Here is a 72,089-nt window from a genome sequence, read left to right on the forward strand (position 1 = left end):
GACCAGTTAGGTAAGCTGTGGAGTCCTCACACAATGAAAACCACACAATTAAAATGGCGACCACGATGATGCCAAAAAAAAAAAAAGAATAAGGAACTTTGTATGTATTGAATGATAGCCAAGACATACTAAAAGGAAAAAAAAAAAAAAAAAAAAAAAAAGCCATGTCCAAATCAGTACACTATCTTCTATGTAAGGTAAGTGTATGAAAAATTTATTTTTAAAAGGATATATACTTCTATTTGCTTTTTGTGTTTTGTCTAAAGGAACTCTTAGAAAAGTAAATAAGAAACTGATATAAGCATTACCTGTAAAAGCCAGGCAGGTGGAGGAGTGGTTAGTTAGGGCATGGGTAGGATCAATCTTTTGGTCTGTTTTTAAATTCAGAATCGTGCATTACCTATTACAAGTTAACATATTCAAAAAATAAATAGAACTTAGAAAAAAATAGCGGTGAGCTTCCTTTCCACCTGTTCCGACTAACCCACTTGAACAGATACAGCAGCTATGCATTGAGAAATAACACTCCCCAGTTGTGGCCCCACGTCCGGGTCTTAGATTACTGATCCTTCCACAGGAGAAATTAAATAAATTCTTATCACCTCTGTAAATGGTGCTTTCATAAATGAGCTAACAGTCTGACAAACAGCAATGAATTTTTCCCCACAAAATAATACATAACGAATTTTTTTAAGTTATCAGATTAACCCATTAAGTAACAGTAGAAATGATAGATTCTCACCAGTAAGGGCACTGGCACACATATTATCCCAGCTGCTCAGAAGGCTGAAGCAAGGTGATTTCAAGTTTGAATTCTGGGTAAGTTACAGATACCCTGCTTTAAAGTTAAAAAAAAAAAAAAGGGCTGGGGATGTAACTCAAGACATAGAACATCTGGCCTACCATATGCCAAGTCCAGGGTTCAAGCCCCAATACCAAAGAAATGTCAAATTCTCTTAAAACAAAATAGCACTTTCCCTGGTATGGACGGTACAACACTGAGAAAAAGCTAAAGAAAAAGCTGGGTGGAAGCCAGGTGTGGTGGCACACAACTGTAATCCCAGACACCCCAGAGGCTGGGGCAAGAGGATCCAAAGTTCAAGGCCAGCCTTAGCAACTTTAGTGAGACCCTGTCTCAAAAAATAAAAAGGGCTGGGAAGGTGGGGGATGTGGCTCAGTGCTTAAGTACCCCTAGGTTCAATCCCTGGTACCAAAAAAAAAAAAAAAATGGTGAAGGAGATATTCTAGATAACAACTAGTTAAAATTCTGTCCATGTTCACAGGGGAACACAGTGGTTTTGTTGGTTCCCTTCCCCTTTTTTACTTTGAAAGCAAGAATGTTCTAACTGTTCCAGTTTTCTTCAAAGCTCTAAGTAAATTCTAGCAGAACCTAGCAACAGAGCAGTCAAAAAGTAGTAAGCATTAGCTCCAAACCATTTACCCCCAAATTGGTGGTATTTTTCCAGTGTATAACAGTTAATGTATAACAGTTAACATTTTTCTGTGGGCTCAGGAAAAAAATTTTAAAATATGTAAATGCCTTTCAAAACATAAGCCTGCAAGTTTACAGCATTTCCTTCAAATGAAATCTAAATTGTTGTTATTCCATACAATGTCTGTGATGCCCAGCTCCTATGTTAAATTGAAAGTTTGTTTTTTTTTTTTTAAGGGTTTTGTATTTTTGGATTATTTTCAAGAAGGAACATGAAATAACACATTCAGCAGGACAAATGGGCATTTTCTCTCCCTTCTCTGCTTTGTTTAACCACCATGCAGATCTCTAGGCTGTTTCAATCATAGACTGTCAGGGGGAGAAACTGTTATAGAAATCCTCTCATTTTACAGATCTGAAAGCTAAGGTGCCACCAGGGTTTCAGCATCTCACTGTCACACCATCGGTTAATGGCAAAGAAAAGAACCCATTCCACCAAGTGCCAACCCAGCACTCCACAGGACCACTCTACATTAGCATTTTAAATGACTCTAACACAGCCCTTCTTTTTATGAATGCAAGACCTGCAATCCCCAGTGAAAGGAGGCTAAGGTATCTTTCCCCACTCCTGATCCCCGCTGGGAAATCTGCACATCTAAATGCCAGTTGTCTTGGGATTTTAAAACGGAATTATCTGAGAGGGCCTGTTAATGAAATGGAATAATGAATGACTACTGCAGTTGCTTAAATTAAGAAACTATCCATTGCAGTCCATATAGTATGCCAGGGACCTGCATCTGTTTCCCTAAGAACGTCCAAGAGGTAATAATGACAAAAGTACCCATTGTTATTAATAGCTAAATTCTAAGCAGAAATTGTGAGGAAGATATTTACCAACCAACAGGAAACACCTGCAGTGGGCTGCAAACTTGTAAAACAGCAAACATACAGGAAATAAGGTCACTGTCTGAGAGTCTTCCTTTTCAAGTCTCTTTACTATCAAATGCATTGTGAAGGCATGACCTTAAAAGTTGGTAATAAAACGGAAATGTTTTAAACACCACACGAGAGATTCCCCATACTGGCACATCTCCAGAGTAAAGCATTTGCCCAGATGGATGTTAAAGTATGGGGTCTGCTAAGCTGCATTTAAGTTTCCAATTCAGCTCTCAAAGAGCCATACCCTAGAGAGGTTGGAATTACCAAATCCACCAATTCCAGAAAAAAAAAAAGGGTACGGGTAAGGTAACCATAGTCCAAAACACCCAATGTACTTGACAGAATCCAAGGAACTAACTTCAGATATTTTTAGGTCTGTTTTTGAAAGCAATTACAACTTAGAATGATGCTAAATACCGATCTTAGATAAGCCCCTCCCCACTCTGTTTGACTAAAGGGATCTACCAATTCAGACTCCTAGGGATGGAAATGCTAAATCACACGTCCAGTTAGCCCACAAGGGTTGGTTTTACAAAAGCAAGCATAAAAACAGAGAAAACCATAGGAACTTAGTATAAAACTAAGATAGGAATTTGGGAATAAAGGGAGAAGTACCGAGTATCAAAGGAAGTACCCATAAACCACTGAAATGCAGAGAACACCTGCAACTCCTTGAGCAGCAAGCCCTTGGCCCATGCTCTTGTAACTGAGGGCAATGCGCAACTGCAGGGAAACTGGTGTGAAACTGCGCAGCTCCACTCTGGCTCTAAGTCTGGCCCAAGCCTAGCAAGCATCCCTCTGCAGACATCACCCTGCGCCAACAGGTTGCTGGCTTTCCCTCAGGAGATGGCCCGTCTACGTTCTGCATATTCCTTGCTTTACCCCAGGCATTTCTTGAGATTGCCACCATTATCCCTTGAATATGTATCTTCTTTCCTAAATAAACCTAAGTCTTTGGCTGGAGCTGAAATTCTTTTCCTCAACGTAGGCCAAGAAGTGTGCTGGCCCTGAGTTAGGTTCCCTCTTCCGAGAACTCCCTGGACCCCTGGGGACATCTCTTGTGACAAAACCATTTCTCATGTAACTGTCATGAGAGCAGTATTGATTTATTTTGTTTTATAGTGTAGACAATAATATATTGGCACAGGGGACAAATGCTTTACCCTGAAAAGGTGCCTTTGTGGGAAAATTGGGTTTGGTATTTAAAATATTTTCAATCTCAACAGAATTTGGTAAATAGGCATGTCTTCACATTTTAGTTTACAAGTATTTTAGTTTGATTTTTAAAACTGTTAGAAAATGCTTTTCTAGCTTCTGCCATTTAAAAGTCCTAAATCTTTTCTATCGTGACAGTTTGCAAGATATAGCAAACCTCCCCCCAACAGAAAGGAATCACAAAAACCAACTCTGTGAATATTTTAAAAGTTTATTTCTATTTTAACTAGCCCACAGACCCAACTCTTTGAGGGCTGAGTTGATTTCTTTCTAGCACATGGTCCATGGACCCTCTTGATGGTCATTTTCTTTCCACCTCCTTCCAAAGATGTCTGCATCTTTCATCAAGATGCACATTTTACACTGAAATTGCCAATACAACCCTCAAAATGCAAGTTTATTGAATAAAGCTGAGAAGAGCAGTAAACCGACAAAAAATGCATCCACCTAAATTAAAAAAAAAAATCTGTATTTACAAAGTTCCATAACTGTTAAGTTTTCACATGCAGAGGTTATGCACAGGAAAATGTTGGTAGTAGTCTTGTGATGTCTTGAAATGCTTAAAGCAATGAACAGACACACAAACACATTAAGGTTTAGCTATAGGTTCATTAACAAACCTATGCAGATCCCACATAGTCGCACATTCTAGTTCCAATTTCTTTTAGGCACAAGCAAGTTGTCACATTGTTTGAAATGGTTCACAGTGACCATTAATGATGTCGAACTACAGTAGCAAATTTGTCCCTTCCTTTACAGAACCACCCATCCCATCTCGGAAGTATGCAACATGCCTTAAAGAATAAGAAAAGAACTTTAAAAGCCTAAATTCTCTTTTAAAATGTGAATGTAGAAAAACAAATAGCATGTGTGCAACACAGTGCAGTATTTTGTACAGAATTTTCTTAAGGCCATGGCAGTCTACAAATTAAAACTGGTATTCATGGAAAGAACTGACTGTTGACTACACTCTCGTGCTCAACACATCCAGAAAGCACTGTCTATGTAAGTGCTGCTTAACAGAAGAAACAAAGTCACACACAGTGTGAGGCAACACAGAGGCAAGAGCACAGAGCTTTATCCACTACAGCAATCTCAATAAGTAACAGTTTACAAGTGAACCAGTATTAATATGTCCCTTTATGTATATGGAGATCACTAAACTACAAAACATGTTCGTTTTCAGTTTTTATACATTTCTGTATCATAGAAGCGAACAATAGACAGCCTCAGTTCCTCAGTTCTGTGTGATTATTAAACAATCTGTAGACATTGCGTGTTGATTACATTAGATAAAGCAGGCAGGTCTAGAGTTGTCACAATAACCAAGATGTCTAATGGCACCAGACAAAAGAGTGCCAAACCTTACACTGATAAGAGAAAAATAAGAATTTATTTGTTTATAAGCATCTTTTGTGCTGAAAGTCAGCGTTATGACTGGATATAAAAAGTCAATAGTTACAGTGTCATGCAGCAGCACTGATTCAATGACTAGAGATAGAAAGAACAAACAGGTGTTTGAACAAGTCTGACATTCTTAACAGATTTTATTATATTGGTTGGAATGCTCTAAATTCATGAAAGCTTTTGAGAAAATCTTCAATTCCCAACCCCTTAAAAAAGTGTGTTAAAAGGAAAAAAAATAGTAATGATCTGGACAGATACAAAACAGCATGCTCATCTCTTCCCACATCCCCACTGCCATCTGCTGATAAAAGATTCTCAGAAAGCAGAATGTTCTTAAAATTCATCAGGTAGGATGTCTCCAATATAAAGAACCAACATTGATCTGGTGCCTCTGCTTATTCTTTGCAGACCATTTTTAAATTTCTAAGGTGTAGTTATACATTTCACATGCATTTGTGAGACACATAAACATTATGTTTATATCTCACATAAGTCAGGCTTAAAGTTTTTCTAAATACTGTGTGTGGCACTAGAAATTTCATGCTGTATCAAGTCCATATCAGTATTAAGCTACTGGACTCTATAATGAAATATTATAGATATTTACTGAAAACCAATATAAAACACTGGCCCAGAAAGACCAGTCTGGAAATATGCAATTTTCTTGATTTTAAGATGGCCGTGTGTGTGTGTGTGTGTGTGTGTGTGTGTGTGTGTGTGTGTGTGTGTGTTTAAAAAGCTCTACACACTGTTTAAGACAATTATGTGTGAGAAGCCTTTTCATGTATGCCGACTTTATCATGACAACTCTAGCTGATTCTTTATGAAGGATTAGGGATACACATCTTCAGCAGTGCACATGAGAAATAAACTCTGAAAAAGGCAATTTCTTGGGTTTAGGAAGGACCGTATTCTGGGAAGTACTTCAGAGGAACGGACAATAATTCTAGGATTATAGCCAAGAAGGACTGGAAGACTTCGGGAGATTTTTCAGCTTCTTCTAGATTTTGAATGTTGAATAAGCCACTGAAGTGTGATATCTAGAGACAGGAGGAAAAGTAAAAGTGTTAAGATACCAAAATTAAAAAACTAAATGTCAAACAGAGACAATACTTAACATGCAGCCAGTTAAAGATACATACTGGTCTCTTCTGCTTTTCTGTAGCTGTACTCTATTACCTGAGCTTCATGAGGATAATACGAGAAATTAACAGAGACTGAAGAGTCTGCTCATTCAAAAATTAAATTGTGTACAGGACAGCTGGAGCCATCTTTTACTCACTGCCTATAAGATCAGGAATTGCATGAAAATTGACAGGAATGCAAAGATGTGAGCAAGTCCTCTGTAGCCCCAAACACTTAAGTATGATAGATGAGAGCAAACATTTGGGTTTGGAGGTACCTTGTAGAATGTCAGCAAAGAGACTGCACAAGTCAAAGAGGGCAACTAGGATGGGCTCTGAGTGACAATGTGGCTAAAGCACAGGTCTGGGGAGGGCGGTCACTACAGCACAGGCCAGAGCAGGGGTGCCTCAGCCTTACCCTTTTGATACTTTAAGCTGCATAATTCTTTCCTGTGTTGCAGGGTGAGCCTTTCCTGTGCTCTGTAGAATGTTTTGCAGCATCCATGGACTTAACCACTACAATTTCATTATCACCCATCCCCCACCATGATATCCAAAAACATCTCCAGGCATTGCCAAATGTATTCTGGGGAGCAAATTCATCCTGTGTTGAAATCTACTAGACTAGAGAGGGACAGATAACTTTGTATGCCATTCTTAGATACTAACAAAGATTCTATTCTTAGGTCAATAGGAAGTCACTGGAGAATTATCAGCAGAGAAGGTCTATCAGTTTATTTTATTTAGTAGGCTAGCAATGTCAACAGAAGGACAATGTGGAGGTTTGCCAAGATGGAGGCTGAGTATTCCAACTGGAACAGGAAAGATATAAAGGCCTGAAGGAGGCCAAGCACTGTATGGATGGGGTAGAATAAATTGAAGAACAGATTGAGGTAGAGAATTGAGAGACCTGGTAAATGACTACAGGTATTAAGTGAGAAAGAATCTTCTGAACTGAATGAATATGTCAGTCATGTCCCTGCTAAATAAGGCAGTTGCTCAAAAACAGCTACGACACAAAAGAATAAAGAATGCAGTTATAGGCACATCAAGTCTGATGGGGGGGGCGGGAGTACCACATGTCAAGGTGTCCAACAGGTGCAGTAGCTCTGAAGATGTGAGAAGACATGGAGACTAGCAAGGTCTCATCATATAGGTGGCAGATAAACCTACAGCAGCTGACATCAGTGAGGACAAGAACACTGACTGAGGAGAAAAGGCAACCAAGTCAGGATGAATTATTGTTCTGTGTTCTTTAAAATATGTTCTCCAAGACTGAAGCAATAAGATTAAAAGTTCAAGGCGAGCCTGAGTAACTTAGCAAGACCCTGCCTCAAAGTAAAACAATAAAGGGGTAGGGGCCTGGGTATGATACAGCTCAGTAATAAAGCACTTTCCTGGAAAGTGCAAAGCTCTGGGTTCAATCCCCAGCACCACAAAAATAAATAAATAAAAAATAAAGGGGGGGGTGTCACCCACCTAAAGGATATGAGAATCTATCAGAAGCACATAGATTCTCTTAGGCCCCCAGTCTAGGAGAGAAGTTGTTTAAATCCAATCTTCCTGTTTCCCAACTAATGCATTAGAGAAAACTTAAGTGGGACACTATACAGAACAGCCTAAAGCTGAGATCTGCACAAACATGACCTGCTCACAGGAACAGGATTTAACACAACTGTTGAAACAGGTCCTTTACATCCCTGTCACAGCAGTGTGTAATAAGAGGGAAAAGTAACTCTGAAGTGAACAAGTATAAATGTTTAAGAAATTCACTAAAAACCTAACACTGGACAGACAGTAATGCCCTAAAGATAAAAGGCAGAAAAGAAGTGTTCTATGTAGGTGGAGATTCATCTTGGGGGTGAGGGGGTGAGTCACAGTATAAAGGGTCCTTGCAAAGATCATCTTCCCAGAGGTAATCGGTCCCCATGAGATCTGAGGACATTGCAAATGAAACTGAGGTACTTCATATGCGACATGAGATGTTGCAAATGTACAACCATGTACACTGAAATAACTTGTGGAGCAATGCAGGTAATTCAAAACCCTTTGAACCAGAAATGCCATAAAAGCTGAAATCAAAAGGAATATTCTGCCTGATAACCCAAAAAATCTAATGTGGCTGTTAGTTCTATTTCTTCTTCAAAAAAAAGAAAGAAAAGAAAAAAGCATTCTGATTTACAAACTACTCACTTTGATTCTAATTTCCTTAGACTTGGTAACACTTTAAGTGAATCAAGAGTTCTGAAATTACAAATCTGGTGACTACTGACCCATCTAACAAACTATGAAGACTGGCCTCAAACAGCAGAAGTTCTCACAGCTCTGCTATATCTCTTGCTTTGAGTTCAAGAGATCCCTCCCACTCCCCAGGTAAGTATTTGGCTAATTTGGACATTGGTAAAAATAAAAGATCATTTTCCTCCCTTCAAAAGTTTTTTTTTTTTTTTTTTCTATTTTAGGAAATATTTGAGAAAATAAAAGCGAATAATGGCTTTACAGTATAGCAATGATGTACTAAAAATTAGTTAATATAGAGCAAGGTTTCTTACCCTTGCAACTACTGATGTTATAGGCTGGTTAATTCTCTGCTCTGGGGACTGGATCAAGTTAGCAAATCTTTGATCTCTACTCACTAGCCAGAATCACTTCCCTATACATGACAACCAATTAAAAAAAAAAAAAAACCCAGACATGGTCACATGTCTCCTGAGAGGAAAATTCCCCATTAACAAACAAGGCGCAGAACAAACACAAACGTTCCCAAGGGAGCATACCTTAAAATTTAACAAGAGTTTTCTTCACTCACACAAACCACATAATATTTTTAAACATAAACAGTAACTTTGTTTTCAATTAGCAATCATCAAGCCTGGGATAAACCTCATTGGCTACTATACTGCCACTGCAAAGCTAGTCTAAGTACTTGCAAAGGCTTTGTAGTGTCTGTTCTCAAATTGAATGTTCTGATATAACAAGTCACTCATTCTATCCAATTAATAAAGGAAAATTTGTGTCCATCAGTAGAATTACCAGGGATTACACTGCTTTTAGGTAATCTTTAAAGGAAATGGCCAGAACAGCTATCAATACGGAACTCATTAGAACATGTCTGGAAGTGGGATGAGGGGGTCGGGTAGGGGAGTAGAGGACAGACTGGAATTAACCTGAAAAAATGCTGTGATGAGAACCAAGACATATTGAATTACAGTTTAAGAAAACAATTAGAATTATTTTTAAATGTACTGCTTATATACTATTTATTACATTTATTTGAATACATATTTGTTTAAATAATAATCCCTCATCAAATTAGTTAAGAGACTGAAGTTGAGCCATAAGTATATATGTATGCATGTACGTAAGCAGGTAGGTACATGACCCAAGGCCTTGAGGACACAGCACTAAACTGAAGAGTGCCCTCCTAAAAGTTCATGTCTACCTACAATCTCAGAATGTGACTTTATTTGGAAATAGGGTCTCTGCAGAAATAGTTAGTTAAGATGAGATCACACTGGGTTAGGTGGGTCCTAATCCAACAACTTGTCATCACACATTATGGAAAAAGCCATGTAAAGCATGACCATGAGGCAGAGACAGGAGCAATACATCTATAAGCTGAGGGTTGGCGAGCACTGTAAGCATCCGACACAAGCTAGTGAAAGGCAAGGCTGGATCCTCCCTGAGCCTTCAGGTAGTGCATGAACCTGCCAACAACTGTGATTTTGAACTTCTGGTCCTCTGAGCATGAGAAAGCAACTTTGTGTTGTTAGAAATCATCAACTGTGTAGTACTTTGTTGTGATAGTTCTAAGAAATTACTATAGATATTATGTAGATAAAGAATATTGTTGGCTTATGCTTCCAGTAGAGTGCTACCATGTTACAGTAATATACTGGCTCAATAACTGAAAAATTGTTACAATGCCTATAGAACAATTTTTGTAAAGTCTTATTTCAGAACTGTCGTTTTGTTGTAAAGCACTGCTGGATACTAGCTCTATGAAAATTAATATAATTAATTTGGTATCATATAATGTTTAACCTCCTGACTTCATTACATTTATTTAAATAGCACAGAGAAGATTTAGGATATTATATCTGTTGTCAAAACATATAATGTCTAGGCTCTTTTCGAGGCAAGAAAAAGTCAAGCAAATAGAGAAAATGAACAGCAATAAGCATTATATATTCGTCCCAGTGATACCCATTTCTTCCAAAAACACTAGTCATTTCTTACCTATATTATCCTTTTCTTTGCAAGAAATTGAATAGCAGCAAATTTCTCTATCCTGAATAGCAGACAGATTCCTATAAGAAACAGAAATCAGATAATAAATGTGTACTTAGGACAGCTGTCATACTGACCACTCTGCTAAATTTTACTTGTTATTTTCATTAGTACACTAAAGAAATTATTTTACTACTACTAAAATTTTAGGGATTCACTTCCCTGGTGTGCCAAGTTTATTTACCTAAAAACCAGGACTACAATAATTCCTGAATATGCTAAACAATACAGTGGGCAAAATATATAATTTAGAACCAAATTTTTTTAAAAATATTACTCATTCTTAAGACTTACATTTTTTCAATTAGCTGTTTCTCATCCAAGGCATTTGGAAGATCTCTCTTGTTTCCAAGTACTAGTACCTTTAAAATGAAAAGATATTAAGGATAAACTTTTATTTATGAAAAATTACAGAAGCATATTATTTTGATATCTGAAGATGTAAAAGTTAATGTTAACACATGCCTCAATATTAAAGCATATTTGCGCTTTCTGCCCGTGGACGCCGCCGAGAAAGCATCGTTGAAGTCTCTGTTCCTGCTGCCGTCATGTCTAAATCAGAGTCCCCTAAAGAGCCCGAACAGCTGCGAAAGCTATTCATCGGAGGGCTGAGCTTTGAAACAACTGATGAGAGTCTGAGAAGCCATTTTGAGCAATGGGGAACACTCACGGACTGTGTGGTAATGAGAGACCCAAACACCAAGCGCTCCAGGGGCTTTGGGTTTGTCACTTATGCCACTGTGGAGGAAGTGGATGCAGCCATGAATGCAAGACCTCACAAGGTGGATGGAAGAGTTGTGGAACCAAAGAGAGCTGTCTCAAGAGAAGATTCTCAGAGACCAGGGGCCCACTTAACTGTGAAGAAGATCTTTGTTGGTGGCATTAAAGAAGACACTGAAGAACATCATCTACGAGATTATTTTGAACAGTATGGGAAAATTGAAGTTATTGAAATCATGACTGACAGAGGCAGCGGAAAGAAGAGGGGCTTTGCTTTCGTAACTTTTGACGACCATGACTCTGTGGATAAGATTGTCATTCAGAAATACCATACTGTGAATGGCCACAACTGTGAAGTGAGGAAAGCCCTGTCAAAGCAAGAGATGGCTAGTGCTTCATCTAGTCAAAGAGGTCGAAGTGGTTCTGGAAACTTTGGTGGTGGTCGTGGAGGTGGTTTTGGTGGAAATGACAATTTTGGTCGTGGAGGAAACTTCAGTGGTCGTGGTGGCTTTGGTGGCAGCCGTGGTGGTGGTGGATATGGTGGCAGCGGGGATGGCTACAATGGATTTGGTAATGATGGAAGCAATTTTGGAGGTGGTGGAAGCTACAATGATTTTGGCAATTACAACAATCAGTCATCAAATTTTGGACCCATGAAGGGTGGAAACTTTGGAGGCAGAAGCTCTGGACCTTACGGTGGTGGAGGCCAATACTTTGCCAAACCACGAAACCAAGGTGGCTATGGCGGTTCCAGCAGCAGCAGTAGCTATGGCAGTGGCAGAAGGTTTTAATATTGCCAGGAAACAAAGCTTAGCAGGAGAGGAGAGCCAGAGAAGTGACAGGGAAGCTACAGGTTACAACAGATTTGTGAACTCAGCCAAGCACAGTGGTGGCAGGGCCTAGCTGCTACAAAGAAGACATGGTTTAGACAATACTCATGTGTATGGGCAAAAAAAACTCGAGGACTGTATTTGTGACTAATTGTATAACAGGTTATTTTAGTTTCTGTTCTGTGGAAAGTGTAAAGCATTCCAACAAAGGGTTTTAATGTAGACTTTTTTTTTTTCTTTTTTTTTTTTTTTTTTTTTTTTTTTTTGCACCCATGCTGTTGATTGCTAAATGTAATAGTCTGATCATGACGCTGAATAAATGTGTCTTTTTAAAAAAAAAAAAAAAAAAGCATATTTGCATGACTGGTGGCCTATCTCATTCAATAATTCATATTTGGTATTCACTTAATACCTACCACATAGATGCCTTTTAATTCAGTATGCAACTGCCAAGTTCTAGTTAAAATATTCTAAGTCTTGGGCTGGGAGTGTAGCTCAGTGTTAGAGCTCACACATGTGTACAAAGCCCTAAAAGAAACTTCTAAGTTTATGTTGTACATTGTTGATTCTTAATAAACCATAACAAAAATGAGAATATGATCTTACAACCAAAAGTAGAAAGCCTTTTTTTAAAAATCTGTCAATCATTCTTCATGTAAACATGTAAACAGGATTTTAATAATTCAGGATCCTGGAGCTGGAGGTTTAACTCAATGGTAGAGTACATGCTTAACATGTACAAGGTCCTAGGTTCAATCTGTAGCACCTACATAAATAATAAAATAAAATTTCAGGGTCCACTCTATAGAATATACTTATAGTGTATACTTATACACTTAAAAATACTCTAAAACAATGGATAAGGAATAAATACAGTAGTTATATACTCCATTATAATGACTGTTAAATAAATATGCTTTCAAAGACAGGAGAGACAACGTTCTCAATTACCATTCTATCTTTCCCCAATACCCTTAAATCATTCAGTCCTTCCCTCCCTCCCTTTCTTCATCCCTTTGTGGTACTGGGGACTGAATGTGGGGCCTCACACATGCAAAGCACATGTAGCTCTACCACAGTTACATCCCCAGAAGCCCCCAAACACACCTCATTTTTGAGTCAGGGTATCACTAAGTAGCCCAGGCTGTCCTTGAACTTGCAACCTTCGTTCCTGGGCCTCCTGAGTCACTGGGATTACAGGTGTGCGTGGCCATCACACCCAACCTTAAATCAGTTTTCTATTGCTTGAAACTAAGAACACTTAGTTCTTAGATGACCAAAATAAAAATGACTTTTTATTTGTCATATACATAATCAGTCTTTAATAAAGAAGAAAAAGAATAAGATCTGAAGTCAGAAACAGATTCAAACCTGGCCTTGTGATCTCAAACATCCAACAACTGCTATGCAGAAGGAATAATAACACTAACCTCAATGTTTCGAGGATTAACCGATTCATTTGTAACTACAATCAGAGTGATGTAATCAAACCCTAAACCTGATTCTCGCAAACACTTCAATGGTTTCCCACAGTCCTGCCCAGTGCGGCCTCTAGTGTCCCAGCTGCAGCATGGCAGGCTGTACATAATACCCTGCCCTCCCGACTCTGCTGAGGTCTAGAGCCTACTTCCTACCACCAAAAGGCCTTCCTTGGCCTGCAATTCTCTTCCCCTCCAGCTGTCACACCCCGCACACTCCTACATATCCTTCAGATCTCAATTCCCACATGACTTCCTCAGACTCCTTCCTCTGACCCTAAAGCTAGATAAACTCTCCCTTCTAAATTTCATCACAATAATTATCAGAGCTGCATTATTTAGCTGTTTCCAGATCATGTACCTTTCCCACTAAGCCACAAGCTCCATGACAGCATGCAGTATGTTTTTGCTGACTTCTGTGCACCACCATATCCCCCGAGCACTACTCCTGCTACACAGGAGTTTAGCAGACACCTGATTAAGATGTTCATAAATAGGGCTGGGGAGATAGCTCAGTGGATAGAGTACTTACCTTGTAAGCACAAGGCCCTGGGTTCAATCCCCAGCACCACAAAAAAAAAAAAAAAAAGGAAAAAAAAAAGATGTTCATAATAACAATGCCTAGGATATGGCTGATACTCAGGAAATGTAAGCCTTTCAGACCTTTAGAAAGAACACATTTTACTAATTTCAGTCATAAGACACAGTCAGGCCTCCATATCCACAGGTTTGACATCCACAGATTCAAACAAATGGGGATCGAAACTTTTTTTTTTTTAAATCAATCTCAAAAAACAAAAGGCCGAATGTTTTCTTTGATATGCAGATGCAAATTCACAATGCTAATTAGAAAAGATTAAAAAATGATTTAAAAAAAGTGAAACTACTGAACATGTACAGACTGTTTTCTAGTCATCAACACTAAACATTGTTAACTATTTATATAGCATTTATAATGTATTAGGTATTATAAGTTATCTGGAGTAGACTTAAATAACATGGGAAGACATGTGTAGAGTACATGCAAAATAATAGGTCCTTTTACAGAAGGACTTGCTGGAAATGGTGGCACACACCTGTAATCCCAGCAACTTCGGAGGCTGAAACAGCCTCAGCAATTCAGCAAGGCCCTAACCAACTAGCAAGACTCTGTCTCTAAATAAAATATAAAAAAGGGCTGGGGATGTGACTAGTGGTTAAGCACCCCTGGGTTCAATCCCTGGTACCAAAATATTACTACTACTAATAATAATAATAGGCCATTTTATGTAAGGACTTGAGACTCCTCCAAGTCTGTATCCATGGAAGGCCTTGGAAACGATCTCTGTGGATCCTTAGTGACAATTATTATCCAAAACTTACAAATGTAAAGTTACACATACTCCATACTTACTGGAATTCCTTGTAACTGTGGTTTATCTAGAAGATTATGTAGTTCATTTCGAGAGGCTTCTATCTTATCACGATCTGCAGCATCTATCATGTAACTATTAAAAAAAAGGAAATGATCCCAATATGCCTTTTCCATGTGCATTGATGATGACTATGTTATAGATTTTTAATTTTCTCAAGATTTATGCTATTGAAACTGTTAAAGTCCTAGATAAAGAAAAGCTGAGCATTTATAAATACTTTCAGCAAGAGTGCTGGTAGAGGCTAATGCAGGCTAGCATTTATGTCCTGTACCTGTTAGCTGCACAAACAAACAAAAAGCTTTCATTCCACAGTTAATTTTTTTAACTCTCATTTTAATGAAATTACACTAAGAAATTAGACAATAAAAATTGCCTGACATAAAAGACCTAGACTTTGGAAGTATTAAACAGCCTTCTCCTCAGAAGCCTAAACTGACGTAAATTTTTAACGAGGCTTACACAATGGCGTTGACTCCTCTGCAATACCGTTCCCACATGCTCCGGAATCGGGGTTGTCCTCCTATGTCCCAGATCTTTAAATCAAGACAAAACAATTCTCAATAAAGGTATTTCAAATACTTCACTGAAGGAAGAATAGGAGAAGGATTAGGAAGATATATTTAATCTCACAGTGTGTCAAAGTGCTCCTAAAACTCGAGCTGAAACAAGCTCTTAATTTGGGAATTCTTGGGGCCACTTCTAACTTTGAAGTCCATATTTAATATACTAACATTAGATCTAAAACTCTGCTTGAGCAAAGACCTGGTTTATGTGCAATAATTTCTTTCTTTACCTGTTAACTAATACATTTCTAATACTGAAAATGTATCTAACAATTTCAAGATCTATAGAACCATGCATCAGCCAGATTTCAAAGCCAAAACAGAAAACAACAGTTTAGAATCTATTATAAAGTTCAACTGTCTGACTTCTTACATTAATGCCCAATTTTTTAAAAATACCCTGTGAACAATACAGCCAGCATTCCTACCGAGGTGTTTTTCAGAGAACTATTAAGCCTACTCTGTATGGCACCATGCTGGTCACTGAACTACATCAAACTCTTAGTACTTACTTTCAAGAGGTTTCCAACTTAGCCAGATACTGGTAAAATGTGTAAAGAGTAAATTAGGACTAAATTAGGAGCTTCATCAGAAAAGCCACAGAATTTAATGAACAGATTCTGCAAACCACAAGAATTAGGCAAAACAGTCATTATGGTTCAGGTCATTTTTAGAAATAAACGTCCATGAAAGACTGAATCAAAGCATCAAAAGTAACCCCAACAAAAATACAAAAATATCATCTCTAATAATGGTCCAGGATTTAAGCCTATCAAATTCATTCTAAAAAGATAATCATGTTAAAGAACTTTTTCCTATTTTATAGTTTCAATTTTAGGCTTAGTAGTAAAGGAAGAAAAACTGAGTTATGGTATCTGCTGCCACAGATATACCAAATTATCAATATTATAAATAATTAATTTCCTTTTGATATCAAATATTATCTTTATTTCTTAGGAGTATCTAGATCCCAAATATCACTTCTTCTAACCCACATGCTAAGTTTTTATGGGCACTTAACATTTCAACTCTTATACATTCTCTATGAAGAAACAAAAATTATTACATGCCCATTCATTATGTAGTAACTGCAAAATACTCAAGTAAAACTGGAGAAACAGAAAATTCTTAGCTGTGCATGCTAACCATGGAGTATGGAAAGAAACAACGTACCTTTATTGTGACGTTACCTTTAGTCACTTTCCTCATGTTGAAGCCCACTGTGGGTATCATATCTTCACTGAATTGACCTGACTAAACAAACAAAACATTTGAAGTTAGATGAATCAGTATTTATAAAAACCCACAACACTGCAGTCTTGTAGCATCAACACTGCATTTGTACCCATTTTAGTAAACAACTCATCATTTTGTGGAGCTAACAAACTACTTTGAGAAAATGTTCCTCATAGCCCCCATTCTTAAAGAAGTATATTACTTTGCTCATATAAAATCATATTCTTCCATTAAAAAGACACTTTGGAAACAAGGCATTTTACAAAAACATACAAAAATTATAAATTCTCCCACGTATATTTTCCACAAAGAAAAACTTGTTTTTTATTTTCATTATTTAAATTATTTTGACAATAAGTGTTAACATTCACTGAGTAGTTTTTGAGTTTGTCTATAATAACAAGGCTTATAAAATATTGTCATATAGCAGTTCTTCCTTTTATATAATCAACTGTTCTTTTTTGGCTTATATTCTAAATGTCATAAGACTAAAACTAAATATATATGTGTTTAAAACTAAATATATGTGTTTAAAACTAAATACACACACACATATATATATATGTATACACACATATATATTTTTTCCTTTTTTCTTTCTTTTTTTTTGGGGGGGTGGTGCTAGGGATTGAACGGAGGGCCTAATGCATGCTAGGTAAGCACTCTACCAACTAAGCTATATCCCTACCCAAAACTAAATATTTTATAATAGTATTCACATGATTTTTTTCATATTTAAAATATTCATCAATTTGGAACTTATTGTATACTTAAAGGAAGATTTTATTTCCAAAATGACTAACCTATAATCATCCCACCATTAATTTAAAAATCCATCCTTTCATTTTGTAATATAGAAACTGGGTGCTTCATGTAAAAACTTAAGGATAAACTATATTATCCAATTTTCCAATTTACTTCTTGAAGCTCTTGATATTTACCACTTCATTGTAAAATCACTATTGAACTTACTGATCTACTGATCAACTCTTCTAGTGTGTTTATAGATACTTTTCCTGGGTTCTTACAGGTTGATGTGAGTAATAGGTACCTATTTAGCACAAGTAAGAGCAAGTGATTTGTTCTGAAGCCATCCCTAGGTATTAAAACATAATATTTCATGTTTTCCATTTGGGTGAGGCATACATACCTACCTACCTTATTAAAAAAAAATGTACCTAAAGAAAAATGGACAATTTATGATAAACATTTTTACTAAATGTTTTGTTGAGGATAATACTACTTTGCCCAACTAGTTAAGAATGATATGCTAAATACCATACACAGAAAGGTGGCAATTTCAAGTTTCATCAGTCTGTTATTCCTGAGGAAACACTAAGTTTTAGCAGATCAATTTAGAGCATTTTCAAATTGTCTTGATGCATCTCCCACTTTCCAAGTAAACTTTAGAAATTAATGATTTTAACGTATCAGCTGGAATTCTAAATGTATTAATTTAAAAAGAACAGTCCTTTATCAACTTTTAATATCTAACCATTATCTGGTCTCAGGCATATGGTTTCTCTACTGAGACATTTCAATCTTACACCTTTCAGAAAAGTACCAAAATTTGCAAATTTCTTACACATTTCTTGCCATATTCTTTCACAGCTACTGTGAAAGACATCTTAATGACCCATAGTAAATACTGATTTATGTATATATATTCCAGCTGCTTTCACAAGTATTAATGAATTAACCTTTTTAGGTAAGTAGACTAAGATAAGAGTAATGAGTATCTCAACACCTGAATGGTAAAACAAGTAAGACTAGTTTCAAGGACTGGTAAAATAAATATGACAATCTTTATTTTCAATGCCCTAACACTAGCCAATTGTTTGTGTACCTTAAGCTAGCCACACATGAATGCCTTCCATGAATGCAGGTCCTGAGCAAACCAAATTCCAATTGTATAAAACTCCAAAAGTCTGTTCATTCTTTATTTCTTTCCTATTCAGAGGTGTTTTGGATGAGTTCAGAAAAAATGTTAACAAAACTAATCACTACTTTCACTTATATTAGACATTAATTCTCAGAATTTTCATATATGAGTTCTATATGAAAATCTAGTCATGATATCAAAAACTAGATATATCAAAACTAATCATAAGAGAAGATATACACATAGCCAAATAAGCACATGAAAACATGTTCAATGTCACTAATCATTTCAGAAAAACAAATTGAAACCACTTCCCACCCATTAAGATGGCTACTAAAAAAATAAATAAATAAAAGGGTGGGTGCAAGTGGCACATGCCTATAATCCCAGCATCTCAGGAGCCTGAGGCAGGAGGATCACAAGTTGTAAACCAGCCTCAGTAACTTACCAAGACCCTGTCTCAAAATCAAAAATAAAAAGGCCTGGGTATGCAGCTCAGTGGTAGAGCACTCTAGCATGCAGGCGGTCCTGCTTTAATCCCAGGAAACAAAATGTCACAAGAAGTAGCTGCCCAAAAAGTATAAAGCAGAGACTGGCCAGAGGCACAGACCTTCAAACTACATGACTCTGAACAATTACATTTTCTCAGGGTCGTAAGTACCTGAGAAACTAGGTAATCTCCAGACCAAGACAGTTGCTCACAACCCACATTCCAGAACTGGTCATCTCTCAAGACAAACCACCATGGCGCCAACCTGCCCGAGACTTGAGATGAGACACTTCCACAAAAGATTTGATATAAACCTTCTTGCTCCTGGCAAGGTAGGCAGAGGCAGAGCCTCCTAACTCCCAACATGTAGGCTTGTCGCTAATGAAATCTTCCTCTCAAGGTCTCTCAAGTTATTGGCTCTCTTGGGTGGCAGCAGAACCAAACCTTTCACATTTAAAGTTACCAGCCTCAGATATTTTATTACAGTAATAGAAGAGACGAAACCATAAGACCCAGCAATTCTGTTTCGGTATATATCCCAAAGAATTGAAAGCAGAGATTCAAAGATATTTTGTATACCCAAGTTTATAGCACCATTATTCACAATAGCCAAAAGAGGGTAGCAACCCAAATGTCTATGAGGAAAAATAAACAAAATGTGATATATACACTCCATAGAATATTATTTGGTCTTAAAAGGGAAAGAAATTCTGACACATGCTACAGCATGGATGACCCAAGTCTCTCTCTCTCTCAAATACACACACACACACACACACACACAAACACTATCTGATTTCACTTACACAAGGTGCCTACAAGGATCCAAATCCATAGAAACAGAAAGATTGGTGGGGGCTAGACATGTTCCTAGAACGCATCAAAACCTGAGTTCAATTCCAGCACCACAGAAAAAGAAACCACAATGAAGGTTCCCAAAAACTGGGGGAGAAGACACTGAGGAATTCCAATTTAGTGAGCATAGAGATTAAAAAACAAACTTCTAGAGATATACAGTGGTGATGGTTACACAACAATGTAAGTGTACTTAATGCTATGGAACCACACACCTAAAAATGGTTAAGGGGCCAGGTACCCCAGTACACGTCTGTAATCCCAGCAACTCAGGAGGCAAGAGGATGGCAAGTTCAAGGTTAGCTTGGGTAACTCAGCAAAACCTCTTCTCAAAATATAGTAAAAAGGGCCAGGAATGAAGGGCAGCGTTAGCAAAGTTGGTATTTTCCTTATTTTACCACAATTAAAAAAAAAAAAAAGTCATGACAAAGGAAGAGGCAAATCACCATTTTTAGAAAAAAGAAATAGATTTCCAAGTACCTTCGGGACAGTAACAATTTGTAACTGCAAACATCAATTACAATGCAGTATTCTGGGGTACTCATCTCTTTCTTCATTACTTCTCAAACAAATTCCTGGCAGGTGCTAACAATAACTTTCCTAAAATTTAGTTACTACTGATAATGTGCAACAACTAAAAATTAGGTAATCAAGAAACTGAGTTTTTATTCCAAAATATCTTATATTCAATAAGATGTCCATAAATATCTGTTGAACAAAGTAACAATTCTTAGGCGACACAGGAGGAAAACACTGGAACTCTTCCATCAATACAGTACTTAAAGGGCTGGGAATGTAGCTCACTGGTGCAGCACATGCCTCATGGGCACGAGGTTGGGCAAAATAAACTGGTAAAGAGACCATTCTCAAAGTAAGGGACTCAATAAGTCAAGTGACCCACTCTGAAATTCAGCTTCCATGTCACGAAGGATTTGGAACAGTATCTCCAAAGTCAGTTCAGTTCTGGACATTAATGGTTTTATGTTGTATCATAGGCCTTTCACTGAAAATACAGTTAAGCTACAGCAGTGGAAAAAGCAGTCAACTACACCATGCAGAACTTAGCTAAATTTACTAGAGATCTCAGAAGTGAGACAGATGTAAAAGTGTAAAAAAAACTTAAAAGGAAGAGAGAAACCAAGGTAAAGTCAACACCAGGAAAGCGTAAGACAAAAGGCAATGAACCTATATTAGTAAAAGAATTTCACCAAAGACACTCCAAAACCATCTGGATGGGGGAGGCACCTTTCTTTGTGTTTCAGCGTGGCAGAGATGTGCTGTGCTTTGACTGCATATAAACTGTGGTTTCTCACCCTGCTGAGAACAGAATGAAATCCCAGCACATTTCAGTCTTTTAAAGTAGAATCATTCTAAATGGATAGGTTAGATTTTGCAATTATTCTTTTAAATGACTAATTCAGAAAGTATGCTATTAACAACAACGTGGGAAAAGAAGTTTTCTCTTTGACCTGTCCATCTACAGTAGCAATCAAATATAATAAACTTAAAAAGACAGTGGAAAAATACTTTCTCTGATAAACATCTGATAGTTTTGTTCCTCCAAGAACTTGTTTAAGGTCTGGTTATCAAGCTGCTTTATAAAAACAGAATGAGATAAAGAGTAATTTCTATTAAATTTCTCCTTTTAGCCTAAAAAAAACTCCTTTTCATGTGCCAAGTACAGGGGCTGTATTTTTTTTGGGGGGGTGGGGGTTGTTTTGTTTTTTGGGTTTTTTAAATTTTTTTTTAGTTGTCAATGGACCTTTATTTATTTATGTGTGGTGCTGAGAATCAAGCCCAGTGCCTCACACATGCTATGCACTCAACCACTGAGCTACAATCCCAGCCCTTGCTGTTGTTGTTGTTTTTTAGTGAAAATATTAATGTTATAAAAGAAAAAGGTTATAGAAGATTTCACAGAGAAGGAAGCTAGAGAGACACAGCAACCAAATGAAGTATTTGACCCTAGACTGGATTCTATACCAGAGGGCAAAAAAATGCTATAAAATCATGGGGTTCACCAACAAAACATTAAGATAAAATCAGTGAGGTAGCAGGCAGGTATGGTATTGCACACCTGTAATCCCAGTGACTTGGGAGGCTGAAGCAAGAAGCCCAAAAGTTCAAGGCCAGCCTCAGCAATTTATTAAAACCCTCAGCAACTTAGCAAGACCCTGTCTCAAATTCAAAGAAAATTAAAAATTAAAAAACTGTGATGCATCATTTTTAAATTACTGAAGTTGGGAACTTAATATAGTCAAGTAAGAGAATATCCCAAATTTTACAAAATACACATTTAGGTATAAAGAGCCAAGGTACACATTTCTTATCCTCAAATATTTCACAAATATCAATGATTTCAGTTCATACAAAGACTACACTAACAGCGAAATGTTGATAGTAGTTTGATTCTGGTAAAAGGCGTATGGGTATTTCTCACAATGCTTTTATTCCCACAACTTTTCTATAAATTTGCAATAATTTTCTAATAAAACATTTTAAATAATTTTAAAAATAGGAATAATCAAACACCACCTTACTTTATATTATATCAAGTGCATATGGAATTAGAATACAGGGGGAAACCTTTTTTAAAGACTTGGTGTAAATGGTATGCCTTTACGCCATGTACAGAGAAGCAATATGTATCCCATTTGTTTACAATAAAATAAATAAATAAATAAATAAATAAAAATATTAATTAAAAAAAGACTTGGTGTAAAGAAAAGGTCTTGGCTTTAAAATCGCAATTATAATTTGTTTTCCTCTTAAAGATTATAAGCTCCTTTAATGTTTTAATATTTATAAACTAGAAAGTTAATTTTACATATTACATTTTTCCAAAGACTAAGCTCCCCTTAGTTTTGGGGAAATCTTTAACATATTTTAACACATTTTCTTCTTCTTTACATTAGTTAGTTACAAACACATACATCATATTCAAATGTGATACCCCCCCAAATGCACTTTTTCTTCTTTTTGCAGTACTGGGGATTGGACCCACCGGTGCTCTACCACTGAACACCACCAACGACTCCTTCTTTTTTTTTTTTTTAAGTTTGAGACAAGGTCCTGGTAAATTGCTCAGGCTGGTCTCAAACTTGTGACCCTTCCCCAGCCTTCCAAGACACTGGGATCACAGCAATGTGCTACCGCATCTGACTGTGCTTGTTGAGGAGCTAGAAAATATGTTCATGATCATTCAATAACATGATCATACTACAGAATTTCAAACATCATATTGCATTCATTTCTCTTAATTTCAGAACACAGTAGACAACTGTCCCGTAGATCCTTAAGACAATGACCTATTCTCAGTTTTCTGAATAAATCTGGATTTACTACCAAATGCAGACATAATCTTCCCCCATAGAACACAGTTTTTAAAAGCATGTTAAAAAATTCATTTGGTGGGCTGGGGCTTGTGGCTCAGTGGCAGAGGGCTTGCCTAGCACATGCAAGGCACTGGGTTCAATTCTCAGCACCGCATATAAATAAAGTTCCACTGACAACTTTAAAACATTTTTTTAAAATTTATTTTTATTGCAAACAAATGGGATACATGTTGTTTCTGTTTGTACATGGAGTAACCGCATACCATTTGCGAAATCATACATTTACATAGAGTAATGATGTTTGATTCATTCTGTTATTTTTTCTTCCCCCCCACCCCTCCCACCCCTCTATACAGTCCCTCCATCCTCCATTCTTGCCCCCCTCCCCATTATGTGTCATCATCCGCTTATCAGTGAGATCATTCGTCTTTTGGATTTTTGAGATTGGCTTATCTCACTTAGCATGATATTCTCCAATTTCATCCATTTGCCTGCAAATGCCATAATTTTATTATTCTTTATAGCTGAGTAATATTCCATTGTATATATATACCACAGTTTCTTTATCCACTCATCAATTGAAGGGCATCTGGGTTGGTTCCACAGTCTGGCTATTGTGAATTGAGCAGCTATGAACATTGATGTGGCTGTATCTCTGTAGTATGCTGATTTTAAGTCCTTTGGGTATAGGCCGAGGAGTGGGATAGCTAGGTCAAATGGTAGGTCCATTCCAAGTTTTCTAAGGAATCTCCACACTGCTTTCCAGAGTGGCTGCACTAATTTTCAGTCCCACCAGCAATGTATGAGTGTACCTTTTTCCCCACATCCTCTCCAACACCTGTTGTTGCTTGTGTTCTTGATAATCGCCATTCTAATTGGGGTGAGATGGAATCTTAGGGTAGTTTTGATTTGCATTTCTCTTATTACTAAAGATGTTGAACATTTTTTCATATATCTGTTGATTGCTTGTACATCTTCTTCTGTGACGTGTCTGTTCATTTCCTTAGCCCATTTGTTGATTGGGTTATTTGTATTCTTGGTGTAGAGTTTTTTGAGTTCTTTATAGATTCTGGAAATTAGTGCTCTATCTGAAGTATGAGAGGCAAAGATATTCTCCCACTCTGTAGGCTCTCTCTTCGCATTGCTGATAGTTTCCTTTGCTGAGAGAAAGCTATTTAGTTTGAATGTATCCTAGTTATTGATTCTTGCTTTTATTTCTTGTGCTATGGGAGTCCTGTTAAGGAAGTCTGATCCTAAGCCAACAAGGTGAAGATTTAGACCTACTTTTTCTTCTATAAGATGCAGGGTCTCTGGTCTGATTTCAAGGTCCTTGATCCATTGTGAGTTGATTTTTGTGCAGGGTGAGAGACAGGGGTTTAGTTTCATTCTGTTGCATATGGATTTCCAGTTTTCCCAGCACCATTTGTTGAAGAGGCTGTCTTTTCTCCATTGCATATTTTTGGCACCTTTGTCTAGTATTAGAAAATTGTATTTATTTGGTTTTGTGTCCATGTCCTCTATTCTGTACCATTGATCTACCTATTTTGGTGCCAATATTTTAAAAAATTTTAATAAAATAATACAATAAAAAAATTCATTTGGACAGTTAAATCTTATCACAAACTAAAGTGCCCCCAAATTGTAATGGGCTGTTGTTTAAAGGAAGAATTCTCCTCCGTATGTACTTTAAGTAGCATGCAAAACTTTTAGATAACTTCTCCTTCCGAAGGGTTATAAACCAATTAAAGTCTCTTTGTGTTTTATTGTTTTGTTTTGTTTGTGGTGGTGTTGTCTTGTTCTGGTACTGGGGATTGAACCCACGGACACTTTACCACCAAGTTATACCCCAGCCCTTTTACTTATTGAGACAGGGTTTCACTTAGTTGCAGAGACTAACCTTGAACTTGCTAACCTCCTGCCTCAGTCTCCAAAGAGGCTGGGATTACAGGCCTGGACCAGCAAGACCTCCTTACTTTGAATGGCTCAAATTCAAAGTAATGAGAATAAACCATTACTTCAGATAAATCTACTCAGAAATGTACTCTAAAGCAAACCAAAACTTTCTGCAACAATCATAACATTCCAAGATGATCTTTTAAAACTGGAATAATGTTAAATAATATGAATTCAAAAACAATCATCTAACTTCAAAAAACACCAGCCAGAAAAGTAGTGAAGGAGATTTTAAATTCCTGCCACAGACAGCCTCCCTATGCAGACTATGGTCTGGATGTCTACTTCTCATGTAGTATATAAACACAAACCAGTGGCAGTGGCTTCAAACGGGGCAAAATGAGTGATGGGTTCTCTCATCTGGGGGTTTCTGTACAAAGGAGAAGCAGCTGGGGCACTCATGCTAAACATCTATGAATTGTCACCTGGGTGATCTAAGGTAGTAGGCCAATTAAAGACTGCCAGAGATGATCAGCAACTAATCCACACCCCTACCTTTGTGTACCTGTGACAGCATACACAGATGTTGAATCTGTGCCATTCTTAAGTATAAATACCTACTACTCTTCATTCTATCCTCAGTGGCCTTATAAACCTATAAAGCTACTTTAATTCTCCCTTTATGCATTCACTTAGTCACTAACTCAGTTTTCAACAGGACAAGAGAAATTTAGAAACAAACAAAAACACTGTTCAATATGTGCTATGTAAAACAAGGCAATCAGGTGATAACTGGGTGTCTAGTAAATTGTCTGAAGTCACAACATTTAAGCCCTTAAAGATACTTTAAAATCGTATGGACTATATATAATGATAACGTACTATATATTTCAAAAATCTAGCAGAATCTGGGTGCAGTGGCACACCCTGTAATTCCAGTGGCTCAGGAGGTTGAGGCAGGAGGATCTTGATTGAGTTCAAAAGCCTCAGCAATTCAGCAAGACCCTAAGCAACTTAGCAAGATTCTGTCTCTAAATAAAATATAAAAATGGCTAGGGATGTGGCTCAGTGATTAAGTATGCCTGGGTTCCATCCCTTGTGCTCCCCCCCCCCCCAAAACAAAAAAAGCTACAAGAGTTTGAATGTTTTCACCATAGAGAAATGATAAATGAAGAGTCAGGTTTACCCTAATTTAAAAATTACAAAATGCATACATGTATTCAAACATGAAATATTATTTAAACATAAATACTTTTATGTAATTTTATTATACATAATACATATAATATTTATCAGTTTAAAATAATTTTAAAAAGAAAATTTTAAAATAGGACAAGACAATGCCAACAGAACACCTACCTGCCTATTGTGCTGCTTGAAAATGAGTCAGGGTATCTAAGTATCTGCTCAGCTATGTCACTAACAGAGAATTCTAACAAATCTTCTAAGAATGCAAGGGTGTTCTTTCTCCTCTTCCTCCTGGCTGCCTCTCTTAAGTTCCTACAAACAGCTAATCTTCAACACCTCAAATGTTTACTGTTCTCTTCCCTCAGCTTTTCTTCTCCTTCTTCTTATACTGAGGATTAAACCCGCAGACACTTTACCAAAGTCACATCCCTTTTATTTTGAGAAAAGGTCTTGCTACATAGGACTGGCCAAAAACTTGTGATGCTTCTGTCTCAGCAACCCATGCAGCTGGGATTACAGGAGTGCGCCACCATACCCACACCTCTGCTTTTCTTTTTTCCCAAGTCACCAGAGAAAGAAATCTCTGCTCCCGAACGTCTGGCCTTTAACACAACAGTGCATTCCTTTCATCTGTGAGACAAAATGACCCACTCAAAACTGTTGTAATATTTAACTCTCAACTGCTATGTTGTCCCACACAAACCACTTAAGCACTGCTTCTCTGCAAAATCAAAGGGAACTCTTGATACACTTCTGATCTGAGGGTTACTCCTAAAACCTAAGGATTCCAGAAGGCAAGTCTTTGTGTTTTAGCCTTAAAAATGTGGGGTGTTTTGTTGTTTTTTTACAGTACTAGGATTAAACCCAGGAGTGCACTACTACTGAGCTACATTCCCAGTCCCTTTTATATTATTTGAAGACAAAGTCTTGCTAAACTGCCCAAGCTGGCCTCAAACTTTGACCCTCCTGCCTCAGTCTTCCGAGTCTGGGATTACAGGCATGTACAAGGCTACTGTGCTTTTTTGATGTTATGTTTATGGTCATTTCACAAGTAATTAGGTTTGCATTGGAAAACAGGGGCTGGATGGTTTACTTTTCTAGTGCTAAGTTTTATTTATAATGTCAGGATATAGAACATTCCAAATAGCAGCAATGTGGATCTCAAATATTTCTTTTTTAGCAGGGCAATTAAAACTGAGTGAAAAATTCACTGTGTTTTCTTTAGCATTTGGCTATGAAAAATAAATACATCAACCAGGCATGGTGGTGCACACCTGTAATCCCAATGACTTGACACTGAGGCAGGAAGATCACAAACCGAAAGCCAAACTCACCAACTTAGTCAGACACCACACACGTACAACACACACACACACCAAAAAAAAAAAAAAAAAAAAAAAAAAAATCAAGTTTTTGAAAAATGAATATACCAGACAAGAATTCTCTAGATAGCAACATTTTTATGAAACATAAATGTAAGCCAGGCATGATGGTGCACAACTGTAATCCCAGCAACTCATGAAGTTAATGCAGGAGGATGACAGCCTCAGCAACTTAGTGAGGCCCTAAGCAACTTACTGAAAACCTGTCTTAAAAAATAAAAAAGGCTGGGGATGTGACTCAATGGTAAAGCACCTCTGGGTTCAACCCCAATTTCCAGGGGAAAAAGAAAAGGACAGTAGCTGTGGATGTAGCTCAGTGACAGAGCACTTGCCTAGCATGTGTGAGACCCTGGGTCTGATCCCTGGCACTGCAAAAATAAAACATAATGGAATAGTAACTCTCCAACTAATTAAATTCTTTACTGTCAATCAAGTTCTGACTCATTTGAAACAACTAATTAATACTAACTGCCTGCTAATATCAACGGAACTACTTTGCAGTAACCTCCTTTACAAAGGAAACTCTTGAGGATTAAAATGTTCTTCAAAACACAGTTTCAATTAGAAGTCTGAAGAATCTCATTCCTGCTACCTTCTACTCCTGAAGAACATTCATTTCAAAAGGTCTCAAACGACTATTTCCTATATTCACTATACCTTTCTTTAACAGCACCCTAATAATGATTCTACTAAATCCATACCACAAAACCTGAAGCAAATTTTAACTTGGTGGTCTGTGAACTAATTTACATGAGATTTTTTGTCTTAAAACAAAAAAATTCAGAAAAAAAAAAGGGCTGGCTGTGTAGGTTAGTGGTAAAGTGCCCTGGGTTCAATCCCCAATAAAGAAAAACAAAAACAAAACAAAACCAAAAAAAACCCTTAAAGTAAGAAATCTTAGTGCTAGAGAGTTCTAGCAAATACAGTACTGGTTACCCTGTCAATCACTGAAGTATACAGACTTATTTCCCATGCACATTAAAGGTTCACTATAATCTTTACTAAACATCTGTATCTTTACATGCTTAAAAAAATGCTGTTGAGATTTAGGCTGCAGCAGGTTCTAAAGTCAGAAGCACGGGTATCAGGGGAGTTAACAATTCAGGTTACATTTTAAGGTCTAAATTTTATTCTACTAGTTGGTCTCTAACATTTGCTGATTTTACTTTTCTTTCTAACAAATATTTCCAGTGGTACAGCACTTGCCTAGCATATGGTAGGCCCTGCATGCAACATCCAGCACCATTAAAAAAAAAAAAAAAACACAAAAACACTTTTAAAGTAACTTGATTTAAAAATGTCTTTCCCTCCTGAGGAGAACTGAGAATTTAGGGTAGTATTAAGTAGACTTATTTTCACTGTATGACTTTCTATATATGCATATGCTTCCTGTCCAAAAAATAAAATATTAAAAAAAAGAAAGTCTCAGCATGCTATTGGCACCAAAATAGACAGGTGGATCTATGGTACAGAATAGAGGACACGGACACAAAGCCAAATAAATACAATTTTCTAATACTAGACAAAGGTGCCAAAAATATGCAATGGAGAAAAGACAGCCTCTTCAACAAATGGTGCTGGGAAAACTGGAAATCCATATGCAACAGAATGAAACTAAACCCCTATCTCTCACCCTGCACAAAAATCAACTCACAATGGATCAAGGACCTTGAAATCAGACCAGAGACCCTGCATCTTATAGAAGAAAAAAGTAGGTCCAAATCTTCACCTTGTTGGCTTAGGATCAGACTTCCTTAACAGGACTCCCATAGCACAAGAAATAAAAGCAAGAATCAATAACTGGGATACATTCAAACTAAATAGCTTTCTCTCAGCAAAGGAAACTATCAGCAATGCGAAGAGAGAGCCTACAGAGTGGGAGAATATCTTTGCCTCTCATACTTCAGATAGAGCACTAATTTCCAGAATCTATAAAGAACTCAAAAAACTCTACACCAAGAATACAAATAACCCAATCAACAAATGGGCTAAGGAAATGAACAGACACGTCACAGAAGAAGATGTACAAGCAATCAACAGATATATGAAAAAATGTTCAACATCTTTAGTAGTAAGAGAAATGCAAATCAAAACTACCCTAAGATTCCATCTCACCCCAATTAGAATGGCGATTATCAAGAACACAAGCAACAACAGGTGTTGGAGAGGATGTGGGGAAAAAGGTACACTCATACATTGCTGGTGGGACTGAAAATTAGTGCAGCCACTCTGGAAAGCAGTGTGGAGATTCCTTAGAAAACTTGGAATGGACCTACCATTTGACCTAGCTTATCCCACTCCTCGGCCTATACCCAAAGGACTTAAAATCAGCATACTACAGAGATACAGCCACATCAATGTTCATAGCTGCTCAATTCACAATAGCCAGACTGTGGAACCAACCCAGATGCCCTTCAATTGATGAGTGGATAAAGAAACTGTGGTATATATATACAATGGAATATTACTCAGCTATAAAGAATAATAAAATTATGGCATTTGCAGGCAAATGGATGAAATTGGAGAATATCATGCTAAGTGAGATAAGCCAATCTCAAAAATCCAAGAGGAATGATCTCACTGATAAGCGGATGATGACACTTAATGGGGGGTGGAAGTGGGACAAGAATGGAGGAAGGAGGGACTGTATAGAGGGAAAAGAGAGGTGAGAGGGGTGCGGGGGAAGGAAAAAAATAATGGAATGAATCAAACATCATTACTCTATGTAAATTTATGAATATGCAAATGGTATGCTGTTACTCCATGTACAAACAGAAACAACATGTATCCCATTTGTTTACAATAAAAATTAATTTAAAAAAAAAAAGTCTCCTTTCAAATCCCTTCCTAGACTTCTATTAGTGAACTTAAAAAGAGGGATTCCTAGAATAACCCCAATGATCCAAATTAGTAAAATATGTAACATAATTCTCTTATCCTAAGAGAAACAAAGAACCCCCTATGGAAAGGCTTCAGCATGAACTACAAATTTTTAACCTACAAACAGTAAAGTGAATTTCATATTCATTAAAACAAAATTTTAAAAGTTTAGTCTTTATCAAGACCTATTAAAGTAAGGTAGAATCAGAATAATAAAACTTTGCCCATTCTAAAAATGTAAAATCAAATATATAACCATTTCGGCATACTATTCATTTATTTGTTTTTGATTCTGGGATTGAACCCACTTACCGACTGAGCCTTTTTATTTTTTGTTTTGAGATAGGGCCTCACTAAGTTGCTGAGGCTGGCCTCAAACTGCGACCCTCCTGTATCAGCTCCCCAAACTGCTGGGATTACAGGTGTGATCCACCATGCCCACACCACTTTAGTACACAGTCCTGGTAACCGTGGAATTACTCGGAGAGGTCTCATTCATCTCTCAGGTAAAAGATGTTAAGACAAAGCTGGACAGGAAGTGTCTACCTGTAATCCCAGCTACTCGGGAGGCTGAGGCAGGAGGATTTCAAGTTCAAAGAAAGCCAAACTGGACAACTCAGTGAATCTGTCTCAAAAAGAAAAAAAGAAGGGGCTAGAGATGTAGCTCAGTGGTACAGTGATTGCTTAGCATGTGCAAGGCCCTGGGTATACCCCGTTACTGCAGAAAGAAAAAGAGAAGTCAGGAAATGAGCAAAACAAATCTAAACCAAGCAGAAGGAAACAATAAATGTAGTAATTGGTAATACTGAAAACAGAAAAACAATGGAAGCAAATAAATGAAAACAAAAACTTTTTCTCTAAAGATAAATAAAATGGATGAACTGACAATGGAAAGCAGGAGATGAAAACCGTTAATACCAACAACCAAAAAAGGGCATTACTATAGACCCACAGACATTAAAGAGATAATAAGGAAACCCTATAAATGTTATGCTCATAAATTCAACAAGTTCAAAGAAACAGACCTATTTCTTTAAAGTCACAACCTTGCAAACCTGCCCAGAAAAGAAAACTTGAATAGCTCTCTTCTTATTAAAGAAATGAACTTATTAGCAATCTCAACTCTTCTTAAAAAGAAATCAGCCCAGGTGGTTTCTTTGGTGAATTCTACTGAATATATATAAATAAGAAATCACATGAATTCTACATAAACCTTTCCTCAAAATAGAAAGAGGCAGGAACATTTCCCAACTCATTTTATGAGTCCAGCATTATCCTGCTACCAAAAAGCAGTTCACATATTCAGACAAGATTGCACATGTTTAGGGTGGTATGGGCAGGTTCACAATATTCAGTAGAATGATCCATGGTCCTAAAACATATACAAAGATACAACCTAGTAAGAGCAGCAAGAGGAAAACATGAAGCTAGAGTATTCATGTCAACTCATGGTAAACTTCCATAAACAAATGGATTTTTGTGATAGGCCAACAGTCCCTGAATGAGAGTTATCTGGGCTGGTGATATAGCTCAGTAAAAGAACACTTGTCCAGCACAACTGAGGCCATGGGTATGTATGATCCCCAGAATTAGAAAGAGAGGGAGAAGAGGAGAGAAAGAAAACTCTCTACACTGTCATTGTCACAAAATGTTGGTGGGGCACTGGAATGCACTAACCTCCCACCAGGAGATTACTGGGGGTACAACATTAGCTCTCAGAACCATCATTCCAGCCTAGAATTTTCAGGATATGAGAAACCACAGCTCCACATATACAACTGCTTCCCTCAGAGTATCATTTCCCTTTTGACCATACTTCCAATTCCATTTTCTGTTGTTGTTTGGGCTTTTGTTTTTGTTGTTTGCGATACTCGTGAGAACCCAGGGCCTTACATATGCTAGGCAAGCAATCTACCACTAAGCTAATCTCTAGTCCTTTTTAAATTTTATTTTCAAATGGGATCTTGATAAATTGCTCAGTCTGGCTTGGAACAGAGCTCCTTCAGCCTCAGGCTTCTGAATAGCTCAGGTTACAGACACAAAAACTGGAAACCTGCTCCAACATTCACTAAATAAAGAATTAAGGACAATATTAATGCATTGGAATTTAGCCCTCCACCTTCCGGGAGTTCATTCTTTTTAAATTTTTTTTTAAGTTGTTCATGGGCCTTTATTTTATTTATTTATATGTGGTGCTTAGAATCAAACCCAGTGCCTCACAAGCTAGGCAAGTGCTCTACCACGGAGCTACAACTCCAGCCCTGCTCCCCAGAGGGAGTTCATTCTTGATGAACTAATAAGAAAGCACTACTTTTTAAAATGGCCACATAGGTGCTGAGAATCGAATTCAGTGCCTCCTGCATAGTAGGCGGGCATATTACCACTGAGCAACAATCCCAGTCCATCAATTCATTTTTGTTGTTTGTGTGTGTGGTACTGGCAATTGAACCCAGACTCTGGCCAATGCTAGGCACTCTGTCACTGACCTATATTCCCAGTCCCTTCTGTATTATTTTGAGACAGAAGCTCCTTTACTTGCCTACACTGGCCTTGAAATTTGTGATCCTCCTGCTTTAGCCTCCTGAGTAGCTGAGATTTCAGGCTTGTGTCATCATGCTTAGTTTGGTAACTTTATTTTTAATTTTTTGAGGAACCTCTATACTGTTCCATTGGTACAATGGTGGCTCCTATACCATTTTACATTCCCATCAACAGTGCACAAAGATTCAAAAATTTCCATATCCTTTCCATCTTACTTTTTAAAAAAATTCTATTCCTTTTTAAAATAATTTTTAAGATATAGATGGGCATAATACCTTTATTTTATTTATTTTTATGTGGTGCTGAGGATCGAACCCAGTGCCTCACAGGTGTGAGGCAAGCACTCTACCACTGAACTACAACCCCAGTTCATTACTTGTTTTTTAAAAACACTATTTTAAGTGCTGGCCATAGAGCTCATGTGGTAGAGTGCCTGACTCTCATGCTGGAGACCCAAGTTCGAGTCCCCAGTCCCCTGTGATTGTGCAAATACCAAACAAACAAGTGAACTAAAAACACTATTTTATTATTGAGACCGGGTCTCACTAAATGGTTGAGACTGGCCTTAAGTTTGCAATCCTTCTGCCTTAGCCTTCTCAGTTGCTGGGATTAGAGACATGTGTGACACCATGCCTGGTTTACTTTGTTTTTCTGATAGTAACTACCTTAAAGAGTGTGAGGTGGTACCTCGTGATTCTGATTTGCCTTCCTCTTAATAGATAAGGAAAATGAAAAAATCCCAAAGATAATGTGGCCTGGGAAAAAGGAGTGAAAAAGAAGGCCATGTCCTAACAGCCTTCATCTCCCAAGACAGATGTTTTCCAGGTGCTGGCTGCAGTTGGGGAGGAGCGGTTTTATCACCCCTAAAGTAACAGTCTCTAGGAGGTGCTTATCTCCTCCAAAGTAAATCCTCTCCAGACACTGCCCACAGACCCCTGACCCCCAAAACCCCCCAAAATTCAAATTCCAGAGTACCCAAGGAAACTGATATGTTCACTAGACCACCCTTCAAAATAACTTATATAAATCCAGTCCCTTTCTTTGTACAGTGGCCATTTCCACCAGGAAAATGGGTCCACTGGTGCCATTCCATTTCTGTATCTCCTGTTTTGGTGTGAAACTTTGATCCTGAATAAACAGCTGAGATGATTCATGAAAAAAAAAAAAAAAAAAAAGGCCACATAGTCCCCAAAGTGAGGAATACAAACCAACCATATCTCGCCTACAGAGAGGCTATACTAACCATCACTACCACTGAAAGAACATAACTAGAAAGACCACTGGGAGTCCTTCAAATCTTAAATCGCATAGTGCCCTAATTTCTTTGAGACAGGACAACTGCAGAACTGAATTGACTCATTCACAATTCCCAGGTCCAATATCATCCATTAACTACTTCTGCTTCCTGTTCAGCTCCATTTCTTATACAGGAGTTGTTCTGAGTGGCGAAGAAATTTAGCTGGTGACAAGCACTTTATAAATATTCTAAGTATGCCTCATTCTACTTGCAGGAAAATAAACTTCACTGCTTACTGAAACTGCAATATCCATTAGTGGCTACTTATGTCTGCAATTAAAGGAATGTCAGACACATTACTGAGAAGTTACCCAGAAACAGTCTCCTAGGTTACAATTTAACCCGTAATTCCTACTGACACTCAGAATCTTTAAAAATTAAAATAAGTTACTTGGAAGGCTGTAGCAAAAAGACTGAGTTCAAGGCCAACCTGGGCAACACATCAAGACCCTATTCCCCCCACCTCCAAAGTAGAGAGATCCGAAAAATATAAAGTTGAAGTTAAAGTAAGCATACTATAAACCAATATTATTAAAAAAAAAAAAAATCAGGCTGAGGTTGTAACTGAGTAGTAAGAGTAACTGATTACCTAACATACATGAGGACTCTGGGTTCAATCCAGTACCACATTTTAAAAAACAAAAAAGAATGAAAAATCCTCCAAATGTGACCAAGAATTACAGTATATCACGCCAGATAACAGGACTGCATGACCCCTTGTCAGTTCTCTTTTTTTCTACATGACAGATAAATGAAGTCACTAAGATCCTACTATCTCTATCTATATATATCTATAGATATAGACATTTATGTATATATCATAAAACAAGTAGGCAATCCCTTCCTTTAAGGACTAACACAGGCATTCCTTTTTTTTTTTTTTTTTCAATCTAGGGGTGCTTAACCACTAAGCCACATGTCCAGTTTTTTTTTGTTTTTGTTTTTTGTTGTTGCAACAGGATCTCACTAAATTTCTTAGGGTCTCACTAAGTTGCCCAGGCTGATTCTGAACTTGCGATCCTCCTGTCTCAGTCTCCTGAGATGCTGGAATTACAGGCGTGCACCACCACACCAGGCCAGCACACATATTCTTGACACCAGTAACAGAAACAAGAAAATGTTGATAAACATTATTTTGCCCGTCAGACTCTGGAGAAGCAAACCATGGCACTTTTACCAAGATACATTAAAACCTGGATTTGGTTGGACACAGTGGGGCACACCTGTTATCCCAGCCACTAGGGAGGCTGAGGCAAGCAGATTCCGAGTTCAGGGCCAGCCTTAGTCAACTTAGTGAGACCTTCAGCAACTTATTGAAACCCTGTCTCAAAACTGAAAAATAAAAAGGACTGGGGATGTAGTCCAGTGGTAAAGGACTCCCAGGGTTCAAGTCCCAGTAACAAAAACAAACAAACGAAAACAACAAGCCACCCAAGATTTTAACTGATTAATCCTTTATTGCCTACTTTTAAATTTTTTTTGGCCTTTTGAATTTATAATGGTATCTTCTCCACTAATAGTATCATATGAGTTAAGCACTATGTTTTCTCCCCACTGTAAAAATTATTAGTAACATCATTTATTTTTAAAATATCAGTTCCTAATTTGCCAAGAATATTCTCAACTAAAAAGCATCAAACTTTTGGCTCTCTCTTTGCTTATATTTCATTAAGACATCTCTGCATCCAGTTTCTCTGGCAGTATGTGACATGTCCACAGAAAAAGCCACGGACTGAATACATTCCCTTTCAACACTCTTTTTCACTGTCTAGCTCTCTCTGGTGTCCCTGAAGAAACGCTAAGCACTATAATACCACTCCATTAGCCCAGTCCATGTTATCAGCATTGTTTCACAATGAAACTCAGCTCTTAAATGAAATACTGAGTCATCGCACACTGCTCAGGTTGCAAACTGCAGTGTCTTCTAGATACTAACATCATTTATTCAGTAGCTGTCTATAATCCTACTTACTACCATTAGGGTGGGAGACAGGCAGGGAATTACAAATGCAGAAGGAAGGTGGGGTAACTGATGTTTTCCAGTTACACATGATTTCTGTATGAAGAATATATCACTGTTACTAGCTAGGACACCAATCACTAGCTAACTACAATAATAAATGTAATAGTGATGACAATAGCAGCACACTATTCACTTTCTAGCCTCATTTTACAGAAAAGGAAATTCGACATCAAGGTCAAAAACAAAGCTAAGTAGGGGCAAAATGGAATTTAACCCAAAGCTAAACTTAAAAGCCCTAAAGTTACTTTCTACTTAAGTACAATGCCTCAGGCATTTGAGGCTTATCTGCAGACAGATAAGCAAGAGTCTACTTGTACAGAAGTATGAAGTCAATGTTAGGTGAACAACAACAAAAAAAACTCAATGGTCAATGGAGAGATTGTAAATAGATAATTGCTAGTTTTCTACTTTGAATAGTAAAAAAAAATTCAATTTGGAGCAAGCAGAAACTCTTCTACCAAGTCCAAATTTATTAACAAGAAGACAAACCAGACTAATAAATTTTTCAGCTGGATATCCCTAATATCCTAGCACATCTATAGTGGGTTTTGGGAAAGGACTATTATTTTAGTTTCTCTTTTTCAGAATGACAGAAGACTTTCAAGAATCAGACATTGAACTGAGCCAGACATGGTGGCACAAATCTGTAATCTCAGCTATTCAGGAGGCTTAAGTAGGAGGATGGCAAGCTCAGAGGCCAGCTTTGGCAACTTAGTGAGACTGTCTCACAGTAATAAAAAGGATCAATCCAATCCAGTGGTAAAGCACCCCTGATTCAAACCCCATTAAAAAAAAAAAAAACAAAACTGAGCTATTAATTTAGAATACTAAGAATAATAAATGCTGATAAGGATATGAGGGAAAAGGAATACTCATACACTACTGGCTGGATTGTGAATTAGTACAACCAATCAGTACGGAGGTTCTTCAAAAGACTAGGAATGGAAACATATGATCCAGTTACACCACTCCTCAGTATTTATTGTATTTATCGTAAAGAATTGAAGTCAGTATACTACAGTGATAAATGCATATTATACTGATAAATGCATACCCTTACAGAAACATAATTCACAACAACCAAGTCTATGAAACCAACCTAGGTGTCCATAAATAGATAAATGGATAAATAAAGAAAATGTGGTATACACACAATGGTGTTTTACTCAGCCATAAAGAAAAATGAAATTATGGCATCTGCAGGAAAAAGGAGTTGTACAATATCATGCTAAATGAGATAAGTCAGACTTAGAAAAGTCAAGGGTCCTATGCAAAAGCTAGAGAGGGGGGGAAAAATGGAAATAAAAAGGACCTTATAAAAATAGAAGTGAGGGGGCTGGGGAGATAGCTCAGTCGGTAGAGTGCTTGCCTTGCAAGCAGAAGGCCCTGGGTTCGATCCCCAGCACCCAAAAAAAAAAAAAAAAAAAATACAAGTGAGACCAGTAGAGAAAGGTTGTGAGAGGAGGAGGGAAGAAGGGAAGGCACAGGGGCAAAGAAGAGACCAAATGATGCTGTGTGTATATGAATATATCACAATGAATCCCACTATTATGTATAATTAGAATGTGTCAATTAAAAATTAATAATTTTAAACAGCCAAACACACTGGTACACACCTGTAATCTCACCTATTCAGGAGGCTGAGGCAGGATGATGGTAAATTCCAAGCCAGCACGGGAAAGTTAGCAAGACTCTGTATCAAAATAAAATTACAAAGGCTAGGGATGTAACTCAGGGGTAGAGTGCCGGTCTAGGGTTCAGGAAGCTCTGGTTCAATTCCCAGTATCACATTTTTTAAAATATCCATTCCAAGAAATCAGAAATTGATCCTTTGTGCCCAGTATATCTCCATCCTGAACCCTCTAAACTGAGTCCCTAACTCAGAGCTCACCTGAGGAACAAGGAGTTCCATTTTATCTTCCATGGAAGTGGAGCACATGCCCCTACCTACCCGACAAATAACACATCCCATGATAATTGACAACTAAAAAGCATTCATCCTATACCAAGTACTGTGCTGATTGGGGAGCTCACCATGAGCCCACAGGTCAACAATTTTTATTCCCATATTACCAATGAGGAAGGTAAACTAGAGGGGCCACAGAACTCAGGTACTTAGCACAAAGAAATGCAATTGGGGGCTTGCACTATAAAAACAAAAGAAGAAGCAATTATCTTTGACTTAAAGAGTTGGAGCAGAGCTTCAAAGATCTGGGACCTGAACAGTAAGTAAGACTAAGCCATCTAATGGAAAAGGAACACCAGACCAAGAAGAGCAAAAGGGCCACTCTCCATCATTATCAGTCAAACATGTATTTCTAATGCCTACTTCCTCCATCCTCCCCACACCCATTTTGCTAATTTTCACTGGCAAATTTAATCCCTTCTTCCAAAAGCTTCCAAAATAAGTACTGAAAGTACAAGGGTTCCTGGAAGGATAATAGAGGCACGCACTAAAGAGCCAGGAAAGCAGACTTAACATGTGACATTTACCAACAAAAAGCCAAAGAAAGCAAAAAATGAATTTGGAACATTAAAGAGGTCATATCCAATTTCCAAACAAGTCTCAGTCTCAATACTTGGAAGAGTTGTACTTATCAAGTTGCAAAGCAAGATTCTCAGGGATTTCTAAGTATGGAGCTCAGATTCATCACCTATTAGGAGTTGGAGCTGATCTCCAGACTCGTTTGACAACTGTGTCACTTAACCAATCTTTACCTTACATAAGCCAATGAACATCTACTTAACAAGAAGAACAAAAAGGGAACACAATATATTATGTGAAAACATTTTATAAAATAGTCCACTGCTTCATTAACTAAATAAAAGAAGGAATTTTTATTGACTGCTCCCTGTGTTAAGCAAGAGTAGGATGTTTAGGAACAATCTGTGCTACCCCAAAGAATGACACAGCAAAGGTGATTTTCCTAACTTGTTTTATGGCAAGTTTACACATTCCAAAATGAACTGGTATCTCTGAGCCCTTCTAAGCGTTATAAATCCAGCTACTGGGGAGACTGAGGAAAGTGGATCTCACGTTTGAGGTCAGTCGAAGGAATCTCAAAATGAAAGCCTAAAAGTGATGGTATTGTAGGTCAGTTAGTGGAACACTTGGCTAGCATGCATGAAGCCCTGATTTAATCCACGGTCCTGCAAATTAGAAAAGTGGAAAAACAATAGCTATAATCCAGAGATTCACATATTAAGGCCTACAGTATTTATTTGATTTAATATTTTCAAAAAATGAATAGGGACTGGGAATAAAGCTCAGTAATACAGCGCTTCCTTGCAGGTGTGAGGTCCTGGGTATGTTCCTCAGAACCAGAAAAGAAATGGGCAGATGTTGAGCCCTTGGATTAGGGGAGGAAGGGATCAAGAGTTCCATTTTGTGCATAACTGAATCTGTTTGCCTATTAGCCATCAAAGAGAATAAATTAAGTAGACCATAAGATCACTTTCTATGTATACCAATAGTCTGTTACCAAGAAAACATATTTGCAAATATAAAAGCATACAAAAAACTCAAAGGATAAACAACTAAACAGTGATAAATATATCTTAATAAAAAAGATTTTTTGTGTATCTATACTATCTGTATTTAAAACAAAATTGAGGGCTGGGGAGATAGCTCAGTTGGTAGAGTGCTTGCCTTGCAAGCACAAGGCCCTGGGTTTGATCCCCAGCACCAAAAAAAAAAAAAAATTGATTTTTTTCTCCCTTCGGTACTGCAAGGTGAGGGGCATTCTATGACCAAGCTATAGCCCCAGCCCTTTATACTTTTTGAGATAGGGTCTTGCTAAATTGCCCAGGTTGACTTCAAACTCATGGTCCTCCTGCCGTGGCCTCACAAGTCACTGAAACTATAAGCATGCACCACCATGCCCGGCCTGATTGTTTTTAAAAACACAGATTTTTTTATTTCTTAATTCAGTCTCTGTACAAATAAATGAGATCAAAATAAGGAAGTCCCAAAAATAGTGGAATGAAACAGCTGAATTATGGAGGGAAAACATGAGTTTCCTTTGGGCTGGCGCTATACCTCTGGCAGAGTACTTGCCTAGCATGTCTTGAGGCATGGGTTCAGTCTTTAGCACTACTAAAGAAAAAAGGGCGTTGCCTACTTTTCCTATTTTTTCCTCTAATTAGAACTATTTAGAAATGATGAAGTCCATATACTGGCATTAAAAAATCTACAGACAAAATGAGCTTTCAAGAAGACAGTAAAGAAATGGAGCTGGGGATATAGCTCAGTTGGCAGAGTGCTTGCCCTCAAGCACAAGACCCTGGGTTCAATCCCCAGAACTGCAAAAAGAAAAAAGAAAGCATTAGCTGGGTGTGGTGACACATGACTGTAATCCCTGCTACTTGGGAGAGTGAGGCAGCCTGGGTAACAAAGTGAGACTCCCTCAAACAGAAGGAAAGAGAGAGAAGAGAAAGCATAGTCATCAGACACTAAACCCCTTTCAACTCTTGGAGGCAAGTCTACATGCAGATTCCACAGAAGCCACTTGTCACCTAGAAGAGAACGAGTTAACCCAAACACAGCAGAGTACCTGCTGGGAGTTACAAACTTGCAGCCATCAACAAAAAGCCCACTCTAATCTTCAATCCTGGTTAAAATTTAAAATTACACTCTAAGCACACACTTGCACAGAGCACTAGAGGGCATATACTATTGCCAAGGGCTGTTCTTCCTGTTGGGGTCAATCTATCATTCCACATCCCTGCCATAAAGCTGCAAGACAGTTTTTTTTTTTCTTCTTCCATGAGACTGAAATTTCATCAACCAGCATCTAATGCTGGAGACTTTACACTTTTATTTAACTCTCTGATCTATACCTAAGAGTTCTAGGTGTAAGAAAACACCTCACTGTCAAGAAACAAGAATCAAGTTCTCCGAATGATTATTCACTCCTCATAAACATCAAAACTGAAGAACAGAAATTGAGTTGTCTGTGATTCTGACATTACTCAATGGTCAGGCAAAAAATATTATAAGTCATACTTCCAAATCCCTGTTTAGAATTGTTTCTATAAAAAAAAACTACAATTTTATTCTAATCAAGAAATAGATCAGATCCAATTTCACCTCTTAAAAGGTAAAACTACGTAACTAGGTTCATCAAAAATCACTAGCCTAGGCAGCTTCGCCCTATGTGACCTATGGCAACAGCAGCACTGATGCCCGAGGTGCAGGTTGTAGGCACTGACTAGAACATGAGGAAGATCCTCAGGAGCAAGACACTTCAACAGAAAGAGTACGAACTTCTAAGGAAGATTCATCCTCCCAGAAGGCACGCCAGTGTAGAATGTTTAGTCAGGTCTCACAAGCCATGTTATAGCTGAGTGAGAACCAAGAACAAATCCTGCAAACAAAACAATGTACATGTGCTTTTTGGTTCATGACAGCCGGGTACAGTGGTGCACACCTGCAATCCTAGCAACCTGGGAAGCTGAGGCAGGAGGATCTCAAGTGGGAGACTAGCCTTAGCAACTTACCAATACCCTCAGCAATTTAGTGAGACCCTGTCTCAAAATTTAAAAATTAAGGATTAGGATGTAGCTTAGTGGTAAAGAGCCCCTGAGTTCAATCCCCAGTACCAAAAACAAATAAAAACAAAAAATACTACTCCAGGATTATGAACAAAATTAAGATGCCCACTCTCCACACCTGTATTCAATATTGTACTGATGTTCCTGTCTAGGCAATAAAGCAAGAAAATGAAAATTTACTAGCCTATCTAGAAGATAAAAACAGTTCCTCTGTTACCAAATTCAGCAAGATAAATTACGACGTTCCAAAATTTTCCAATGATTACACAAAAGAAAAATAACAGCCTTCCTAAATACAAGCAACTACTATTTAAAATATAAATGTGTGAAATCTAGTAAGTAATTGAATAAGCAAGACTCAGTGGAGCATGTCTTTAATCCTGGCAACTCAGGAGGCTGAGGCAGGAAGATGGCAAGTTCAGGGCCAACCTGAGCAAACGAGGGAGATCCTATTTCAAAATAAATAAAAAGGATGAGGACATAGTTCAGTGACAGAACATCCCTGAGTATAATACCCAGTACCAATAATAATAATGATGACGATAATATAAAATAAAAAGGAATTGATCATAAAAGCTAATAATTACATCTAATACTACTACTAATAAATAAGTCACCATTTATTGAATTCACTCTATGCGCCAGCACGGTGCTAAAAACTTTGCATATGTTAATTATTTATTTCTCACTACTCTTGAACAGTTTGGTGATCACCTCCATCTTACAGAAGTAAAAAAATGAAGCAGAGACTATTTATCTAAGTGATATATAGCCAAATCAATACTCAAATCTGTTGGCCTCCAGAACACCCATACTTACCAATATGCTATGCTTTGCATGATGAAGTATGAACATGAGTTCATAAACACATTTTTTGCTTAATTTTATATTCTGAATAGTATTTATCCGTTTGAACACATATTTGAGTACCCAGTACATGCCAGGCACGGTTTCAGGTGTTTGGAATCCATCAGTGAAAGGACAGAAATGCCCACCCTCAATGAGATTACACTATAGTAACCTAGTAACTAATATTTGAGGCACTTTCAATGGACTGCATTGGAACACTGTTCCAAGTGTTTTATACATATTAACTTGTAACAATTCTGTAAGACAGTACTTTATTCCTACTTTACACAGAAGAAAACACACTGAAGGGTTAAATAATTGCCAAAGATAACACAATTTGCAGAAGTCTGGCTCTCAATTCTTAACCTCTATGCCATTCTAACACATATAGTCATTTAATTTAAATATATTCCAAATAACCATAGCACATTCATACATCAAAATATCTTCTCATCATACTACTACTTTGGTAGACCTAAAGCAATTGCTACCACATAAGTGAATACAAACATTGTTAGTATCATTTTGCCAATTATAATCCAAGTTCTTCACAACAAACCTTTCTAACCCAGTTTAGGAGAAAAGGTCTCCATATCCAAGCAGAAACGACATCACTTCTTACATATATAAAATCTTATTTTGTCAGTATAATTACTACAGAATATATATTCTTAGAGATGATTTTTAAGGAAACCCTAAAATGCTTTGGGTGCATTTTTTTGTTTTGTTTTGCAGTGAAGGAGGTTAAATCCAGGGCCCTACACATGCTAGACAAATGCTCAACCATTGAGCTACGTCCCTGGCCCTTTATATTTTATTTTTCAACAGGTCTCACTAAGTTGCCTAGCCTGGCCTCAAACTTGTAATTCTGTCTCAGTCTCAAGAGCAACTGCGATTACAGGTATGCACCTGTATGCCCAGCTCTGATAATTTTTAAAAATATTTTTAGTTGCAGATGGACACAATATCATTATTTATGCTGTGCTAAGAACTAAACCCAATGCCTCACACATGGTAGGCAAACACTCCACCATGAGCCACAACCGCAGCCCTGAAATTTTTCTTTTTTAAATTTTCAGGGCTAGGGATATAGCTCAGTTGGTAGAGTGCTTGTCGCGCAAGCACAAGGCCCTGGGTTCAATCCCCAGCACGGCCAAAAAAAAAAAAAAAAAGGAAAGAAAAATTTCCTTTTAGGATATAACAATGTCATTCTGGTGAGTAAAACCAAGCAAACTATGAAACTGGATTCAAATACAAGACCTAATATCTAATTTAAGAAACAGCATAATCTTAAAAAAAAAAAAATAGCACAACAGAAGGTATGGCTTGTGGTTTTGACTTTGAAGAAACTACTCCATTAGAGATTTTGGCTTTCTCACATCATAGAAAAACTAAATGCTTTAAATTATTACCTGATGTTCAGATACTAAGTGAACAGTGTGTGAGGCCCTCAGTTTGACCCCCAGCACTGAAAAAGCTCAGTGACACACCATGCCGAGGTTCAGTCCCTAGTACACACAGGACGGACAAGTGGTCTACTTGGCAAACTTTCTTAAACTTTGGCTCAGAAAGAGGGGGGAGCAGGCAGCATCCCACTATAATTGGACCAAGGGATTAATGAGAATTGCATAGAAACATGTCAGAATTCTTGAATATGTAATTCACCAGTAAGTTTATAATGCACTAGAATCATGACAATAAAAGAGAATAAACTGAATTTCCATTAATATGACTTGCCCGCAGAGTTCAATAAAAAGATAAGGAAAAAAGAATTGTTTTCTACAGTCTCAGTTCTGGAACATCAAGTAGGAGTTTTTTAAAACATCTTACACAGAAACTGAGTAATATCTAACAGAATAGTTTAAAAGTACTGATAGTTTAAGCCAGGTAGGGTGGTGCACACCTGTAATCACAGCAACACAGGAGACTGAGGCAAGAGGATCACAAGTTCAAGATCAGCCTCAGCAATTAAGCAAAGCTCTAAGAACCTAGCAAGGCCCTGTCTCAAAATAAATAAATACTGGGACTGCGGGTGTGGCTCAGCAGTGAAGCGCTTGCCTTGTATGTGTAAGGCACTGGGTTCCATCCTCAGCACCACATAAAAATACATAGAATAAAGGTATTGTGTCCATTTGCAACTAAAAACATTTTTAAGAATTTTTATAAACAAAATAAATAAATACATAAAAAGGGCTGGAGATGTGGTTGAGTGCTTAAGCATCCCTGGGTTCAATCCTTAGCAACCGTCCCCAAAAAATATTGCTAGTTTATCTCAACAAAACTGAATGTTTTGCCCTACAGATATCAAAAAGGATGGAGTATTTAGCTAATGTTCAACTTTATATAAGAAAATTGTTCAGAATACCTTCTCAGTGGGAGTACATACTTTCTAGAAAGCAATTTGGCCATTTGACACAAAATATTTTCAAATTTTTTAATCCAATGATGCCAACTCTGGAACTCATCCTCAGGAAATGCAGATCAAATAAACTGATGTACAACAGCAACACCCTGGAAACCATTCAAATGTCCAATAATGAGGAAATAACCAAATATATAAACTATGGTAAGACGCAATGGCACACACCTGTAATCCCAGCTACTAGGGAGGATGAGGCAGGATAACTAAATTCTAGGTTCTGGGAAACCTCACAAGACCTGGTCCCAAAAATAAAAAATAAAAATAAATAGCTAGGGATGTAGCTCATTAGCAGAGAGCTTACCTAGTACACAAGTTATTGGGTTCGATTCCCAGTACCATACACACACACACACACACACACACACACACATACACACACACACGACCTTTAAAGTGACCATCACTGGGAGGATGTCTCACGTTCCACCACTCTGAATCTATATTCCAAGACCACATCACATGAAGACTACCTTCCAAAGCTTCAGATTTGTTGAACATGGATAATTGAACCACATCATATTTTCCTTAAAAATGATTTTTGCCATTTTTACCCCAAAATAATTAAATAAATCATGTTATAAAAACTTAAATTAGGGCTGGGGATATAGCTCAATGATAGAGTACTTGCTCAACACATGCAAGGCCCTGGGTTTGCCCCCCAGCACCACAAAATAAATAAACACATTTATTTATTTTTATATATTAAAAGTAGTCCAGCCAGGTGCAGTGGCACTTGCCTATAATCCCAGTGGCTTGGGAGGCTGAGGCAAGAGTCAGCAACTTAGCAAAACCCTAAGCAACTCATCAGGACCTTGTCTCTAAATAAAATATTTTTAAAAAGGGCTGCAGATGTGGCTCAGTGGTTAAGCACCCCTGGATTCAATCCCCAGCACTCCACAAAAAATAAAATTAAATTAAAAAATAGTCCATTAACTCAACAATGCCTATTAACCAGTTATGTAAATGTGTGAATACAATTTTCCACTCCTCCTCCTTTCCACTGGTTATTATTCACTTCTTTTCCTAATGTCCATACATGTGAGTGTATATATAATACATATAAACACACACACACACACACACACTTCAAGTCCTTATGTGTAATAGTTTGCAAACACGCATGCTTAAGATGCCTAAATGTGCTGGGTGTGGTGGTGCAGGCCTGTAATCCCAGTGACTTGGGAGGCTAAGGCAGGAGGATAGTAATTCAAAGCCAGCCTCAGTAAAAGCAAGGCGCTAAGTAACTCAGTGAGACCCTGTCTCTATTCAAAATAGAACTGGGGATGTGGCTCAGTGATTGTGTGCCCCTGCGTTTAATCCCTGGTATCCCAACCCCCCGACCCCCGCCACCAAAAAAAAGATGACTAATAGTAGCCACGTACAGTGCATAGGCCTATAAGCCCACATACATAGGAGACTGAGGCAGGGGCATGGAAAGTGTGAGACCAGCCTGGGCAACTTAGCAAGACCTGTCTCAAAGTTAAAAGGGCTGAGGATGTAGCTTAGTGGCAGGGTGCCAGGGGTTCAATACCCAGTACAGAAGAAAATAGACTGAATATAAAAATGCCATACAAATTTAGAGGTCTGGAGGTATACCTCATTGGTAGAGCACTTGCCAAGCATGCGTGAGGCCCTGAGTTTGCTCCCCAGCTCTGCTAAATAGATTAAAAATAAAAAATTTTTAAAAATGCTATTCACATTCAAAAAAGGAGCACATTATATATGAGAAACTTTTTTGTGCTGAAGATTAAACCCAGGACCTTACATACTTAGTCAAGTGCTTTAACACTGCACTACATCACCAGCCCACAAAAATGATCTTTAAAGAATTAAAATCTTCCAACTGGAAGCTCTCTGGTCCTAACCTCAACTGGAAAAAAAGAGGCAGGTAGAAAACGAAGAAAGTGCATTTGCCCTGGGATCTAACTCTACCCCTGCTATTTCCTAGTGCTGCTGCCTTTGGAATTTCACTTGCTGTCTCTGGACTTTCTGGCCACATCTTTGAAACAAGGGTAAAGTTAGAATATGGAAGGATGTTTTAAAAGAAGTCTTTTTAAAAAGACTCTAGATTCAAATTTCTACAATCTTCCCACACACCTTTTCTTAATTCTCAGTAGTAATTAACTTCCATGGAGTAACCCACCTGATTAGCAGAATCTGCAAAAGTGTAGACAAATTTTCATGACAATATCCATTTTAACAGTACACATTTATAAAAATCTGTTTTATAATGTTTTGGCAAATTCTATTCAATATTTCTTAGTAACTATACTATAAACTATAAGTGTCCCAAAGATTACACAATATTCACTACACATAACACACATGACTGATTATGCAATAACTGCCAGAATAGTTAGCAATGGGCATTATTTCATTCCCTAACACAAACATAAAATTAAAGTCTAGGGGTGTTTCTTTTTATAATGTCCAAAAGAGACCATTATCTAAATGAAATGTCTCTTCATAAAATATTAGAAAAAATAAGGTATCATTTCAGTTTCAAAACCCTGTATTTTAAGACTGAACATCTCTGTAACATTATCTTTTAGAACTCAACCAAAACCTACTTATAAGTAATTCAGCATCACAATCCTTTTGAGTAAGATAAATCATCTATGTAATCTGTCATAACTTTTAAGGTAGATGCAGTGATATTTAAATTTGATGGAACTATATTTGATTAATTAATTTATATTTAATGCATTAAAAAAAAAAGCTTTATTTTTAGAAAAAGAAAACTGGCTTCACTTGAAGTTTTCCCTACCAGGGAAGTTTCCTGTTGAATGTAAATAGCAACTTTCTAAAGGGACACGCATTGCTCAACACATCTGTGTTTCTGATTCTACAAGTCAAATATTTTATACAAAATACAAAGAATTAGCTGGGATGTGGCTCTGTGGTAAAGCACTTGCCTAACAAGCATGAGACCCTCAGTTCAATCCCCAACACTAAACAATAGAAAACAAAAACAACATAAAACACAAGGGAAAAAGCAATAAATTATAAAAAACTAAAAAGAAAAAAAAAAACTAAAATACAAAGAATTATACAGTTGAGTCTTTTTTTTTAAATGAGGTCCTCAATTTAGTACTTTAGATACATCATTTTTATCTAAAAATCCTCTAATCACTAACCTTTTTCTCACCCTCAATATATTCTATAGGGACCATTATGCCCAGCCAGTACTGTTAAAATTTTAAGGTATCAGGCTGGGGTTGTAGCTCAGTGGCAGAGCGTTGCCTAAAACATGTGGGACACTGGGTTCAATCCTCAGCACCACATAAAAATAAATAAAATAAAGACATGCTGTCCATCTACAACTATTTAAAAAATTCAAAAATACAACAGTTTAAAAAAAAAAATCACAGACAAGTCTTTACGTGTTTTTTTTTTTAGCATTTTGAAGTTTTTTAAAGCATATTTTCAGCATTTTGAAGGCCACCATCAATTATGGTACAAGTTTTTCCTTTTCTAAAATTAATATTTTTAATTAACAAATTATGATTGTTTTGATGAATTATATGATACAGAATGATTGCAACAAGTTAATTAACACATCTTATCATTTTTGTGGTGACAGATTTTCTTAACACAGCCTCTCCACACCATTATAACTCAAAGAGAATAGTCCAAAATAAACAGTTGGAACCACTGGGTCACTGTGTATTCAACAGCTCTGCAGAAATTTTGCTGTTAACTAAAATTAATTTGAAAGGAGAGGGCATGACCAAACTTTACAACAGCCTTAAATCTATACTGTAGCCCACATTTAGGTTCAACCTGAGAGTCAAAGGAAACAATTGCTGTCCAGTGCCTTCTCAATATTTTTCATTGTTTCTGCATTTAATAGAGCCACTACAAATAATAACAATAGTTACCATTTAGCTACCCCTTAGATGGGCAGGCATAGTGCTAGTCACTGAACATTTTTCATTCCATTTAATCTTCAGAGCAATGCTGTAAGAAACATATCATTATCTGCTTTTAATAGATGAGAAGCAAGGACTCAAAGAAGCTGTGGTGGATCCAGATTTCAAATCCAGGGTTCCTTGATATCAAAGTTCAAGCTTATAATATTAAGCTATAGTGTCTACTGAAGACAGAAGCACTAAAATCAACAAGTTTCTCAAATATTCACTCAACTGTTTTATATTTTCCATGCATAATTACTTTTCTGCAACACATACAGTTGATTGTACTAATTCACCTATCTACACTATAAATTAAATCAACTTTGTCAAAGGGATGGGATTTAGAAGGTGACTACAATTCTTAAGTTAATATCAGAAAATTTACAGTACTCAGGCTAAAGCCTCACCTTTTTCATATCATATTTAAGTTTTAATATGGCCTAAAGTTTGCATCTCCTTATTTAGTCACGCCAAATATTTATTTTAAAAAAGTCATTCTAAGAAAAATAACATTAGGAAAGGAGTAAAACAAGTCGGCAAATTCTCTATACTTACACGCAACATTCTCCAAAAGACGTTTGGATTTCTACTAATCTTTTTTCCTCCAAGTCTTACTCACCCCTGTTGCTCTATTATTGCAAGGACTAAGAGTCACAAGCTACCTATTTTCTCCAACAAGGCAGCCGTGTTTGAATCATTCCTGTAACCAAACCAGTTGGACGGCCAGTTAAATAAAGATTTCAACAGTCATCTAAAAGGTGAAAGAACTGCTGCAATCTCTCTTCAGAACACTTCTAAAGCTCATCCCTGGCAAGTCCAAGCCCCTATCAGATAAGACTGAGTTACTGCAACTTTGGGGGGGGGGGGGGGGTCGAAGTAAAGACAGACGAGAAATCTTTCATTCCTATTCCTTCCCCAGCCAAAAACGCACGACCGAATAACCACCCTACTTGATCATTACTGAATAAACACCACAGTGAATGGAAGTTCTCGGAGCAATTTCCCTCCCCGTCACCCATTCCCCGGGCCTGGCATAAGTTACGGTGCTGGCAGTCCCTACTCCGGGGAGAAGCACCCGCAGACGACAAGCCCCCTTTTGCAAGACAGTTAACGTGACGCTGGCGGCAGAAGATCCATCTTACCCACTCGCCTAATAAGACAATTAGCGCTGGGAAACACCCACACCCGACTCCTTGGCTCAATAAATACCGGGCTACGGTGGGACTCGGTGGGACTGTCCCTCCCCTCTGCCGTCGGCCGGATCTCCGACCCTCGGAGCACCAGTGGAAGCCGGTAAGTGAATTCAGAGAGGTCAAGCGGCCCTGAGAAGTCTGCAAGGCGCCCACACTGCTCTCCTGCCCCCAACAATGGGCCACTTGGTCCCAAGCAGCAACTTGGAGGAGGAAAAAAAAAAAAAAAGGACTCTTCATTCTTCACGCTCTCCCGACAAGGACGGACTGGCCCAATCCCACCCCACGGGGAGAGTGTCGGGCGGAGTTTAACCCCTGAGCTGCCCCCACACCCAGCCAAGCCCAGCGGCTCCGCACGCCGTCCCCGCCCCACAACAACAGCACTTTAAACAACGTGACCAGCTCCGGGCGACCCCGTCCCCAGGCCTCCGCGTTGAAAGGCACGGCTCTTCCAAGGAGACCAAAGGCGATTAACCCCGCCGCTGCCGACCTCGGCCGCCGGCGCGCGCCAAAAGCCGCCCCCTGACCCGCGGGAGAGGATGGCCGGGCCCCAGGCCCCCGCCCGACCCGCCGCGCCCAGAAGGGGCGGCCTGACCCCGGCCCCAGGGGAGGAGCCGGCCGACCCGCAGCGGCCGAGCCCGGACGGACACTCACCGCGATGACATTGACGAAGGTGGTCTTGCCCGAGTACTGCAGCCCCACCAGCGTCAGCTCCATCTCCTCCTTCCAGAACAGCGAGCGGAACCAGTCCAGCAGGCGGGAGATGAGCGCCAGCATGATGACGGCGCGGAGCGAGGGCGGACGGGAGGGCGGGCGGCAACGGCGGCGAAGGCTCCCACACGAGCGGTCCTCAGCCCGGACCCCCCCAACGGCTCCTCGGGGCCCCGGCGCGACACGGGCGGACTCGGGCGGGCGGCGGCGGCCGGAGCCAGGAAGCCAAGCGGGTCATATGACTCGCCCTACCCCCCACGCCGGGCCCCGCGCCGCGGTCGACGCGCACGACAAGAGCGGCTCCACCAGTCTAGCCAGGCGCGCCCGCCGCCTGCAGCGCCACCTGGCGGGATCCCACCGCAGCACAGCAGCACAGCAGCACAGCACACCACACCAGCATCCTGCATGCCTCCTTGGCAGGCTCATAGTTGGTTCATTCGCCCTTCTCTCGTCATGCAGCTGTTCACTCGTTCATTCACTGACTCGTTTATGCGAGTATTCAAGTTTTCTTTAAGTGTTCATGGACAACGTACTCAGCGTGAAGACTTCAAGATTTGTAGGGGTTTCAATTATATGGTTGTATTTGAGTGCACGTATTAATATGTAACAATCAATGTACAACTATATTGCACCAATAAAAAATGTGGGGAAAAAGAGACTGTGGGGAGTGGGGAGGTTAGCATAAAATTAAAAACTGAGCTGGGTGTGGTGGCACAGTCCTGTAATCCCAGCAACTCAGGAAGCCGTGGCAGGAGGATTCAAAGTTCAAGGACAGCCTCAGTAATTTAGCCAGAACCTAAGCAACTTAATGAGACCCTGTCTCAAAAGAAAACATAAAAAGGGCTAGGGATGTGACTTGGCAGTTAAGCGCCTCTGGGTCAATCCCTGGTACAAAAAAAAAAAAGAAAGAAAGAAAGAAAAGAAGACAATAAAAAATAAATTTAAAACTCTGGCCTACATTTTTGGTAATAGCAAAAGATGAAAAACATCAAATGTTTAAATCATGTGGCCAAGCATGTTGGTCTATACCTGTAATCCCAGCAACTCAGGAGGCCTAGGCAGGAGGACCACAAGTTCAAGGCCAACCTCAGCAATTTAGTGAGGCCCTAAGCAACTTAGCAAGACTCTGTCTCAAAAAATGAAAAAGGGCCAAGATGTGGCTCAGTGGTAAAGCACCCCTGCATTCTATTCCCACTAGCAAAAAATTAAAAAATAAAATAAATATGATGCATCTTCTGGGAATGGGGGGGCACTATATACCTGTAAAGGAAAAAAAAGAAGAAAGTCTCTTTAAACCATTGGAATGATGTCCAGGAAATACTTTCAAGAAACAGAAACTCAAGGTTCTGACTGTGTATGTAATAATATCTTTGGTGTAAGAGGAGAAAATAATATATATATGTAAATATATGCATATATGGTATTTTGGGTGTAAGGCAGGAAAATATGAATATATATGGAAATATGTGGTATTTGCATAATGAAATCCAGGGAGAATAATGAAAACATTTTCCTGTGGGTACAGGAAACTACACAGAGTGCAGGAATGGAAACAAGACTTCTCCAGGAACCTTTTTATACCATTTTCACTTTTCAGTCACCTAAGTGGGTTGCCTGTTCAAAATGTAACTTAAACTGTGTGCAGTGGTGCATGCCTATAATCCCAGTGGCTCAGGAGGCTGAGGCAGGAGGATCATGAGTTCAAAGCCAGCCTCAGCAAAAGCGAGGCCCTAAGCAATTCAGTGAGACCCTGTCTCTAAATAAAATACAAAATAGGGCTGGGGATGTGGCTCAGTGGTCAAGTTCCCCTGGGTTCAAACCCTGGTATGCCCCTCCAAAAAAAAAGGGTGGGGGGCTGGGGATATAACTCAGTGGTAAAACATCCCTGGGTTCAATCTCCAGCACCAAAAAATAAGCAATTTAAGCAAGGCTGGTGGTACATGCCTATAATCTCAGCTACTTAAGAGGCTAAAGTAGGAGAATCAAAATTTAAGGCCTCAGCATCTTAGTAAGATTGTCTCAGAAAAAAAGAATAAAACAACCTGGGAAGTAGAGCATCCTGGGGTTCAATTCCCAGGACCAAAATTAAAAAAGGCGGGGGGGGGGGGGGCACTTGGGGGAGAGGAACTTAATTAAAATATCTGCAAGGATTTTGAATTTCTTAAAAATCCCCTTGGGCTGAGTGAGGTGGCATACCTCTAATCCCATCAACTGGGGAGGCTGAGGCAGGAGGATCACAAGACCAAGGTCAGCCTGGGTAATTTAGTGAAACCCTGTCTAAAAATACAAAATAAAAGGAGCTGAGGGTGTGGCTCAGTGGTAGAGCACCCTAGGGTTCAGGCATGGGAGTGCCCCAGGGCTGAAGATATAACTTAGTCGTAGAATGTTTGCCTAGAACAGGCGAATGTTTGCCTTGATCTCCAGTGGCCAGAGAGTAGGGGCAGCCCTCGTGGAATTTGCTTCCCAGTGGAGGAGACAAAGTATAATAAACAAATCAACATGGAATAGAAGGACACGCAGTTCTGAACATTGGAGAAAACTGAACAGGAACAGAGAATGGGCAGGAGTGAACTCTGTTCTCATTAGGGTACGGTGGCCCTGGTAGGGAAGATTTGGAGGAAGCAAGAACGAGAGACCAGGCAGATATCTGGGAGAAGCACATTCTAGGAAGAAGGAAGAGCAAAGTCCTGAAGGGGAAGGAGCCTAGAATGTTCTGGGCATAGAAAGCCAGTGTGCTTGGCATAGAGTAGGAAAGCCAGGTTGGAAAGAGGTGGGTAGAGAAAGAGGCAGGGACCAGATGGAATTTGGAATGGGGATTCTAGTATGGATGTTGTTCCACGTGATAAGGAAACCAGGAGAGAGATTAAATTATTTTTAAAAGTTCATTCAAGGGGCTGGGGTTGTGGCTCAGTGGCAGAGCAGTTGCCTAGCACGTGCTAGGCTCTGGGTTCGAGCCTCTGCATCACATGAAAAATAAATCCTTAAAAAAATAGGGGCTGGGGATGGAGCTCAATGCTAAAGTGCCCCTGGGTTCAATCCCCAGTACCAAAAAAAAAAAAAAAAAAAGAAGATTTAAGTCCTGTCTCCTACTGGGTGTGCACAGTGGCACACACTTGTAACCCCAATAGATCAGGAATCTGAGACAGGATGATCACAAGTTGAAGGCCAGCCTCAGCAAGTTTAGAGAGCTCCTCAGCAACTTAGTAAGACCTTGCCTCAAAATGAAAAGAACTGGGGACCCAGCTCAGTGGTGGAGCGCTTGCCTAGCATGCAAGAGGCCCTGTGCTCCATCCCTAGCACATCCCCCCTCAAAAAAAGGAACAGGACCATTTTTGGAGATAGAGGATCCTGCTGGAACTGGATGATAGTCTATGACTCCTGTCTGCATCAGAGGACAAGAGATCACACAACTGAGGGAAGAAGGTCACATGACAAGAAAGACAGGGATCAAAACGTGGCACCCGTAAGCCCAGGAACACCAAGGATTTGCAGCAAACACCAGCGGCTGAGAGAAATGAAGGATTCTCCCCCAGAGGCTTCAGAGAGTCCCTGTGACCCTGTGGTTAAAGACAGAACTGTGATGATTCCCTCCAGAACTCCAGATGGCTAGCCTCCAGAATCGTGAGACCTTTGTGAGGTTTTAAGCCACCCCGTTCATGGCACTGCCTTATGGCAACCCTAGCAAACTAAGACAGAGGGCAAGAGCAGAAGCAGGCTACGGCTGGGATGCTGGAGGCATGTAGGGGTCGGTTATCACACAACCTCCGTTCTAGGGGGAGAGACCGTGAACAAGCAGGAAAAAAAAAAAAAAAAAAAAAAAGCTGATTTCATTTATTTTGGTTTTTTTTATTTATTTATTTTGATGCTGGCTAAAAAACTCAGTGCTCTGCCCTTTTAGGTAAGCACTCTCCCCCTGAGTTACAGCCCCAGCCCAAGCTAATTTTAAAATGAGGAATTGAACAGTCTACAGCCTGTAGTTCTTGGTAATTCTTTCCACTTCTAACATCATTAGTCAAGGGAAAAACCACTGCTCAACTGCGGAATTTGAGCTCCCATTTTAAAAAACACTACAAATTTATTTTTATCATGAAAAAAATGGTTTAAAAAAATAATAATAATTAAAAAAAAAAAAACAGGCAGGCACAGTGGTGCACAATTGTAATCCCAGCAACTCCGGAGGCTGAGGCAGGTGAACTGCAAGTTCAAGGCCAGCCTGGACAACTTAGCAAGGCCTTCAGCAATTAGCCAGACCCTACCTTAAAATAAATGAAGTCAAGGGGAAAAAAAGGACTAGAGATACAGCTCAGTGGTAAAGGGCCCCTGGGCTCAGTCCCCTGTGTTAAACAAATAAATAAAACAATAGAGAAGTATAAGACAAAAGTAAACCATCTTTGAGCATTTTTAACCCTGCATCTCTGAAGTGATCAGTTTTTGTTTGTTTGTTTTTGTTTGTTTTTTGTTTTGGTCCTGGGACTTGAACCCAGCTGGGACTCAACCACTGAGCTACAGGCCTTTTTATTATATTTTGAGGCAAGATCTCTCTAAATTGCCCTGGCTGACCTCAAATTTGTGATCCTCCTCCCTCATCCTCCCACTTAACTGGGATTACACAAATGCCCCACCACCACCCCACCCCATTCTTAAACATTGCTTTATTTACAAAAATGGGAACAGCTCGCAAACATTACTGTATAACCTTGTTAATTAACGTATAGTTAAATACATTTCATTAACAACAAAGACAAAACTGAGTGCAGTGGCACAGGACTGTAATCCCAGCGGATCTGGAGGCTGAGGGAAGAGGTCAGCCTCAGCAATTCAGCGAAGCCCTAAGCAATTTAGCCAGATTCTGTCAAAAAATAAAAACACAAAAAGGGCTGGGGATGTGGCTCAGTGGTAGAGCACCCCTGGGTTCAATTCCCAGTACCGAAAAAAAAAAGGGGCGGGGGGAAGCAGGTGATATAGTTTCTGAGCACAGCCTACATAGTTAGATGGCTGATTCCAATACCAGCGCCTCCACCAATCACCTGGGTGAACTGCACAAGCCAGCTTGGTTTCTCTGGACCTCCATGTGCTATAAAGGCAGATAAGCATCTGCCTCATAGGACTATTCAAGGGAGTGAATGAATGACTCCTCATAAAGCCCTCACAGCCAGGCATCGACACCCACTAAATGCTAGCTAACATTTCTGAAGAATAGTGACTCAGGACAATCACTTCACAATTCAGGGGCTCAGTTTCTCATCTAAAAAATAGGGATAAGGATGCGACCCTTATTTGATGTCTTCAATTAGGAGTTTTTTGTTTTGTTTTGTTTTGTTTTGTTTTGTTTTTTTCCTTTTGCAATACTGGGAAGTAAACCCAAGGGCACTTTACCACTGAGCTACATCCCCCGCCCTTTTTATTTTTTATTTTGAGACAGGTTCAAAGTTGCCCAGGTTGACCTAGAATTTGTGATCCTCCTGCCTTAGCCTCCCATCTGCCTCTCAAGGTGCTGGGATCACAGGTATAAGCCACTGCTCCCAGCAGGAAGCATCTTCTATTGAAGTCACTTATGTAGCGTACAAAGTCCTAGAGATACACTGTCCCCTCCGAACTTTGTCTAGACTTGAGCTGGAAGAGTGGGAATTCAAAGTCAGGTGCTCAGATACCCATTCGTGTTTTGTAAATGGGTGTATGTAAGAGTTGGGGATCCCAGAGCCAAGGGAACATGGACATCAAAGGACAGGGCAAGAGATACAGAACTGTTATATAAGAACAGTGACGTTCTCCAACATCAGAGCTGGACAAGTCCCTGAGTACCATTCGAGTTTTACCTATCAGAAAACAGGGCTGAGTGTGGAAGTGCACACCAGTAATCTCAGCTATTCCAGAGGCTGAGGCAGGAGGATTGCAAGTTTGAGACCAGCCTCAGCAACTCAGCAAGGCCATGTCTCAAAATAAAAGATAAAAATGGCTAGGGATGTGGTTGGATGGCTAAGCAACTCCTGGGTTCAATCCCTGCTGCTGCTGCTGCTGCTACTATTACTACTAATACTAATAATACAATGACATTTTGAGTCAAGGAGTCAGTCAGTATGGAAACTCTTGAAGTCTCATCTTTCAGGCTTCTGTTTTATCAGCTTTGCATTTGTCTAAGGCAATTAAAGTCTAGGCCAAAGAATAAGATGGGTACAACACATTGCATAGGTTGCCACTAGCCCGATTATCACCGTGGTAGCATCTGAAAGTGACAGCACATGAGCCTTAGCCACAGGACATTCTTGCATTTGGATGGGTCATTCAAGGAGCCAGAATTTCTGAGACAGGAGGGTCACAAATTCCAGGTCAGCCTCAGCAACTTAGCAAGTCCCTTAAGTATAATTTAGTGAGACCTTGTCTCAAAATAACAAATATAAAGGACTGGGGATGTAGCTCAGTGGTAAAGTGCCCCTGAGTTCAATCCCCTGTACAAAGCTCCCAAAAATTCAGAATTTTTCATCAGCCTTAGATATCATTGCAGATCAACATCTACCAGGGGAAAAAAATGCTATCTCCATCTTTTTAAAGAAGAGTGTAGGTCTTCTCTTTATTATTATTACTATTACTATTATTATTATTATTATTTTGGTACCAGGGATTGAACCACTGAGCCACATTTCCAACCCCTTTTATTTTTTATATTGAGACAGGGTCTTGCCAAGTTGCTGAGGCTGGCTTTGAACTTGCCATCCTCCTGCCTCAGCTTCCTGAGCCTCTGGAACAACAGTTATGTGCCACCACACTCAGCAACCATCTTTGTCTTGCTGGAGAGTGAACCAAGGAACTCTCGCCAAGTGCTGTACCACTGAGCCACACCCCAGCCTGCCCAGTTCTCCTTAGAAGAAACAGCCTCACTCTAAAACTGGAGAGAGCCCACCCCATTTTAAGAAAAATCACTCAGATGAGAATTCCAAGGGTAGAAAACAGATACTCAAGGTAACTTGCAACATAAAAAGGTTACTCTCTGGGAACGGGAAAAGTATGTGGCAAGGAATGGAAAGCTTTACTTTGAATTTAAAAGTTCTTATCTTGAGCCAGACATGGTGGGGCATAGCTGTAATGCTAGGTCCTGAAAGGCTAGGGCAGAAGGATCAAAAATTCAGCCTGGGCAAGTTAGAGAGACCCTGTTGCAAAATTAAATGGAAAGGCCTGGGGGTGTAGCTCAGAAGTAGATAAATTGCTTATCAGGTGCAAGGCCCTAGGTCCATCCCCCCAGAACTACAAAAAAAAAAAAAAAAAAAAAAAAAAAAATCTTGTCTTTGAAAACTAAATAGCTATGTTGCCTTGAGCAAGTAACGTTCCCTCTTTGGGCTTCAGTTTCCTTATCTATGAAGGGTTTATTTTATTTATTTATTTATTTATTTTGGTAGTAGGGATTGAACCCAGGGGCACTTCTCCACTGAGATCCATCCCCAACCCCACCCCCACTTTTTTTTTTTTTAATTTTGAGTCAGGGTCTTGCTAAATTTCTTAGGTCTGCGAAAAAATTAGATAAGAAGCTCTTATTTCAGCTGGGTATGGTGCTACAGGTCTATAAACCCAGGAGGCTGAGGCAGGAGGATTGAAATTCCGAGGCCAGCTTCAGCAACTTAGTGGATGCTGTCTCAAAATAAAAAGGACTGGGGATGTGCTTCAGTGGTTCAGCACCCCTGAGTTCAGTTCCTTGAATCAAAAACAAACAACAACAGCAACAACGACAACAAAAAAAAAGCCGATATCCAAAGGGATATGAATGAAGCTCAGTGGTAGAGCCCTTGGGTTAAATCCTCAGTAACAAAACAAAACTACCTTTTAGTATCTATGAGTTCCAAAATCTTATCATTGTAGCAGCCCGAAAGTTTCAGGAATAGAGTCCTGCATGGTGAAGGAGGTAATTCTACTTATGTATGTTTATGTTGGTATTTATTTATCAGTACTGGGAATCAACCCAGCAGTGCTTTGTCACTGAGCCACATCCCCAGCCCTTTGGACTTTTTATTTTGAGACAGGATCTTGCTAAGTTGCCCAGGCTGGATTCCAACTTACAATTCTCCTGCCTCAAATCCCAAGTTACTGGGATTACATACTTGTACCACCATTCATGGCAGGTAATTCTCTTTACAAAAAAAAAAAAAAAAATTTGGGGGGGGGGATTTTGAAAATTGTGCTGATAGTACAGAATTCCCACATACCCATTGAACAAATGCTGTTATATTTTTAACTCCACAGTTCACTTTGGGGTTCACTCCTCATGATGTACATATAGTCTGTGGGTTTGAGCAACTGAAAAATATCCAAGTATCTACTATTGCAATATATACTGACCTGGAAATTCCCTGTACTCCAATAGCTTGCTCCTGAGATAACTTTCTTTCACCTTTGGTAGTCTAGTGACCAAGCCACGCAGCTGGCCTTCTGGTTCCTGCAAGGGGAGGCCGCCAGGGTTGGAGCGCGGGTGGCCAGGGTAGGCTGCAACCCGTGGAGCCCGCCACACATGCACAGCGGGCCTGAGACGCGGCCAGCCAGCGCCAAGGCGAGCCAAGGCACACAGACCTGTCACCTTCAGCAGCCAGGCCCGGGCACCTCACGAACACCTGCTGCAGAAGCAGCATCCAGGGCCTCAACCTCCAGGCTAGCTGAAGAAAATGAAGTGGGGCACATCCAATGGACCGCGGACTCCAGAACTGACCATCAGCGTTAGTGTGTTTCGATTTGGACCAATAGCATTCATGCATTTCCAAACCCTAATTAGCATAAGTTTGGACCAATAGCATGAGTACTTTTTTCAAACTTTGATTAGCAAAACGTTTGAATCAGTAGAGAGATCGGAGTACTATATAAACCACACGTTGCCGTGAATTTCCTTCTTAGACTTCAAGAGTTATGGTCCTCTATGGTTTTTTTTTTTTTTTTTTTTTTTTTTTTTTTTTTTTTCTCGGTACTTGAGCTAGAATTCAGGGTTGTTAACCATTAAGCCACAACCCAGCCCTTTTTCGATATTTTATTTAGAGACAAGGTCTGGCTTGGGAGGATCTTGTTAAGTTGCTGAGGCTGGCCTTGATCTTGCATGCATTGTCTGGTCCCCAGTGCTAGTCTTTAATAAGTCCTACTCTTAAACTCATTCATCCTGGTCTGTGGGTTTTATTCTTCCAATTCACGAGGTAAGAATCCTGAAAGAGGGGGCTGGGGTTGTGGCTCAGTGGCAGAGGGCTTGCCCGGCACATGTGAGGCACTGGGTTAGATCCTTAGCACCACATAAAAATAAATAAATAGATAGATAGATAGATAGATATAAAGGTATTGTGTCCATCTATAACTAAATATATATAGTTTTTTATCCTGAAAGAGAAAATTGATGGTAGGCTGCAACGCTTCTGGGCTTCAGAGACCTGCAGCTGGTATAGACCCCACCTGCTTGCAGATGCAGTAAATCAAGTTTCATCTCCAAATTCTAGTTTCATAATGATATTAAATATTTACAAGAAATAGAGTTATCACCAGGCATGTGTGTAGCTCACACCTGTAATACCAGCAACTTGAGAGGCTGAGGCAGGAGAATTGCAGGTTTGAGGCCAGCCTGGGCAACTTAGCAAGACCCTGTTTGAAAATAAAAAGGACTGGGGATCCATGCATGTAGGAGTTTCTCAGAATAAATACAACTACTGTGTATAACCACAAAGCTCAAACTAAATAAATACATCTGGGAATGTAGCTCTGTGGTAAAGCCCCCCTGAATTCAATCTCTAGTATTGGAAGGAGGAGGAGGAGAGGGAGGTAGGAGGAAAGGAGGAATGGGAAGAGAGAGGTAGGAGGAAGCAGGAGAAAGGAATGTGGAGATCAGATTCCCACAGCCTGAGCCCTGTTAGCATTTAGGACCAGGACGTGGAGTTCTCCAAAGAAGCTGCATCTCTATTAAACACCTTACAGGTTTGACCTTGACTGACTAGAACATCAGGATTGTGGGGAGATGGAAAGTTGAAGGACAAGACCAAAATTATCTTAGGCTACCTTAGACTCTGATAGCCATTTAGTAACTAGTAGATAAACATCTTAGACTATATCACTAAGCTTAGCTGAACCCTAGCCTCCTCCAATCCTAAAGCTTGGAATTCTGTAAGAGAACATCTTTCAAACCTATGAACGAGGTTCTTAGTCACTTGGGATCCTTAAGCATGCAAAAGTTTTGAATAGGCAGATCCACAAAAGAACCTGTGTTGTCTTATGGACAAAATTCAGTCTTTGGGTGCACATGACATGAATGACAGTCTTTTTTTTAAATTTTGATTCATATGACTTTTGTCTTGTGGTCATACAAGTTCAAGTAAACTCTTCTGTGATGAAATGACACTCGGTATCTTGAGTCCATGCTCCATCGAAACCAAAGTTTTGAGAGAAACCTTCATTCCTTGCTTCTGCTGGTAGGCGAGACTGGAGTTTCTCTGCATTTGCTGGCGAGTGGAGTCTGCATACAGTTACAGGCCTGTGCTGCCCGGAAGGGTCCTAACTCCTAAGGGCAGCCATACCCTCCGGTATTGCAACAGACCCAAGGAACTCACATCAACTACTTCCCACAGACCAGGATGAGTGAATTTAAGAGAATTTATTGAGAAACAGAAGTTCACAAAAAAAGATCCAATAGCATGTTTTCTCTGGCCAGATGTGGTGGTTTAGGGGTTTATATAGCACTCGGCTCGCAGCTATTGGTCCAAACTTATGCTAATTAGGGTTTGGAAATGTACTAACGCAATTGGTCAACTCTGGAGTCCCGAATTCCCTTCCGGTCTGCCCCTCTTCCATTTCCTCGCCTCAGTTCAGGAAGCAGGAGGTTGAGGTCAGGAGGTTCTGCTCTGTGCTCACAGGTTCTGGGCTGCAGCTCTATGTGAAGTGGCTCCCCTGCAGGAGTCAGTAGGGTGCGTTGGCCTGGTCCCCAAAGGTTGACAGGTGGGTACACCTTACAGTGCCTCAGGCCTGGCTTCCACAGGGCTGTAGGCCATGTTTGCCTGTTCAAGGCCACCAGGGCCACTGTTGTGATAGGGCTTTTCCCCAGGGACCAGTAGGCCAGTTGCCTGGCTTGGCAGCCAAGGAACCGTGTCTCTGGGGCGATGGTCCCTCATATTTGGCCCAGAATAAACCATTTTCTTTATAGTTACTTGATGCTGATAGTGTAACAGTGTCCACTTTATGCTTTGAATATAGCCCTTGGTGCTCTGCCACTACAACTTACTTTTAAAATGGACATGTTTCTTTCTCTTCCTCTTTCCCTGCTCCTTCCTATTTTCCCCCGCCTCCCTAATCTCAGGGGAAACAGGATTACCTTTCTTTCCCAACCTAGGCAGAGTTATCCGTCTCTGAGTACACACCCACCACAGGAAGGAAGTAATCCAGACTTTGGGGATGGCACCAGAGGATCTCAGAAGTGACTGTCTCCCAAATTAACAAATGAATTGCAACGCCAGACAGAGAACATGTAGAATGAGCCTTTTAAAGAGGTGGGAGTTCTGAATCTTTCTCATTTTCCTTTTTAAAAGTCTCTTTAAAAGTCTCCTGTTCCTGCTGATGGGCAGAATCATAGCCATTGAGATAGGAGTCCCCTGTGCTTCTCCTTTGCTGGCAAAGCAATAAAACTTTTTTTTCCTTTTTCTCAAAACCATGTCCTCATTATTGGTTTGGCATGGGGGACAAGGACCAAGCCTTCAGCAACAGCCCCACCTCATCTCCTGGGGCAACCACGAAAAATGTTTCTGAGCCAGACATAATGGCACTCACCTGTGATCCCAGCTACTCAGAAGAATGAGGCAGGAGGATCACAAAGGTGAGACCTGCCTTGGCTACTTAGCCAAACCTGCCTCAAAGTTAAAAAAAAAATTTTTTTAAAGGCTGGGATGTAGCTCAGTGGTAGATCATTCTCGTTCTCAATCCCCAGTACCACAAAATAAATAAAATGTTTCCAGCTATTGTCAAGATATGGGGGAGAGAGCAAAATTGCCCCCAGTTGAACAATGCTTGATTAGAAAATTTGGTTTGGGAGTGCTAATGAAAGAATGGACATTTTTTTAAAGCTGTCTGTTTTATCTCAACTCCCTAAGGTCTCCCTCCCAGTAATGGGAACAAACCCCTTAAAGCTGTTCCAGGAAACAGCCCCAAACAGAGAGTAAAAGAGTAAATTGAGCCAGATAGTGCTCAGACAGTAAGATTACCAGAAACTATTGACCAGAATCTACGCCCTGTTGTAAAACATTGTGAAACATGTTGTATGTTATCAGCCAACTCAGACCCCCTTTGGAATTTCCCGGCGGCTTTGTTCCCCTTTTTCCCTTTTTTTCCCTTTCATGTGCAACCTCTCCCGATGTGTGGTCTCTGCCTTTATAAACCTACAAGATTTTTTGCTCGGGACTCGACTCCTCGACTCCTGCGTGAGTCACGAGTTGGATCCCAGTGTGCTGGAATAAACGCCTCTTGCGGTTTACATCAAGTGACGCCTCCTGTGGTTGATTGGGGTTGCCGTTGATCCATGGGACAGAGTTGGGGTTTCCTTTTCGGGGGCTTACACTTTATTTAAAAGTTTTTATTTCATTTTATTTTATTTTTATTTTATTTTACTGGGGACTGAACCCAGGGGCCCTCTACCACTAAGCCGCGTCCCCAGCCCTTTTTCTTTTTTGTTTTGAGACAGGTGCTCACTAAATTGCCAGGGCTGGCCTGGAACTGAATCCTCCTGTCTTCAGAGATGCTGGGATTATACGCATCATCGCCACGTTACTGGCAGGAGTCCGGATGGGGTTCGAGTTCCCCAGAGTTGAAGTAGGAACACCAGAACAGCACAGAGGTAAGCCAGCATGCAGGCATTTTATTAAAAATGAGAAAGATTCAGAACTCCCAGCAGCAGCTTACCTGGGAGGGTCAGAGTGCCGTTCGAGTCTTACGGTGTTCCTTTTAAAGGCATCTGAGGAGAAATTGATAAGCTCCACTTGATTGGTTTTTAGCAGTTCAATTGTCCCAAGACGGATTTATGGATTCCAGATTATGGATTATGCAGTCACTTTCCGAGGGATGGAAATTTTCACCCTTTCTGGGAACCAGGAACTGTTTTATAACCTGTCAGGGCCTGTCAGGATGGCTGTCCTGTGCCCTCTTGACCTTCCCTGTCCTTTCCCTAGTCTGTATTCCCCCCTCGGATAAGGAAACCCTTACTGCTGTGAGGGAAATTGGGTGATGACTTCTCTAGCTGCTTCTAACTGAAAGGCGGTGATGAGGGGTGAGCCATTTGATTTTCCTATCAGGTCAGTCGAGGAGGGGTCCGTGGTAGAAGTCATCTGTAATGCTCACAGGGGAACTCATCTCCACTACCATCTGCAGATTAATGGTTTCCAGCTTGTTTAAACAGGAACTTGAGATCTCCAGTTGATTCACAGGTGTAGGGAGGAGATTTCTCTGGTGGGGGTTTGAAGTCACCTAGTCCAATGTTAGAGTTGGATATCCACCGCTTAACTCTGGAGTGGTGGATCCAATTTCCTTGTCCAAATACTTTTACTGCAGCGGGGTTGGGGGAAAAAATCACAGAAGAAAGTCCCCTCCAGATCAGGTCTAGATTAGAGGAATTTGACAGTATTGATTTTGAACATTACTATGAGACATAGAAAGTCCATTTTCAGAATACAGTATTTAACTTTAAGTGTAAAATGACTTGGGATGTATGAAAGTCAGCTGGACAGAAGAACAGAGTGGAAAGTTACAGTTAACAACAGAGTGTAAAAATCCACAACCCCTTAAAAAACAAGGTGAGGAGGAAGTCCCCCTCCACCTGACCAACAGAGATAAAGTGTAGGTCCCAAATGGCTTTCAAAGCTGAAGAGATGGCTCCTCTTGGAGAGCACTCGCCTAGCATCCCCAAATGGCTTTCAATCCAAGGGGAATTTCCCCACCACAGAGATCAAAGGGAGGTAGAGACAATTAAAGGCTATCTTTCTTTAAATAACCCAATAGGAGATAGTGAAGTCCACCAATAAGTAGTGGTCAAGTACCCTCTTTCCCTAATAGCTATTTGTACCAAATTTGGTGAGATTATCCCTGACCAATGGGCAACAACCTGTGAGCAATGACCCATGGGCAATGACTGAGAATCCTTGCATCAGTGATAGACCGAGTGCACCTGCTTTGGTATTGATTGCTATGCCCCTTTCTGCGTTTGGAAGTAAAATTTCAAGTTCTAATGCTCCTGGGGTGTTTCTGATTCTGAACAGGGTTAGAGGCTTCCTCAAATGCCTCTGTAGACTATCATTAGCCTTCTCTGCCTTCCCCCATAACTGAGGTCTCCAGGCACAATGAAGACGATATTCTGTGCCTAAGGCTTTTGATATCCCCTGATTGACCGCTACCTTGAAAGCTGCTCTATTATCACTTTGAAGGCTGTGGGACAGTGCAAATACAGGAACAATTTCTTGTAGTAAAACCTTTAGCACTTCTCCTGCTTGCTTAGTTCTGGGAGGGGAAAACCTCAACCCACCCTGTAAAGGCATCTATCATGACTAACAGATTCTGGAACCCACTACTCTTACGCATGAGTGAAACCAAGTTGCCAATCTTCTCCCGGGAATTTTCCTGCTCTCTGCAGTCCTGGAATGCTTTTGGGAAAGTGGGTTATTTCTTCAGCATGTTTGCCCGGACTACCTGATGAACAGTTTGGGGTGTGCCTTTTCCTTCGAATAGCTCTTGAGTTAGCTTGGGAGTATTTTCTACTCCCAAGTGGAAAGATTGATATAGGGTATGTAGAATTTTCCATTGAGAGTTAGCAGGTAAACAAAATTTTCTGTCTGTATCCATCTGAAGGGAAGGGGAGTTCCTCCTCTAGATAAAGCATAGTGTAGTTCCTCCTAAGTATATTGGGGGGGGGGTGTCATATCTAGGGGCGGTCCTGTCCAAAGTAAAGGAACAGAGTTTGAACATAGTTCTCCCTTTGTAACCTCCCTGTCTTATTGATCACCTATTACCTTCTGATATTTCATGTATTCCCTTTTAGTGTCCCCAGCAGTAACTTTAAGATCTGTTTATAGTGTTACCAAAATCTTGGTCCTTGTCCCCGATGCCAATCCAATAATGAGGACATGGTTTTGAGAAAAAAGGAAAAAGAAGTTTTATTGCTTTGCTAGCAAAAGAGAAGCACAGGGGACTTCTGTCCCAGAAGTTATGATTCTGCCCATTAAGAGGAGCAGGGGGCGCTTTTAATGAGGTGACTAAAAGGCTGCATTCCACATGTTCTCTGTCTGGAGTTGCAATTCACTTGTTAATTTAGAAGACTGTCGTTTCTGAGATCTTCTGGTGCCATCCCCAAAGTCTGGATTACTTCCTTCCTGTGGTGGATGTGTACTCAGGGACAGATAACTCTGCCTAGGATGGGGAAGAAAGGTAATCCTGTTTGTTCTGAGACTAGGGAGGGGAAGAGATTAGGGAGGAGCAGAGAGAGAGGAAGAGAAAGAAATGTGTCCATTTTAAAAATCAGTTGCAGCAGTACAGCAACCAGGGCTATATTCAAAGCATAAAGTGGACCACTGTTAAAATAATTCCTTACAGAAGTACCTCCAGCTGTTTGAAATCCTCATTTCCTCCAGATTGCCACATGTGCATGCAGGAATCAATAAGCATACTTGGAATCAGTGTAGATGTGAGACTTTATTGTTCTCCTAATTCAGGTTCTCTAGGTAGGACCATCAACTCCACAAGTTGCACACTCGTACCTGGGAGCAAAGACTGTGCCTCCGAAGTGTCATATAAAGTCACCACGACATACACAGCTTTGTGTTCCCCTTGTTCTGTAAAAGAATTTCCATTTGTATGCATAGTAAGATCTGGATCAGACCGGGGGAAACTTTGGAGATCTCCCGGGGTTGAGTAATCTATGACTGCAGCTTGTTGACGATCATATTCGGGGTTTCCTTCTAATGATTCAAGAAAAAAGGTGATTGGGTTTAAAATTGAACAAGTGTTTATTTGAGCCACAGATCCTTCCAGGAGCAGGACCTGGTGTTTTAGAAGGCAACTCCCTGAGAGCCATAATCACCCTTCAGTATTCAGAATTCCTGAAGGGTCATCAGAAGTGGATATAGTGAGAACCTCCTAGGGTTCTTTTAATTGCTCAAAGACCAACAAAGCTTCTGCAGCCGCCACTCATAGGCAACAGGGCCATCCTTGAGGTATCACACCTGTAAGGAATCGCATGAAAAACCACACTGGACACGGGAAATCACATAAGGGAGTTTATTAAGCAAACAGAGTGTCTCCCTGCAGGGTAAGAGAGGAAAAGAGAAAGGAAAGAGAAAGGGCGAGCGCTAGAGAGAGTGGAAAGCAAGGAGGAGAAAGAAAGCAAGTCAGCGGGAGAGAAAAGCAAGAGAGAGAAGATGGCGGTGAAGCTATCTTTAAGAATCCCGCAGGGCTAACAGGGGACCAATAATGGAGAAGGATACTTGCAAGCTGACTGATGAACCAATAGCTAGCTAGGATGTTCACAGACTGACAGTAGTTGGGAGGCGGGGAAATGGCTGCACCGGAAAGGGCGGGGAGAGCAACTTTCAGACTGACAGGCTAGGTTGTGATGCAACGGAAAGGGCGGCAGAGCAGTTTTGTATTACAACACCAAGTTCTTTGCTGTGGACCTGCTCACTCTTTTGTGTGACCACCTCTAGGGCCGTTCCTCCCCTTTGGGTTACAAACAGGTTAAACTTTTGCTCTGAGAGCAGGAGCTTGAAGTGCATACAGCTCTTCAGGGCTTTGAAAGCTTTAAGATACTCTGATTCCCATATGTGCCCTGGAGTTGGGCTTCCTTGAGGAGTCAATAGAGGGGTCTTCCTCTCTCTCCATACCAGAATCCAAAGCCTGCAGTATCCAGTTATTCCCTAGAAACCCTCCGAGTTGCCACGTGGTCTGGGTTAGAGGGTATTGTCCCATAGGGACAATCCTCTCTTCCCCTGGCCTTCGGATTCCTCTAGACAGCTGTAATCCCAGACATTGAACCTGCGGTTGACATAGTGGGGCCTTATACCTTCTATCAGCTAGGTCATTCAGGAGCTAGCTCTACAGTGGCCCTTTGACCTTCCTCCTGGGCGGTAGCACATAGAAGGATATCACCCACATCTCCAGAGTGTCCATATTTGGAGGACAGTTACAGATGACCTATCTTTGAATTCGGCTAGGTCCTTGGAGGGGACCAGCTCATACAAGTGGGGACTCTCTGAATCCTTGAGGTAATCCCATCCAGGTGAACTGAGATCCACAGCCTGGTTCCTCAGAAGCAAACAACTATTGTGACTGATTGTCTAGGGGTCTACAGACAAAGGCAGCCTTCAAATCTAATACAGTAAACCAAGCAGCGGCGGCTGAGATCTTGGATAGCAAAGTGTAAGTGTTGGGCATCAGAGGTTGGAGTGGGTTGGCTGCTTCATCGATGATGAGATCTTGGACTTGGCTTCATTCCCCATTTGGGTTTTGTATCCCTAAATGGGTGCATAAAAGGGGCTATTGCTAGGCCCCCAAAGTCCCTATCATTTCAGATTTTGAATGATCCCTTGTAAACCTCTCTTTGTCCCTCGGCACAAGGGGTACTCTCGGTGTGGGAAGACAGAGAGGCCCTTCAAAGTCATTTTATCTGGAACTACACTCTTTGCTCGCCCAGTTCTGCCCTCAATGGCCCCTACTTCAGGGTTTATATTACATTCTAGTAGAGGTTGACATGATGGGCCAAATTCACCGTGATGAAGGCCTGAAGTTTTGAGATGATATCTCTTCCCAATAAAGGAATAGCGCACTCTGGGACTATCAGGAATGCGTGAGGATACATCACCCCATCTCATTCATAGCTTAACAGGGGAGAAAAATATCAAGCGATGGGCCATCTAGACACTCTCACACCATCACAGTGTCAGAGGAAAGGGGTCCAAAGTAAGAGACAGGTACAGAGGAGTTGGCAGCGGGTGATCAACTCGCTCCATATTGAAAAGCATACTTGGGGTTCATCATGTGTAGTAATGGAAGTCATGGGAGCCATTAAGGTTGACCCTGGGCCCCTTCAGGCCTGGTTGCAGGAATGGGCCCCGGGAGCCTCTGCCCCCGGAGACATTCACTCCTCCAGTGATGGCCTCAACAGACAGGACCCGGCCTTGGTCATGGTTGCTTCACCTGTTGGTCTTCCTGTTGGTAATGTCCCTCTTCCCACAGTGGAAACAAGTTCCTTATGTGGCTTGAGATCCATTCCATTTACCTCCTTTAACATCCCAAAAGCTTCTCCCTGCAGGCTGTGACTAGTACGGCAGCCTTCCTTCTATCTCTAAATTCCCTTTCCTTCTCTCCTCCTGATCTCTGTTACAAGAGACAGATGTTGCAGGTCAGAGTATGTCATCTAAGGATTGATCAGGGTCCTCTGCCAGTTTTTGTAACTTCTTCCTAATGCCTGGGTTTGACTGGATCATAAATCTAACCTTTAAAACCATGTGGCTCTCTGTGGATCCAGGATCCACGGTGGTGTGTTTTCTCAATGTCTCCCTGAGTTTCTCCAGAAAGGTCACAGGGCCTTGATGGATTACAGATATCTTAGAGTAATTGATAGGCTTCTGCCTTGACCTTCTGAGATCTTCAAGGACCAGAGCCCGAAAATGTCTAATTTTCCAATCATCCTGTTTGTCTATTGGATTCCATTTGGGATTGTTCCAAGGAACTGCCTGGGCCTAGATGGATAATTAGATTTACTCCTAGACTGTGCTGCAGGGTCGTGGCTGAGATGCAGATGATTTCCAGAATATCCAGCTACCCTTAAGACGGTCTCTTTTCATTAGAGGTTAAAGTTTGGTTAATCAGTAATGTTGCCAAAAGCTTGATCCTTGTCCCCAATGCTAATTCGATAACAAGGACACGATTTTGAGAAAAAGGAAAAAGAAGGTTTATTGCTTTGCTAACAAAGGGGAAACATAGGGGACTCCTGTCCAAATGTCTGTGATTCTGCCCACGAGCAAGAACAAGAACTTCTAAAGAGGTGTCTCAAAACTACATTCTACGTGTTCTCTGTCTGGAGTTGTAATTTACTTGTGAATTTGGGAGATGACCATTTCTTTTTTTTTTTTTAATTTATTTTTATTGTAAACAAATGGGATACATGTTGTTTCTGTTTGTACATGAAGTAGAGGCATACCATTTGTGTAATCATACATTTACATAGGGTAATGGCATTTGATTCATTCTGTTATTTTTTCCTTTCCCCCCACGCCTCCCACCCCTCTTTTCCCTCTATACAGTCCATCCTTCCTCCATTCTTGTCCCCCTCCCACCCCCCATTATGTGTCATCATCCGCTTATCAGTGAGATCATTTGTCCTTTGGTTTTTTGAGATTGGCTTATTTCACTTAGCATGATATTCTCCAGTTTCATCCATTTGCCTGCAAATGCCATAATTTTATTATTCTTTATAGCTGAGTAATATTCCATCGTATATATACCACAGTTTCTTTATCCATTCAGGAGATGACCATTTCTGAGATCTTCTGGTGCCATCCCCAAAATGTGGATGACTTCTTTCCTCTGGTGGGTGTGTATGCAGGGACAGATAACTCTGCCTAAAATGGGGAAGAAAGGTAATCCTGTTTCCCCTGAGATTAGGGAGGGGGAGAGAATAGGGAGGAGCAGGGAGAGAGGAAGAGAAAGAAACGTGTCCATTTTAAGAACCAGTTGTGGTGGCAGAGCAGCCAGGGCTATATTCCAACCATGAAGTGGACTGCAGTTACAGCAACATCATATGCTTCCAGGTAAGGCTGAACAGCTGACATAAGTTTTGGAACACCTCAATGTATTTATCTGGATTCTCTCAGAACTTCCCAAAGTCCATCCCTATTTGCCTCAGGGCCTAAGGGAAAAAGGAGCATGGACCTTGGCTGTCCCAAATTCCCCTCCTGGCATTTCCTGAAGTATGTTTTGTCCTCTAGGGGTTGATGATGGGGGCCCTGGGCAGGGTCCTAGGGGTTGGGAATCCTTGGGAGTTCCCTGCAGATGTCTCCTTAGCCTTCTTGTCCACCATGGCAGCAGTCCTAGCTGGAGCTAGCTTACACTGCTGACATAATTTGGGGTTCTCCCTTAGAGCAAAAAAAAGAGACTAATATAGGGGACCTCAGACTGTTTTCCTGCCTTCTTACAAAACAAACTAAGCTGCAAACACTAACAAAGCTGGTACTTCCCTCTGGCAGCCCTGTTCTCCATCAGTTTGGATTAAGGCCACACCTGATAGCAGAAGGAAATCAGGAGCCTTTCCCCGAGTGTCTGCGGGTCCACCTTGTCCCAGTTTTTCAGCAGGCAGGCTAGCGTTGAGCCTGGCACTACCTTTGAGACTGTCGCTCCCACCTGGATAAAAGAAAACAGAATTCAGGCGCCACACCAGAGGAGCCGCCCACTCTCAGAGGGACGTGTCCCTGGAGGGCTTCTTGGAGAACAGCAGTCCTGCCCCTCCAACCCTACATGACTAGCTGGATTTACTACTGCTTACTTTTTTTTTTTTTTTTTTTTGGTACTGGGGATTGAGCCCTTTGAACTCGTTATCCTCCTGCCTCTGCCACCTGAGCTGCTGGGATTACTGTAAGAAAACCCATGAAAACCACGCTGGACATGGGAATTCACATAAGGGAGTTTATTAAGCAAACAGAGTGTCTCCCTGCAGGGTAAGAGAGAAAATGAGAGGAAAAGAGAGGAAAAGAGAAAGGGGGTGTGCTGGAGAGAGTGGGAAAGCAAGGAGGAGAGAAAAAGAAAGTGAGCAGGAGAGAGAAAGCATGAGAAAAGATGGCGGGGAAGCTACCCTTAAGCAGTTGAATCCCACCTGGGTAATGGGACCAATAATGCAGAAGGATACTTGCAGGCTGACTGATGAACCAATAGCTAGCCAGGATGTTCACAGACTGACAGTAGTTGGGAGGCGGGGAAATGGATGCAGCGGAAAGGGCTGGGAGAGCAGCTTAGTATTACATTACAATTACAGGTGTGCACCACTGTGCCAGGCTATTGCTGCTTTACTA

At 40.0% G+C, this 72,089-nt stretch overlaps 2 protein-coding genes and 1 long non-coding RNA gene across 4 annotated transcripts; 2 read left to right on the forward strand and 1 right to left on the reverse strand.

Moving 5' to 3' along the window:
- Nucleotides 1-3,781: 3,781 nt before the first annotated feature.
- ARL8B (ARF like GTPase 8B) lies at nucleotides 3,782-51,307 on the reverse strand. 2 transcript variants are annotated; one of them, XM_079122215.1, is made up of 7 exons: nucleotides 50,998-51,307; nucleotides 16,587-16,667; nucleotides 15,310-15,383; nucleotides 14,829-14,922; nucleotides 10,702-10,769; nucleotides 10,357-10,427; nucleotides 3,782-6,033 (listed from the first exon to the last, which is right to left on the reverse strand). In XM_079122215.1, exons 1-7 carry the CDS (start codon nucleotides 51,118-51,120, stop codon nucleotides 5,984-5,986), a joined length of 561 nt encoding a protein of 186 aa, XP_078978341.1. In that variant the 5' UTR covers nucleotides 51,121-51,307; the 3' UTR covers nucleotides 3,782-5,983. The 2 variants fall into 2 exon arrangements, with proteins under 2 accessions (XP_078978341.1, XP_078978340.1); XM_079122214.1 differs by lacking the exon at nucleotides 50,998-51,307 and adding an exon at nucleotides 50,296-50,848.
- LOC306650311 (heterogeneous nuclear ribonucleoprotein A1) lies at nucleotides 10,927-11,920 on the forward strand. Its single transcript, XM_079122212.1, has one exon. It carries the CDS (start codon nucleotides 10,956-10,958, stop codon nucleotides 11,916-11,918), a length of 963 nt encoding a protein of 320 aa, XP_078978338.1. The 5' UTR covers nucleotides 10,927-10,955; the 3' UTR covers nucleotides 11,919-11,920.
- Nucleotides 37,644-40,644, forward strand: LOC306650321. The gene is made up of 2 exons (XR_013760869.1): nucleotides 37,644-37,742; nucleotides 37,859-40,644. It is a non-coding gene; the product is annotated as an uncharacterized lncRNA (long non-coding RNA).
- Nucleotides 51,308-72,089: the final 20,782 nt, after the last annotated feature.

This window comes from Sciurus vulgaris (assembly GCF_902686455.1).
Source record: "Sciurus vulgaris genome assembly, chromosome: 19".
In the NCBI taxonomy this organism is placed as follows: Eukaryota; Metazoa; Chordata; class Mammalia; order Rodentia; family Sciuridae; genus Sciurus; species Sciurus vulgaris.

Coding starts and splice junctions, on each gene's coding strand:
- LOC306650311 (XM_079122212.1), top strand. CDS start 10,956: ATGTCTAAATCAGAGTCCCCTAAAGAGCCCGAACAGCTGCGAAAGCTA.
- ARL8B (XM_079122214.1), bottom strand. CDS start 50,583: ATGAAGAGTCCTTTTTTTTTTTTTTTCCTCCTCCAAGTTGCTGCTTGG. Junction 16,668..50,295: donor TTGTCTTATTAGGCGAGTGG/GTAAGATGGATC, acceptor TTGTTTGTTTAG/TCAGGTCAATTCAGTGAAGA. Junction 14,923..15,309: donor AGAGGAGTCAACGCCATTGT/GTAAGCCTCGTT, acceptor TTTTTTTAATAG/TTACATGATAGATGCTGCAG.